At 36.9% G+C, this 72089-nt stretch overlaps 1 long non-coding RNA gene and 1 other non-coding gene across 2 annotated transcripts; one reads left to right on the plus strand and one right to left on the minus strand.

The window, feature by feature from the left end:
- Window positions 1-14366: 14366 nt before the first annotated feature.
- LOC141371477 (uncharacterized) lies at window positions 14367-18443 on the minus strand. The gene is made up of 3 exons (XR_012376451.1): window positions 18380-18443; window positions 15469-15629; window positions 14367-14423 (listed from the first exon to the last, which is right to left on the minus strand). It is a non-coding gene; the product is annotated as an uncharacterized lncRNA (long non-coding RNA).
- A 20734-nt stretch (window positions 18444-39177) lies between these two features.
- On the plus strand, window positions 39178-39281 carry LOC112820518 (small nucleolar RNA U13). The gene has a single exon (XR_003207181.1). It is a non-coding gene; the product is annotated as a small nucleolar RNA U13 (small nucleolar RNA).
- The last annotated feature ends 32808 nt before the right edge of the window (window positions 39282-72089 follow it).

Below are 72089 nucleotides of genomic sequence, written 5' to 3' on the forward strand. Positions count from 1 at the left end.
TCCTGCATCGAATCAGGCTCCCTTGCTCAGCCTGAATCCTGCTTCTCCCTCTGCTTGCCACTCCCCCACTTGTGCTCTCTCTCTCTCTCTCTCTGAGAAATAAATAATCTTTAAATCTTAAAAAAAAAGTGTCATAGCAATGGTCTCTGGAAAAAGAATTCTGTTGTACTGAAAATAGTACAGAGGTTTTTACCTTGGTGAGACTGGTTGCCAATTAGCCTATTCAAGATTCTGAGACAGTAAAGGAACTTATTTTACCTTTTTAACTTTGAGTTTTCTAGTATTTGGGAATAGAATTAATTTCCTCCACCATAATACACTTCTCACATCCTCTGCTAATTTTGTGAATCTTGGTTTTTGACCCTGAGCTTATTGTTTTCTCTATCTTTACTTCTTTTTGTATGGTATATCTTTCTGTGCACTGGTTCACATGGTTCAGTCCAGAGTCAGAGGCAGTCTACAACCTATGATAGCTTTATCACAGAACAGAGAGGTCTCTGGAGTCCAGCTGTACTAGAAAAACAAGAACAAGGAAAATGATACATCACCAAAAACAATGGCAGCTAATATTTATTGAATGCTTTTTACATGTGGGGGATTCTGCTGAGTGCTGTACATATTCTACTGGTCATGGTGCTTTACTGTCCCTCCATTTCACCCCACATGATTAATCTCAGCCAGGGGGCAGTAAACTATGGCCCATGGGCCATCCATTCCTTGGCTTGTTTTTGGAAGACCCATGAGCTAAAAATATTTTTTATATTTTTTATAGGGTTGAAAAAAGAAGAATATGCTATAGAGGTTCTATGCGGCCCACAAAGCCTAAAATAATTATTATTTTGGTTTTTACAGGAAAAGTGCCAGTACATGGTAATCCCACTTTGCTTACTAGTGATTAGATTAGAATTAGGTATGTGGTCCATTCAAACAATAAAAGGTTTTCGAGGCCTAACCACTATTTTGATTGTTGGAGATACATCAGTTAGCAAAACAGACAAATATTCCTGCCTTTGTGTATTTTACTTTGAGTTCTAGTAAATGAGATATAAGTCTGTTGCTGTTTGGTAAAGGTTTTTCACATTCAAGTAGGGAATAGTGAAAAAGATATTCTTTTCCACTTTAGATGTTTCTCTCTTTAAATGTGATACTTCTAATTTATGATCATGAGGGGAGCCAGTGTGAGAGTCAACAACACATCCAGGGTGACAGAGGAGAAAGTTAGAAAGAGATTGATTATGCTGCTGAGTCAGTGAACCTTGAAATCTGTCATACCTAAGACTTCTCAGATAAATTTGCTTTAAGTCCTTTTAAAATCAGTTTTCTGTTATTTTAACTAGTGAACAGCATATGTATACACATACATTACCTAATTTAATCCTTATAACGATCCTATGAAATATTTATCATTCTCATTTTACAGAAGAAGAATGTGAAGATCAGAGAAATTAACTAATTGCATAGTCAGCACAGTAAGTGGGAGAGCCAAGATGGTAACTCTCATCTGTCTGGGTTTCTCTGCTCTCTCTAGAATTCAGTCTCAACTTCTTACTGGATTTCTTTCTTTTTTTTTTTATTAACATATAAATGTGTTCTTTGTTTCAGGGGTACAGGTCTGTGATTCATCAGTCTTACACAATACACAGCGCTCCCCACAACACATACCTTCCCCAATGTCCATCACCCAGCCGCTCCATCCCTCCCACCCCCCTGCACTCCAGCAACCCTCAGTTTGTTTCCTGAGATTAAGAGTCTCTTATGGTTTGTCTCCCTCTCTGGTTTCATCTTTTTTCATTTTTTCCTCTTTTCCCCTAAGATCCTCTGCCTTGTTGAATTTCTAAGGCGTAAGAATTGTTAGAGGTCAAGATAGGAAGTCACTATGGGGACCATTTTTATGTCCTGACCCTGTGTCTATAACTGCATTACTGAGTTTCATCCTTTTTCTTAGACCTAAAATAATCTTTCTTGACCCGTATCTCACAATGAGAGGGAAGAATTTTTCCATTTGTTGAGAAGTCATTGCCCTAAGACAGTTGTATTAATGTATATAAGGAACCAGACACTGAAATCTTCCAGGGAGGAGCAAATCTATTTTTCAATCTCTCTCTCTATATCTATATATAAGATCAATCTATTTTTTCCATTTTCCCCACCACCATTTAGATTACCTCTCACCTTGTCTACCTGGTCTGTGCTCAATCCACTTTGGCCTTCCAACCCAATCTCCACACTATAAACTAGAGGATAAAGGCAATTTTTCAATATGGCCTACAAAGCCTGTTCATCTTTATCTTTCCTCAAGCATCTCCTGCTTTCTCTATTCCTGCCACACCAGCTTTTGTCAGCCATCAGCTTCTGCCTGGAATGATTTTTCTTTTCTTCTATGCCCAATAAATACCTACTTGTCTTTTGCTCAAATTTTGCTTTTTTATGCAAGCCTTGATTGATCTCCATACCAGATTGATTCCTCTCATTAGCCCTCATTGGGCCATGGCACGTGACACAATTATAGTGTTCTACTAGTTTGTGTATGATTATCTGTTTAATCTATCTACTCTATTTTATGTAGGAGAGCAGTGGCCACATTTGTTACCATTGTAAATCCAGTGCCTGGCACACAATAGGTGCTCAATAAGTATTTGTTGAATGAATGCACAAATGTATGCATGAAAAGGCACCTTGTATTTGTTCAGTGATCCAAAGCATCAAAAAGATTCTAGAGCTCATGTTGTATCATTTTGAAAACCTGCAGGAAATACATGGGATCCTCAAATGGAGCAATTAAGGAAAATTTAATTTAGGAGCTATTTATTCAGGTGAAATAGGACCTCTATCATGTCCAATGATATCAGAATTAAAAGAAGAAGGAAAATATTATTATCATTAACACTCTCTTCTCTCTCTTAACCTCCATCTAGTGCTCCCAGTGGGTAAACCCAGCTGAAAGCCAGAGAGTAGGGAACTAATGATGTAGTGCATAAAGGCTACTTCCCAGGGCACAAAGCTGAGTGGAAAAGAGATCTGGCAGAACAAATAAAAAAATATCCAGCCATTGGTCCTGGGGATAATTCCATCTCTTGCTTGTCTAGAGGAATTTCTAAGACAGCACTGAAGGGTAGCTTGAAAAGTTTTAATTTAATATAACAGAAAGGAATCACTAGAGTTAAAGTTACATAGGTAATTGAAAGTACAAAATTTTTCTTATCATGGAAATTCAATGATTTAAGTGTGGATAAATGAAAAGTACATAGGGGTATTAGTTAGACATAAGATCAAATTATTGCTCTGCCACTACCTACTTTGGTAGGTGGTTTTCTTGTTTGTAGAGTGAGGATTATAGTGCTCATCTCATAGAGTCGTTGTAAAAATCCAGTATCTGGCACATGGTGGGTGCTCATGAAATGGTAAGTCGTATGAGAAAGGTATGAAGTTATTACCTGCTAGAGCCTGCACCCTGATAAAGTCTCTCCCTGAGAACTCTTTTTTCTTTTTTGACTTTTATAAAAACAATTTATTTCCCACATGGGAATTACCTCTATTAAACAACTAATAAGTATGTGATATTTAGTCATACATTTAAAGACAACCAATAATTTGATGTACAAGAAGATAAAACTTCAGGAGACAAATATGTCCAACATAACTAAAAGGATCTGGACTTCACTTACAAATTGATTAATTGGAAAGGGAATTAGTGTTTAAGAAATGTTTTTGCTGATGAAAATATTACTCTAAAAAAAATCCAGTATACAAAAACATTGATTGACAAAGCCAAAATGTTTCTTAGTTTCAATTCTTATATGCCAGAAATGAGGTTCATATTAAATGAAAATAAAAGGCTAAGCGTCCATCAATATGTAAAAAAGGAATTCAGTTGCTCAAGTAGTAGATACAACTTCATATTCATATTCAAATCTACTCCCAGAATCATGAATTGGCCTTTTTAAAAAATAATTTATCAACTACCAAAGTTATTAACAATGACAACTGTATCACTATGACATATTATTTGTTTCTCTTATTGCATTTATTACTATAATACTATATAAAACTTCCAATCTAATTTTATGGCCCTATAATCAAGCTAATTAGTACCTTAAAAAAATAAAGTTCTAAATATGAAGTTGGTGGTTTAAGGCTCAGTAAACAGTAACCAAACAGACATCTTTTAACAGATTTTCCTCATCCAGAGAGTAAGATAGCCAAAGATTTTTTCTTTTGTGACATTGCTTCATATCACTTTGTTCCATCCCATTTTTTTCCGGTTATAAAAAAAACAAAAACAACAAAAAAGGAGATGTAAGGATGGTGAATGGCCTCCAGCCATTATTAGGGGTTTGTTTCTGTTTAAACCAAAAACCTTTGAAAATAGGTCTTTAGTTCTGGCAGATTAAATTCTCAAAAATTCACATTTTCTTCAAAAAATTTCAGCTGTTGAGCTTTCACACTCTAAGTTGTATATTTTTCACCCATGTGCTCCTGCAAATGTACCTCTCTCTCCAATTCATCTTCTTCTTCCAAAAGATCATACACCTGTTCTAAAAGCAGAATTCCCAGGCCCTGGATTACATCAGCTCTCAAGACTTCATCTATTCTTCTGATCTTTTCAGAACCTGGCAGGATAGTGGAAGGTAGCAGCCATACCACCCTGAACTCTTGTTGTCATTAGGAAAGCAAAGCCATCAGGGATGGGGCAGTTAGAGACTAAGAAGACTGTAGAATAATCAAATATCAATTGCAAGTTAAAATCCACAAGGAAGTTTCAGGTCACAAGATCTGGCAGCTCTGTGTAACTGGACCATTCCTCACCCTTGCCCCTTCCCCACCCCACCTCCCACCCCCATCCTTGGATCTTTAAGGAAACTTCCAGTTCTAAAGGCCAGTACATTGTAGATCATGAGGATTGTATACAGCAGTGAACTACTGAGTCATTCAGCTGTGTGCAGTTAAACCACAGGTTATTGAAGCCAGTAACAGCAGGAGCAGAACTCCTTAGTGGGTGGTTCTACTTTAAGACAGTAGTTACATCACACCACTTAGCTCAGATGCATTGTGTGAAAGTGACAACCTTCCTCCACTAAAGTGAACCCGTTTGCTTACTTGGTGCCAAATGGCTCACATATAAACACTGAAGGACAGATTAAAGACCACATTGTACTTTACTTTGCCATTGCGTGAAGGGCATTATTTTCCATGTTGATAAAATCTGGAGGGAAGAATAAGGGACAATGGACTTTTATTTTCACCACTAAACACGCACTGTATCCCACAGAATGTCTGGAGTTTTGTTCTACTACTGTTCTCAAGGCTTTTGCCATTAGGAAGAGTAAAGACACTTGGCTGAGTTTATCCGGAGGGGATTGAACGTGTCCTGGGAGTTCACTGGAAAGGAGTTACAAGAGGGAATGAAAAGGCAGAATTAGAGGGCCCAGAGGACAAGCTGAGGTGATAGTATTTATGCCTGGAGTCCACTGCATGCAATATGATTTCTGCTCTCAAAGAGCCTGAGACATTGTGACAGAGAGGGGCAGATGCCACCAGAGCCTTCGTGACAGACTCAGATAAGTCCCACTTTACCCACAGAGCCTTCCCTAATGCATCTGTCCTGTGTTGATCCTTGTCTTCTCCATATTTTCTCCGAACAAGGCTAGCAATTCTTCTATCCTCTCCTCTCTTTTCCCACTAATACTAATACCTTGTGTTGTCTGAGTTCATTCTTGAATTTGAAGTCATATTGGGCCAGGAATTGAGACCTACTTCTAGATTTAGCTTTGCTATATATCCTTGAACATGCCCTTTTAAAACTTCGCTTCTCAGCTTTCAAGAAATATCTCTTTGCTGTAGTTAACAGTGTTGAGAAGCCAGGAAAATACATGTATGTAGAGGGATTTTTCAAAACCTAGAGTAAAATTTATTTATGTACAGTGAAATGTGTATGTCTTAAGTGTACAATTTGATGAGTTTTAAAAATGTATGTATCTGTGTAACCAACACTCCAATCAGGATATAGTATATTTCTTTCACCCTAGGAAGTTCGCTCATGTCCCTTTTTTATCCCATCCAGAGGCTACCACTATTCTGATTTCTGTCACTAGAGATTAGTTTTCTTGCCCTTGAGCTTGTTAGGAGCACTTTGAAAAGTGAAAGTCATTGTAGAAAACCTAGTATTATTACTATTTTCCAACTAGATGGTATATTACTTAAAAGAAAAGATCTTATCTTTTACTTAGTACTAAGCAGAGAGCATGGCAAATACTGATTCAATTCAATATTGAATATGTATTAAAGTGAATAAAGTATAAGGACATTGACCAGGATTCTAGGAAAGCTGAATTCTAATCTGCTCTGCCTTTATCCAGCTTTGTGTCCTTAGGCAGGTATTTTTTTTTTCTTTTTTAAAAACATTTTGACCCTGAGTTTTTCTTTTGTTAAACAAAGAATTAGACTAGATGATGTTGTAGTGTACCTTCTTACTTTCAGAAGTTACTTAATAATGATAATGACTAAGATTTATTGAATGCTTATTATATACCAGCCAATATTCTAAATATATTTATTAACATATTTATCTTCATAAAAGTCCAAAAGGCAAATTTTGGTAAAATATTATCATCTCCCATTTTACAGATGAGGAGATGTAGAGGTAAATGAACTCTCATAAGGTCAAGTGGGCAATGCTAGGATCCCGGCAATGACCCAGACAGTGTAGTTCTAGAGCCTGCAACTTAACCACTAAACCACTAAACTCTGATGCCAATCATTAGAGTGATAAATCAAGATAGTAGATGGGTGGGAAAAATGAAGAGCATGGGTGTGTGGTTACGTAAAGGAATGGGTCACATTTCAGAAGTTTCAGTATAAACTTTTTATTATGGAAATTTCCAAACATAGACAAAATTAAGGGGTTCAGTGAACCTCCATGAACTCATCACCTAGTTTCAACAACCATCAGTATTATGCCTAGTTTCAACAACCATCAGTATTATGCCATACTCTTTTTTACCTCTCTTCTTTGAAACTATCATGAAAAATTTCAAACATACCCTCACAAGTAGGCAGCATGGCACTTCACCCTTAAATACTCCAGGATGCATCTAAAAAAAAAAAAAGGACAGATTTTGACTACAATGCCCTGTCACACCTAATAAAATTAACAATAATTCCTGAATGTTTGTTATTTAATACCAAGTCCACATTCAGATTTCTCTGATTGCCTTGACATTTCTTTTTTGTTGTTTTTACCATCAGCCAAAAAGGGTCCACTCACTCTATTCGGTTATATGTCTTTTATCTCAAATCCTTCCTGCCCTGAAGAGGAGAGCTTTAGGTGGTTGTTTTGTGAAAGGGAGACCATGGAGACACCTTTCTACTTTTTTCCTCATATTACAGAAGTGGGGTAATGGAGTTTCAGGAGAATAAAGTAAAATCACCCCTGCTTCCTCCATTTCCCAGGCCCCTCACCCACCCTCTTACCTTACGTATGGCCATCCTGCTTCTGTAGGTCACTTTCTTATATAAGTAGAATAGTGTGGCCAGGAAGAAGCTGGTGAATTTCCTTGCTCTTACCAGAAATAGAGTATATCACTACTGAAGGAAATTACTATTTATAGCTCTCAGCAAAACCCTTCCATTATAATATGGTCTCAACAAGGAAATTGACACTTAAAGATATGTTTATGTGTACTTTTTTTTTGGTACAGGAAGGGGAAACAACATGGGACTGTTTGCATTGCAGGGAGGGACTCTTTAAGGTCAGAACTGGCTCCAACCTGGCTGAGGCTCATGGGTCTATGATTTCTGATTCCTCCAAAGAACCAAGTCGTTCCTCTTTAGAGTGTAGATTTGATATGCACACGCTTTATGAATCATAGAAATATAGTCCTAGGAAAGGCCTAGAGAATATCAAGTCAAGTGTTTTCAAACTATGTTCCATGGGGCTCCATCCATGAAGACACTAAGTATTCTGCAAAAGTTTGGCTTGAATTTCACTTTTTAAAAAATGTGGTCAGGGGTGCCTGGGTCGCTCGGTCAGTTAAGTGAATGACTCCTGATTTTGGCTCAGTCAGTTAAGTGAACAAGTCTTCCTTTTGGCTCTGGTCATGATCTCAGGGTCGTGGGATCGAGCTCTGCACTGGGTGGGGAGTCCGCTTAATATTCTCTCTCCTCCCTTTCTCTACCAGTCCCCCTGTACCCCCCCATCTCTCTGTAAAAAACAAAAACAAAAACAAAAGAACAAAACAAAAAAAAATTAAAAAAATGTGGTCAGTTCTTAATTCTGGTAGTAGTCTTTATTTTGGCTTTCTTTTACAATGTATCTCTTAAAATCCAGTTTTGAGTAGACCATACCAATACTAAATAGTAAATTAGCTTCATCTCTTTATCAGAAATCTCTGAAATAATGGAAAGACCCATTTTGGAGTTAGAGAATGCCTACATAGAATAGGAGTTGGGTAAATCCGGGTTTTATTTTTTTGTTTGTGTATACAGTAAAAATAACTTATTCATTAATTAAACATGAAACAATATATATTTTATGTGGCTCCACATTTCTGTATGTAAATGCATTTGTAAATGTCTGAAAGAGAACATACCTTATCCAGTATCTTTAGCTTGGAAGAAGTACGGATGGGACCAGGATTGGAGAGGTGGGCAAAGAGACTTTGTTATCTAGAATGTTTGATTTGTTTTAAAGTAGAATGATTGATTTATATTTGATGTTCTTAGGTATTAACTGAAAATAATGAGTTAAAAAAAGACTTATTAAATCATATGTGAAACAGTTTTGAAGGAAGAAAAAAGAAATTGAGGTAATTGGCACAAGATAGCCTTCCCCTTGTCTTACTGTAATTGCCTGACAAGTCTTTTCTTTTGTGCTTCCCCTTGCTCCTTATCATAATCCCTAGTTCACCTCCACTAAGCAAAACTTTCCACTGATTTCCGTAAACTTTACTCATTCTGACCTTGGAAAGAGCTGGAAATGGGAAAGTCAAGAGACTAATCTCTGCGGTGTTGGTGGGTGGTGTGCTCAGGCAGGCATTCTGTCAGATAGGCCTGGAGGCAAATCCTGCTCATGTCATTACCTACCTTTGAATCCTGAGTAAATCACTGAGCTTTTAGGATTTAGTTTCTTCTCTCTTAAATAGGTATAATTTTATCTACTTTGTAAGTCTCATATGGAGGTTAAGTAGTATATTGAAAATGTCCTGCACAGTGCCTTGTACATATTTATATAGTTACATTCAATAAATATTAGATTTTTCCCTTTTTGTTCTCTTGTTCTTCTATACCCCTAGGAATTGTGTGGTAGGAGCTGATGCTTAAAAGAAAAAAAAAAAAAAGAAGTGGTCCTTGTCTAGGAGCTATATAAATTGTTAAATGCAGTAAAGTGGTTTGAGTTCTATGATAGGAGGGTACTGAGAGAACACAAAGAAAGGAGTACTACTAATAAGAAAATAACTACAATTTAGAAAATGTTTATTCTGAGTTAGGCACTATGCCAAGTGCTTTATCTTACTCTATTTTATTTAATCATCCCCATAGCCCTTTGTGGGATGAGCTGTATTATCCCAGTTTTACAGATAAGGGGATTGCAATTTACTGATGGTAAACTTCTCTCCCCAAAATCATATCTCTACTCAGTAACACAACTGGGATTTGATTTCAGGTCTGCCTAACTCCAAAGCCTATGTTTTTAACCTATGCTTGGGAGTTGAGAATAGAGGTAAGAAAATTTTATAAAGAAGTTTTATTGGTTCATCTATCCATCCATCCATTCATCCTTCCTTCCACATAGTTCAGAAAGGATTTAAAGTGGCTTTTGGAAAAGTAACATTTAGGCTGAGTCTTGAAATACAAGTGTCAATCAGGTAGGTAGGGCCAGAAACGGCTTTCTGGATAAAGGCAATAAGTATGTAGTATTCTCATACTAAGAAGTAGTATGAAAGGATCCATCAACAGGTAGCCTGTGTGGCCCTAGTAGGTGAAGACAGAGGCTGGAGAGGTAGATTTACCTGGATACCTTGAATGCAGTATTGCAAAACTGAGAATTTATTCTGTAGGCAGTGGAGAGTTAGTAAAGATAGTGGGCTTCACAAGACAACTCGTTTCATTAACATTGAATCACACCTCATGTTTTGGCCCTAAACGGAGTCACCTTGCTTGATCATTCTCATTCACTCACACAATTGAGGAATAACATTTGGTAGTTTTCAGAAATTTAATCCAGTCTCCAAGGCTGGAGCTTTAATTTCATAGAGGCTTGGGGAAGGAATGTTCCTCATCTTGTAAAGGCCATTTCCAAATAGGATTAAAAAAATGATTTGGATATTGGAAATATAGCTGGAGTATGTTTTCATCTTGAGGGTTAGGATTGTCAGATTTAGCAAATAAAAATATGGGATGTTGAGTTAAATTTGAATTTTAGGTAAATAACAATACTTTTATTTTAAGAATGCAATATTTGGGGTATACTTATCCTAAAAAAATATTTGTTGTTTATCTGAAATTCATATTTATCTGAAATCTGTTGAAAATTCAAAAATAGGGTATTGTGTTTTTCATCAGGTGACCCCATTGAGTTGACCACTTTGTTCTGATATATGTAAAAGTTCAGATTTATTAATCTGTAGTCACTCTTCCTATAATCCCTTTTCCCAAAATGCTGAGTTCCTGTAGGACTCAGTGCCAGAAGAAATGTATGCTGTGTACAATGTACTGCCACTTCCCACACATAGGGACCTGAAAGAAGTTGACCCCAGGGCAATGAGAAACAAAAGAGGAAAACCAAGGCATGGGTCCTTGTGAAGTTTTTTTTTTTTTCCGGGCTGACCTTGGAAGTTTTGTAGCCTCCCTGTGGCCTGGCAGCCTGGCCTGAGTGGTTTAATGTTGAAATTCTTTTAAGTGATTGTGTTAGTTTCCTTTTCATAAACCTTATCTCTTCCTTGGAATGTGTTTTAGTTTGCCTGGATGGAGTTGAACATTCTGTTGGCTCCCTGAGTCCTCACGTCGGACTCTGTTTCTGTGGGATTTTTTTCTTTGCTTATTTGCTTTAGGAAGAGGCTCACTGATAAAGGAGGGCAGCCATCTGGGGGCCAGAGGATTCTCTGGTGCAGCTGCTCAAAGGGACGCTGCCTTCTCCTCAGGCTATAAGGAGTTTACTTATAATCATGGAATGTTTAAAATGAGAACCACCTTAATATGATCTATCACAGTGGGGCATGGGAAAGGGTCCCCTTGACCTTCACTCAGAGTAGTTTCACATTTTGTCTATTATACATTGTTAGTTTCCCTGAAAGATATCATTTGATGAAAGGGTTCTGCAACTAGAAATGTTATAAAATTCTGTATTATATCATATTTACAATATAAATATATGTGTATTAAATATATAATATTTATTATAGTCCCCCCCTCATTACAAATAAAGATTCTGAAGCCCAGAGAGGTGAAGTGACTTGCTAAAGATACTCTGGTAACCAAAGTGGGAAATACAAGTGCGGGTCCTCCAGCTCCCAGATGGGTGCTTTTTTTCATGTGTACTCAGTTCCTAACACCATAACATGAGGAATCTGTCATTCACACTATGCACCTTTCAGGGGCCAGGAAATAAATAGTTTCTTGGCTTTCCAGTGCACATGCTTCCCCTCCCATATTGTTTTGATTGCCACTAGGGGTGGTGGAGGCTTAAAACATAAATGTCTGAGGGAGTCCAGACAGCTATACTATTCCATCCTAATAGGTATATCTAGAAAGGAGTTTGTTGCCTGAGAGAAATTTTTCATGGAGGAGAGCACAGAACAATCTGGGAACCTATAATTGGAAAGATAGATGGGTGGCTATTAGGGCAAAAATTGATTCCAAGAGTAGGATGTGACCCTGGCATATATACTTCTCAATTTTTCTCTATCTGGTCCTTTTGGTTTTTTATCACTTCCGGATGTATAAGAGATGTATGATTCCCTTTTCTCTTTTTTCCCTCTTAGGGGAGCACTTGGTAGAGGTCCGGTACTTCTTTTCTTGTATGGTGTACTTGCCTTGTTGTAACCCTTTCCCTGAGGGATTCTCTACATTTCTTTATTAGATGGTTACTCAAACACTCCAGGCAACAAAAGGGAATTACTAATTCCAGGAATTACAGACCCAAATGTCCCTTATATTTCCTTATATAGAGAGAAATTTACAATGACGAGGGAATAGAATAACAAGATGATTAAAGGCCTGGGATTTGGATTCAAGCAGACCTGGATTAAAGTCCCAGCTTTGACTTTTACTAGCATGTGACTTTGGGCAATCTCTTGTTACCTCTTAACTCAGTTTCTTCAAATATTAAAAGAGTAAGGGTTGGGTGCTAATAATAGCCTACATGTCATAGGATTGCTGTGAGGCTTAAATGAGAAATGTATATAAAGTGCTTTGCATTCTGCCTGGCAAGTGGTAAGCACTCAGTGGCTGCTAGTTGTTTTATTATTATTTTTAATACCTTTATATTTTTAAAAGATTTTATTTGAGAGAGAGAGAACATGAGCTGCGGGGGAGGGGCGGGGGGAGAGAGAGAGAGAGAGAGAGAGAGAGAAGCAGACTCCCTGCAGAGCAAGAAGCCTGATGCAGGGCTCGATCCCAAGACCCTGGGATCATGACCTGAGTTGAAGGCAGACGCTTAACTGAGCAACTCAGACCCCCTTCTTCTTCATTTCTGAAGAACAGTTTCACTGGAAATAGAATTCTTGGCTGACAGTTACTCTTTCTTTCAGTATTTTGAAAATGTCATCCCATTTGAGGGTTCTTCACTAAGGTGGAAGAGAAGAAAAGATATTGGGGGATAGTCAGCAATCCCTATCTAAAGAGTTCTGACCAAATCTTATACTTTTTGTGTACCTGATATGCCTACTCCATTTGCATATATAGTAGATGCCCAATAGGTAATTATCAATTGATTCCAGTTAGAAGGGATTGTTCTCTATTATTAAAAAAAAATGTATACAGTATTTTACCCACATAACTTATTGATATTGTGGTCTATCTTGGGATTCTAAGTGCCATTTTATAAATTGTTCCCATTTTAAGTTGCAAACTTCATCAAATTAATGGTAGACTTCTAGATCTTAATTGGTTTGTTTTAATATTGCTCACAACTCAGTGTTACTATTTTCTGTAAAATTCTTGTAAAAGTTTGTGTGTGTGTTTTCCTGAGGGTAGAGGTTGGTTCATAGTGTTTATTAGATTCCTTTTAAATCCTCATCCCATAAAACATGAAGAATCATTGGTGTAAACTAAGAAATAACATGGGCAGTTTGATTTCTAGTTAGATTTTGCCAAATTTTTACTTGTTATTATCATCTGTTACTATAGTAATCTGTTCTTTTTTAATATATCAAGTTATTTAAAATTTTTTAGAGGGGCTGAATATTCAAAGTTGTAATGCTTTAATTGCTTGTTTTTAAAAGTTTGGGTTTTGCTATTGGGACTACATCAAAATAAAAAACTTTTGTATACTGAAGGAAACCATCAATGAAACAAAAAGACAGTCCACTGAATGGGAAAAGATATTTGCAAATGATACATCTATTAAGGGGTTAATATCCAAAATATATAAAGAACATATACAACTCAATACCAAAAAAAAAATACAATTAAAAAATGGACAGAAGACATGAGCAGACATTTTTCCAAAGAAGACATACAGATAGGCAACAGACATATGAAAAGATACTCAACATCACTCATCATCAGGGAAATGCAAATCAAAACCACAATGAGGTATCACCTTAACATCTGTCAGAATTACTAGAATCAACAAGAAAAAACAAGTGTTTATGAGGATATGGAGAAAAAGGAATGCTCATGCACTGTTGGTGGGAATGCAAACTGGGAAAGCTATGGTGGAAAACAGTATGGATGTTCCTCAAAAAATGAAAAATAGAATTACCATACAATTTAGTAATTCCACTATTATTTACCCCTAGAAAACAGAAACATGAATTGGAAAAGTTATATGCACCCCTGTGTTTATTGCAGCATTATTTACAATAGCCAGATAGATATGGAAGCAACCCAAGTGTCTATTCGTAGACAAATGGATAAAGAAGATGTGATATATACATATATGCAATGGAATATTACTTATCCATAAAAAAGAGTGAAACCTTGCCATTTGTAGTAACATGGATGCATCTAGAGGGTATAATGCTAAGTGAAATAAGTCAGTCAGAGAACGATAAATGCCATATGATTTCACTCAAATGTAGAATTTAAGGAACAAAAAAAAAGAGACAAACAAAAAACTCATACTCTTAAATATAGAGAACAAACTGGTGCTTGCCAAGGGTGATGGTGAGGGATGGGTGAAATTGATGAAGGGGATTAAGAGTACACTTACTGTGATGAGCACTGAGCAATGCATAGAATTGTTGTATCACTGTATTGTACACCTGAAATTAATATAACACTCTGTTAATTATACTGGAATTTTAAAAAATAAAGATTAAAAAATATATATTTGGGTTTTGGTCAGTGTGATGTCACCAAGATGGTGACAGAGGTTGTTCTTGACTTTGTACCCCTCACAAGAACAACAACTAGCAATTGTTCAAGAACAAGACACCACTAAGAATCCTAGAACATAGGGGTAAGGCTGAAGCACCCACTGCACCACAGAGACCATGACAGATGGCAACAGATTGCCTTAGAAAGGTAAGAGAAATAGCTACATGTTGACTGCATTCTTCCTCCTCTAGGCCAGTGCAGCACCATGCAGAGAGGTCTCTGCTGAGCATCTGGTTCCTTCAGCGGGAAAAGAGAACCCAGGGGGGATAACTGTTCTATCTCTCAGCATTGTGTGTTGCTTTACAGGAGCCCGTACTCTGATTTCCCACCATGAAGAGTTCAGGGGAATCTTTAGGGCTCAATCACTGGGAATCTGACTGTGATGGAGGAGGGAGGATTATAACCAGCACATGGATCTTGGCAGACCAAGTTCATTCCTGCAGTGCCCAAGTAGTAATTCCAAGCAGTGGTTTTGCTCAACTGCAGAATCAAGTCAGGGGCGTTCTGTGACCAAGGAACTCAGCAGGGTGCAAATCTGCCTGATCCTGATCCTCAGATGAGTTTTACCTACCCTAGGGTAGAACCTGATCTGCCCATGCCCAGGAAAGGAGCTGAATCACAGCCTCAACCACTATGGAGAGTGTCTTCTGCCCCCATCTGACCAGAAGAACTGACAACAATTCCTGGAAGCAGTGTGGCCCAGTGGCACTCCAGCTGAGAGGTGGGCAGGCAGAGCTGGTCATCCCTAGAACAAAGCCACTATCAGGCATGGAGTGTTCTTGGGTACACAGAGCAGGGGGATTAATTCATAGCAAAGGCTGATGGTAGCTCCCAGCCACTCCCAACTGCAGAACCTATTTTGGAAATTGAGAGTAGCCTGGAGCAGCTCCTCCACCTCCCACCCAGGCAAGGGAGCTGAGACAGAGCCACCTGCTGTGAAGAGCATCTTCTGTCCCCATCTCATTAGAAGGGCAGGAGACAACTCCTGGAAGCTTTGTGGCCCAGCAGCACTTGAGCCAAGAGGCGGGCAAGCAAAGCCAGTAGTTTGCAAAACAAAGCCAGTGGTCCTATTCAGTCAGGGAACTTGGTGTCTGATCAGTTTCAGATAAGACAACAAACAGAATTTTACCAGATGTAGAACTGCTTCTCCCACTACACCCAGGCAGGGAATCAAATTTGTAGCCCTGGTCATCACAGAATACAACCTATTTATCTGATGAGGGAAGCTGCAGCCCTACATGCAGTGGCACTTGAACAGACAGCACAGCACAGTGGCTTCCCCCATTTGTAGAGCAAAACCAGTTGTCTCACCAGACTAGGGAATTTAGTGCACATTTTGGCCTGATTCAGATCCCCAAAGAACAAGTTAAACAGGCTCCAAATCTCATCCTATAGCCCTGCCAGGGCAGGGAAGTTAATTCATAGCCCCATCTACTACTGAATATAGTCGTCATTCTCTATCATCTAGTAATCCTGACCAGAGAATCCAGGTAAGGGTGGAACCCATCCTACAGTCTCACTTAGGTGGGGATCCAAGCCAGCAGTTTTATTCAACTGTTCTCAGCCCATGGCGTATCCCCCATCCCTGTCTTCAGAGCTTGAATAGTTGCTTCACCTAACAGTAGACCATAATAGTGGGCTTCAACTGTCTAAGTTCATTACTAGTAAACATGCCCAGAAACCCAAACTGAGGTGACTGGTTAGGAACTGTCTCTGCCAAAGTAAACCTGTAACATCTGGTAGAGTTTGATTACTCAAATGTGTAGATACCAATGTAAGGAATCAAGAAAAATCACATAAATATGACACACCAAAGGATCTACTAAAGCTGCAATAACTGACCCTAGAGAAATTGAGATCTATGAACTGTCAGACAAGGAATTCAGAATGAACCTCTTAGGAAGTTCAGTGAACTACAGGAAAGCACAGGCAGACAACAAAACTAAATTAACAAAACAATGCATGAACAAAATGAGAAGTTTTGACAAGAAAATAGCAGTCATCAAAAACAAAAACAAAAAAACCCTAGAATCCTAGAGTTGAAAAATACAATAACCAAACTGAAGAATTCAATAGAGAGTTTCAAAAGTAGACTTGACCATGCAGAAGAATGAGTGACCTGGAGGATAGGACATTGGAAATTACGCAGAGGAGCAAAAAGAAAAAAGAATGAAAAAGAGTGAAGAAAGCCAACAGCAATTATAAGAAAGACACAGTGAAAAACAAAACAAAAAACAAACAAACAACCCCCCCCCCAAAAAAACCTGGTATTTGCATTATGGGAATTCCAGAAAGAGAAGAGAAAGAGAATGTGACATAAAGTATATTTAAAGCAATAGTGGCTGAAAACTTCCTGAACCTGGGGAGAGAAATAAATATCTAGATCCATGAGGCCTAAAAGACTCCAACTAGGTTGAACATGAATAGGGCTATGCCAAGACAACATTATAATTAAATTGTCAAAAGTCAAAGACAAAGAAAGAATTTTAAGAGCAGCAAGAGGAGAGAGACATTATATACAGGGGAACCCCCCCCCCATAAGACTATAAGCAGATTTCTCAACAGAAACTTTTTAGGCCAGGAGAGAATGGGATGACATTTTCAAAATACTGAAAGAAAGAATAACTATCAGCCAAGAATTCTATTTCCAGTGAAACTGTTCTTCAGAAATGAAGAAGAGGGGCGCCTGGGTGGCTCAGTTAGTTAAATGTCTGCCTTCTGCTCAGGTCATGATCCCAGGGTCCTGGGGTCAAGCAGAGAGCCTGCTTCTCTCTCTCCCTTTGCCTGCTGCTCTGCCTACTTGTGCTCTCTATCTCTGTCAAATAAATAAATAAAATCTTAAAAAAAAAAGAAATGAAGAAGGGACAAAGACTTTCCTGAACAAACAAAAGTTGAGGGAGTTAATTACTACCAGACCTGCCTTACAAGAAATGCAAAGGGAGTTTTTTGAGTGGAAGTAAAAGAACACTAATTGACATCATAAAAGCATAAAAAGGTAGTGTAAATCTCATGGGTAATGATAAATAGTCATGGTTAGATCCTGAAATATGGTAATAGTAGAGTATAATTCACTTACAACTCCAGTTTAAAAGTTAAAAAATGAATACAGTAAAAATAACCATAACTATAATAATCTGTTATTAATCAGACAATATAAAATTATGGAAATTGTAACAGCAATAACCTCAACTGTGAGAAGTAAAAGTATAAAGTTTACAAATTCTACTGAAGTTGTTATCAGTTTAAAATAGGGTGTTATAAGTTTAAGATATTTTATATAAGACTCATGGTAACCACAAGAGGAAATCCTGTATTAATTACACAAAAGAACATAATAAAAAGTCAAATCATATTGATACCAAAAGACATCAAAACACAAAAAAAGATAGCAAGATAAACAAGGAACAGTGGATCTATAAAACAACTAGGAAACAATGAACAAAATGATAATAGGAAGTTCTCACCTACCAATAATTACTTAAACAAAAATGGATAAAATTGTCCAATTAAAAGACATTGAATAGCTGAATGGATAAAAAAACAAGATCCAACAATATGCTGCTCACAAGGGACTCGCTTAAGCCTTAAAAACACACAGACTGAGAGTGCAGGGATTACAAAAGACATTTCAAGTAAATGGTAACCAACCAACAAACAAGCTCAAAAAACCCCCAAAACCTAAAAAATAGACTAAGCTAAAATGGGGAAAAGAGACCAAAAAAGTCATTGTATAACAATTTTAAATATTTATGTACCTAACATTGGAACACATAAATATATAAAACAAAAACTAATGGAGATAAAAGGAGAAATAAACAGTAATACAATCATAGCTGGGTACCCTGATACCCCATTGTCAGCAATGGCTAGATCATCCAGACAGAAGGTCGGTAGTGGATTTGAACAACACTGTAGATGAAATAGTGATGAAATATAGATGAAATGACCTAACAAACACATAGAGAACATTCTATCCAACAATGCCAGAACATACATTCTTCTCAACTGCACATGGAATGTTTTCTAGAATTGACCATATTTTAAGCTCAAAAAAAATCTTAGCAAGTTCAAGAAGATTGAAATCATACCAACTATCTTCTCTGACTGCAGTGGCATGAAACCAGGAATCAATAATATGATGAAACCTGGAAAATTCATGAATGCATGGAAATTATATAACACTTCTCTGAACAGCCATTGAATAAATTAAAGGGGAAATAAAAATAGTTTTTCTGAGACAAATGAAAATAGAAACATGCCAGAATTTGTGCGATGCAGCAAAAGCAGTTTTAAGAGGGAAGATCATAGCAATAAATGCCTATGTTAAGAAGCAAGGCAGATCACAAATAACCAATCTAACTCTACATCTTAAGAAACTAGAAAAAGAAGAACTGAGTCCAAAGTTAGCAGAAGAAAGAAAGTAATTATGGGGTGCCTGGGTGGTTCAGTTGGTTAAGCGTCTGACTCTTGATTTTGGCTCAGGTCATGATCTCAGGGTCATGAAATCAAGCCCTGCATTGGGCTCTGTGCTGAGTGTGGAGTCTGCTTAAGATTCTCTCTCTCCCTCTCCCTTTGTACATCCCCCCTGCCCTGCTCTTGCTCTCTCTCTCTCAAAAAAAAAAAAAAAGCAGAAATAAATGAAACAGAGAACAAAAAACAATAGAAAGATTAACCAAACTAAGAGTTGGTTCTCTGAAAAAGAAACGAAACTAACAAATGCTTAGCTAGACTAACCAGGAAAAAAAGAGAAAGGACTCAACAAAATTATAAATGAAAAAGGATACATTACAACTGATACCACAGAAATTCAAAGGATCATAAGAGGCTACTATGAACAACTATATGCCAACAAACTGGACAACCTAGAAGAAATGGAAAAATTCTAGAAACATACAACTCCTCAAGACTGAATCAGGAAGAAATAGAAAATCTGAAGAGACCAATTACTAATAAGGAGACTGAATCAGAAATCAAAAATCTCCCAATGAAAAAAAGCCCAGGACCAGATGACTTCCCTGGTAAATTTTACCAACCATTTGAAGAACACTCCCAAACTCATTTTATGAGGCCAGCATTGTTCTGAAGTGAAAACCAGAAAAATGTACTTTTAGAAAAGAACATTACAGGCCAATATTGCTGGAAAATATAGTTGTAAAAATTCTCAATAAAATACTAGCAAACCAAATTCAGCAGCACTTTAAAAGGATCATACATCATGATCAAGTGGGATTCTTCCCTGGAATGCAAAGATGGTTCAACATATGCAAATTAATCAATGTGATAAATCATATTAGTAGAATGAAGAGAATCATATGATCATCTCAAATCTTAGATGCAGGAAAATCATTTGATAATATTCAATATCCATTCATGATAAAAACTCAACAAATTGCACATGGAAGGAATATATCTTAACATGATAAAAGGCCATATATGACAAATCCACAGCTAACATACTTAATGGTGAAAGGTTGAATGCTTTTCCTTTAAGATCAAGAAGACAAGGGTGCCCATTATCCTATTAAAGATAGTTAAATGGAAATCCTAGCTATAGCAATTAGGCAAGTAAGAGAAAAATAAAAGGGATCAGAATTAGAAAGGAAGGGGTGCCTGGCTGGCTCAGTCAGTAGAGCGTGTGACTCTTGATCTCAGGGTCATAAGTGTAAGCCCCTCATTGGGCATAGAGCTTACTAAAAAAAAAAAAAAAAAAAAAGAGGAAAAAGTAAAATTGTCTCTCTATTTGCAGATGACCTGATTTTTTCTTAATTTTTAAATTTTATTTAAATTCAGTTAATTAACATATAGTGTATTATTAGTTTCAGAGGTAGAGTTCAGTTATTATTCAGTTGCATATAACACCCAGTGCTCATTACACCAAGTACCCTCCCTAAAGCCCATCACTCAGTTACCTCATCCCCCCACCTCCTTCCCCTCCAGCAACCCTCAGTTTGTTTCCTATAGTTAAGAGTCTCTTATGGTTTGTCTCTCTCTCTGATTTCATCTCATTTTATTTTTCCCTCCCTTCTCTTATGATCCTCTATTTTGTTTCTTAAATTCCACGTATGAGTGAAATCATATGATAATTGTCTTTCTCTGATTGACTTATTTCACTTAGCATAATACCCTCTAACTCCATCCATGTCATTGCAAATGGTAAGATTTCATTTTTTGATGGCTGAGTAATATTCCATTGTGTATATATACATCTTCTGTGTCCATTCATCTGTTGATGGACAGCTGGGCTTTTTCCATAGTTTGGCTATTGTGGACATTGCTGCTATAAACACTGGGGTACATGCGCCCCTTCAAATCACTATGTTTTTATTCTTTGGGTAGATACCTAGTAGTGCAATTGCTGGGTCATAGGGTAGCTCCATTTTTAACTTTTTGAGGAACCAACATCCGCATATCAATCAATGTGATACACCATGTTAATAAAAGAAAGGAAAAGAACCATATGATCCTCTCAATAGATGCAGAAAAAGCATTTGACGAAATATAGCATCCTTTCTTAAGACATGATTTTATATACAGAAAATCCTAAAGACTCAACTGAAAAACTGTTAGATCTAATCAATGAATTCAGTAAGTGAAGGCTACAGAATTAACATACAAAAATCAGTCATGTTTCTATATACTAGCAATGAATTTTATGAAGAAGAAATTGATTCCATTTACAGTAGCATCAAAAATAATAAAATACTTAGGAATAAATTTAGCAAAGGAGATGGAAGACTCTACTTTGAAAACTACAAGACATTGATGAAAGCAATGGAAGAGGACACAAATAAATGGAAAGTTATCCCATGTTCCATGGATTGGAAGAATTAATATTGTTAAAATGTCAAAAATCACCTAGAGATTTAATGCAGTCCTTATCAAGATTCCTGTGGCAGGGCGCCTGGGTGGCTCAGTCATTAAGCGTCTGCCTTCAGTGCAGGTCATGATCGCAGGGTCCTGGGATCGAGCCCCACATTGGGCTCCCTGCTCGGCAGGAAGCTTGCTTCTCCCTCTCCCACTCCCCCTGCTTGTGTTCCCTCTCTCGCTGTGTCTCTCTGTCAAATAAATAAATAAAATATTAGAAAAAAAAAAGATTCCTGTGGTTTTTTTTTTTTTTACAGAAGTGGAAAAAACACTCCTAAAATTTATATGGAACCACAAAAGACTCCAAATACCTAAAGAAATCCTGAGAAAGGAGGACACTGCAGAAGGCATCACATTTCCTGATTTTGAGGAATACTATAAAGCTATAATCATCCAAATGGTATGGTACAGGCTTAAAAACAGTCTCTATAGACAAGCCTGGGAGATGTAGTTGGTTTAAATAAATTTAAGATATTTTTGCTCTTTATTTATAATATAATTAGGAAAACAAGAAAAATACAGAAGAGATTATGAGAATACAGTGGGTAGTTGTTAAGTGACATATTATGTCATACATTCACTATTTGAGTACAGAATTGATTAATATGAGCTAAAGTAGTACATCTGTGGTTCCTTCAAGAATTATTAAATTATTATTTCAATATTTTCCCAGAATACCTTTTTTTTGGGGGGGTGGGCAGAAGAACTCCTCCAGACTACTTATTTGATTGAATACCAAATTCTTCCTGTCACATATTAGAAATTCCATCTGTAATTTTTCTTTGAACTTCCCTTTTCCAATAATATAATCTTACCCTAACCACCCACCAAAGAAAACGACACAGGATTCTTTGTAGGCATTTTGAAAACAAAAGAACATGGCACATGCAATTAAGCTGAATATCTGGATGTCTGCATGATGCTGTAATTGTGGGCCTTTGGACAAGAATTGCATGCATCCATCTTGGAAATCAATGTACCAGTCCAAGAGTGAAGGAGTCTTTGGACTTCAAAACCAGTCTCCTTGGCAGAATTCTGTTTCTGAAAGGAGAAAAGAACCTGAGAAATGTGTGTGTGTGTGTGTGTGTGTGTGTGTGTGTGTGTGTGTGTGTATACATACAGTGGTGTTAATAGTGAATTTAACAGGGGAACAATTCTGAAGAGCTCTTTCCTAGTAACATTGAATAAGTGAGGAAGTCTTTGCTTTTAGCTTTTCAATTATATCAGAGATGGATTGATGGAACTAGTATCTGGTACCTAGGGAGTCAGATGCTATATCGCAAAGCTCTTTTATTCACCAAGTTAGACCAGATTGTAGTAAAAAGCCACTCCAAAATCTGAATGGTTTAAATAAAAAAGGAATATTTGTTGTTCCAGTGCATGTCCACCAAGGGTCACCAGACAGCTTTGATCCACAACAGTGTTGCCCTCACTCTGGGACCTAGGTTCACAGAGCAGCTACCATCTAGAATACTGCTGGTCGAAATGGCAGAGGGGGAAAAACAACTCTATAGGGTCTAGCATCAGTATCAGTCTTTGGCTTAGAATAACTCAAGTCTATCTTGACAGTTTAGGATTTAATTAAGTTTTCAAAGAAAAAAAAAAAACTCCATTGAGATAAATACAGGATTTTATATTTAGAACCACAAATTTACTTGCCTACAATGAGGGTGTGTGCAAAATGAACTGAAGGCTCTATATGAATGAGCCAGTAGTGTTATATGACAGCCAAAACAGCTAAGGTGAGTTCAGGTTGGAGTAATAACATCAATAGCAAAATTGGTCCGTGATGGTTCCACTATACTCCCCACTGGTTAGACCATTCCAGAGGTATCTATTTATATTTGGTGCCATGGTTGGGGAGATATTCATAAAGAAAAAAAAATGAGTTTAGATGAAAACAGGAGGGTCAAGGGTCGTAAAAACTCTAATAGGAGGGATGATTGAAGAAACAAAGCTATTTTACCTGAAGAGAAGATAGAGAGGTGACATGCTGGCTGCGTCTAAGAATATGAAGAAGGGATTCAGCTGATTTCTATGTATAACAGAGGAGTCGAATGGGACCTATGAATGGAAACTGAAGGGAGGATTTCAACTCACTGTTGAGAACATGATAGTAGAGGAGGAGGAGAAAGATAGCAGAGGAGTAGGAGACCTAAATTTTGTCTGGTCCCAGGAGTTCAGCTAGATAAGTATCAAACCATTCTGAACACCTACAAACTCAACAGGAGATCGAAGAAAAGAATAGCAGCAACTTTATGAACAGAAAAGTGACCACTTTCTGGAAGGTCTCTTCTGATTTGTTTAGTGTATATTTTTCTGGGGTCATCGTTACCCTTTTAGCATTTTGTTCTCTCATTAATCTATTCTCTGGACAAAATGACGAGACGGAAAAACTCACCTCAAAAAAAGAACAAGAGGCAGTACCGACTGCCAGGGACCTAATCAATATGGACATTAGTAAGATGTCAGAACTAGGGTTCAGAATGACGATTATAAAGGTACTAGCTGGGCTTGAGAAAAGCATGGAAGATACTAGAGAATCCCTTTCTGGAGAGAACATGGTAGTAATTTGAACTGTTCAACAATAGCACAGACTGTAGGGTGCCGTTCCTATCCCTGTGAGAGATTCTAACTGAGCATGTTTTGTTATAGAATATGAGCCCATGTCCTCTCTGACTGAATTTATTCTTGTGGTTGTCTGTATTTCTGTTTCATGCAGTTAGGACGATGTCTAAATCTTATGTAGAACTTTTTAGAATGATAATTGATCTTTGAAAAAATTTTTTGATAAATAAAATAATAAAATTTTGAAACTCTTTCAGGGATCATTAAATGACATATGTTAGAACCACACTGATCTGTGTTCATATCTTAGCTCCTGCCTTATAAGCCTTGTGCCCTTGGCAATTTAATTAATCTCCCTGAGCCTAAATAGGTGCCTCTGTAAAATGGGATTAATAATGTTGTGGAGAGGATTGAATTAAATGAGCTAAGGCATATAAAGAGCTTCTCAATGTACTTGGCACAGAGTATGCACCCAGAACATGGAGGCTACATTGTTATTAATCCTTTCTTTGGCTTTTGTTTTACTGAGGCTAAGGTGGTGCTTTTAGATACTTAGTTCCAGCTTCTTTTTGTGGTTTCTCTTGACTTCAGTTTTCAGGGTCAAGTCAGGAATATCATTGATTTTAATGCTTCTCCATTCATTTACCTTCCTTGAAATCAGATGTTCTAGAGTCAGGTTTTTCAATGACCTTTGCAGCTGTCATTACTGGTAAAACCCATTATACTGAAGCATCTAACTATCCAACTGGTCTTTGAACAACTGCTCCTTTTGTTCCATGCACACTTCAAATTTGCAGGCCATAGACTTGTGTACGTGCTCCTTAAGTTTTTCCTCGCATTTGAAAGCTGTTTAGTTTTTCTTTTAAAATTACTTAGAATGAGTCTCAGGTAATCCTATTAACTTGACCTTTCCATTCAGCTACAGAAAATTCAAAGAAATCTCACCTAAATCTCTGGGGGAGACAATCTTTAGGAACAATGACATTTGCCAGCATTGAAATTTGTGCTTTTTATTGGCTTGTTTTACCCTTGGCATTGACCAAAAGAATTGTTATAGAGTCTATTGGAAGCAGTTGGCTTTAAAAGTCCTGCATTATGTTAAAATGTGAATAATCATATTATATGTATGTTCTTTTTTACGGTGCTCTGCTACAAAAATCACTTTATAAAGGCATATTTCTGTACATAGATGGCAGGCTTGCATTCAACCTGTTCTCCTTTCTCATTGGTTCTGCTTAGGTGCTAACTTGTCTTTATTTTTCATTGGGTCCAAACTGATGGCTTTATTACTAAGGTTTGTAAGCAATTAATTCTCTGCCTCTCTCCACAGGGCCTAGTGAAACCTAACTACATTGTGATATGGAGAAGCATGAGGCCTTTGGAATTTATGAATCATAGCAAGCAAATCTGAAAATAGTCATATAGCCCTTTGCCTAAAAACATATTATTGAGAATTCAGTTTATGGTTATTGCTCTTGCCTAGTGCCAGTTTGATTGTAACTCAGTTAAAAAACTGCTCACACAGTCATTGTATGAGGAGAGTTATGTTGGCAAACACTCTAGTGTTACAGACATTTTATTACCAAACTGAGCAAACATTTCCATAAATGTTCAAGCTTTTTTTTTCTCTTTGGAAGAGTCCTCAAAGGGCATTTTGCATATGGCCTCCCCACTCATTCAAACACAGCACTCCTTTGACTGATCGGTGTTAAAGTGGTAAAGGGGGCACGTTTCCAGTTTTTGTGGTTTTTTTTGGAGAGTTTTTTTTTTGCAGATGGGTTTCTTCAGGCTAATCTTAATTTTCTTTAAGAAAACTTGAGGTTAATGAGTTAATTTTCATAACAGGGTTATTCTAATTTCTAGAATGGGGAAAATATTAAGATAATTGAATTCTTTACTCTGTGTAGGCACTAATATGCAAGAGTGAATTACTAGATAAATAAATTCAGGTAACTTAATATTAGTAACTTTCACATGCAAGTTATTTAAAGATTAGGCCTCTCTACTTTTTCATTTGATAATGGTACTATCTCATAAAACTGTTTTTGAAGTTTCAAGGAGGTTGTGCATTAAGCATTTAATCCAATACCTGTGTCATTGCAAATGGGTATTTGATCGTCCTAAGCTTGTGAGGTGTATGTTGGTTCCTGCACTTTACTGTGAGAAAACTAAAGTTCCCAGAAGATTAACAGGGACTTGTTCAAGGTCATATGGCTCATATGTGGTCCAGGGTGGGATTCCAATCTGATATTCTTCACTTCTAGTCCAGTGCGCTTTTACTACAAGAAGGTCCAGGGGAATTAATTAGGTGGATTGTTCAACATGGTTTTAAGCAGTGTTTCTTAATCTTTACTGCTCACTAGAATTACCTGTAAAACTGTAGAACCAGGTAGATGCGTTGGTTCAACAATGGAGATGCTGATCCAATAGATCTGGAATTTGTAGTTATAAACTCTCTTGATGTTGTTGATGTGCTGTCTGCCTCTCTGTCATTCTCTATATGGAACTCTTTTTAGATGTATCTTGAAACTTTTCCCTTCTACCCTTCATATCAATTCACTTTTACCTTTTTCCTTCTTCAAATCTCTGTGCTGCATCCTGAGAAATTTCTTTATTTTATTTTTCAGTACCCTAAATCTCTTTTCAGTTATGCTTAGTCTACTAATTCACACATATATTGACTCTTTTTATTTTGGGATTACACTTTTTATAATGTCTTTGTGCCTAATTCTCTGTCTTGTTTCATGGATACTAATCTTGCCTTTGTTTTTGTATTTTAAAATAAGTTTTTATCAAACACATGAAATTATGGATCAAATGAATCATTTTAAAGGTGGAATAATTCTATAAGGTTTATAATTAAAAATCAGCAGCCTTCAGTTACGCTCCTCTACAGCTCTGGTTCCTGCATCCTAGTGGCAACTATTTTCCAATATTCTAGATGTTTTCTGTTATTTACTTCTATATTTCTAAATAACATGTTTATATTGCTCTATCTTAATTTTATATATCCTATGCAGCCTTTCTTCTATGGAATATGAAAAAGGTGAGGGTTCTGCTTTCTTATTCCTTCCAATAACACAAAATTTAGTGTTTACCAAGAATATGTAAAGATTATTCATTCCTGAATCATGTAGTGTGTCTATTTCCTTCATTTCACAACTTTTTATTTTCTCCAGAGTTAATACATGCTTTTTTGTGGGGGAGGGGTCTGGTTATTTTTCTACTTACTTGTCTTGAATTCATCCCTATATATATTCATCATCATCCAAATTTGTGAACTCTTAGAAATTAAATGATAACAGATTAAGAATCTGTGTTTCTTGGAGATTTTCCTCTGAGAGCCACCTGTTCCAATCTTGATTTGATTGTCCTCCAGCACTGCTGCACAACTGTCTTCCCCAGACTTCCTCTGTTGATTCTTTTCTTGCCTGGATCCCATGTGTTCCTTTTTTTTTTTTTTTTTCTGGTTCCCTTTTGGTTTTTGCTGAATTACATCCTCCAGTAGCCTGAGAGGGTATGTGCAAAGTAAAATTTTTGAAAAAAAAATGTGTGCCTAGAAATATATTCTAGGCTCATATTCAGGTATAGAATTCTAGATTTGAAATAATTTCCCTCATAATTTGAAGTACTAATTTATGTTTTTCAAGTTTTTAGTCTTGAATTAGGATGTTGGAAACCATTATTATTTCTGATATTTTTAATATATCTCTTTTTCTCTTTACAGCTCTTAGGACTTTTTGTAATCCCTAGTTCTCAGAAACCCAGTTTGATGTATTTTCTATGAGCCTATTTTTAGTCATTGTGCTATATACCAAGTGGGCTCATTCCATGTGAAATGTGAATGTGAAACTGATGTCCTTCTGAGAAAGTTTATTATGTTATTTCTTTGACAACCACCTTCTCTCCACTTTCTCTGTTCTCTTTTTTTCTGGACCATCTGGTCTGATCCCTTAGGTAATTTTTTTCTCTTCTATTGTTTATATCTTTGTATTTTTCTTCTATTTTCTGTGAGAATTCCTCCTAACTTTATCTTCTAACCGTCCTAAAATCCTATTTATGTGATATTTGAAAGAGCTCTTTTAAAACATTCTCTGAATGTTTCTTGTTACAACATTTTATTCTTATTTCATATATGCAATATCTTTTCCTACATATCTGAGGATGTTAACCATAGAATGTTGTTTTAAGTTTTCTGCCTTCTGAATTGTGTGTTTTCCATATATTTCTTTTTTCCTGTTTGTTTTTGTTGATGTTTCATATAATAAACTTTATTCCGTGTTACATGATATTTGGCTGTTCATTGATATTTTACTGAAAGACACTATAAAGTTCCATAGATATGGAGTGAGCTTGTCAAAATATGCTTCATTGTAGAATTATTAGGCAAGGACCTGGTCATTTTTTTTTTTTCCAACTACTTTTTCTTTGACTCTTAGTATTAAGAGGATCTTAGTAAGACTTTTCCTTTGGAGTGGTTTGTTGCCCCAAAGAAAAATCCTCTAATTTCCTGACCTACAGATATAACCTAATTTTTTTTAGGGGGGTAGGGGCAGAGGGAGAGGGAAAGAGAGAATCTTAAACAGACTCCCCGCTGAGCATGGAGCCCAAATGGGGCTCGATCTCACAACCCTGAGATCATGACCTGAGCTGAAATCAAGAGTTTGACACTTAACTGACTGAGCCACCCAGGCGCCCCTATACAACCTAGTTTTTAACGATTAGAAGCAAAAACCGGGGAATTTTACTTAACTTACTGTTTTCAGCATGGAACTGCTGCTTTTAGCTGTGCCTGATGTCCCTGAGTCTCTAGTCTTTCAGTTTCAATCTATTTATAAAGTCAATCTTCAGACTTGTAAATACTTAGCTTTTGCCTTATCCAGTGTGTTTTCAGTGTTCCGTCTTTATCTCCTTTCCAGCTTCCAAAAATCTTAATGTGGATCATATGCTGTCCTCTCTTCTTTCTTCCTTATTCTTGTGGATTTATATCTTTTAAAAATATGAAATTTTTATTTTTAGAGGAATTTTTTTAAAGAGATGGAGGAAAGCTAAAATCATGTGTTTAATCTACCATGTTTAACCAGAACCATTTCATTTATTATTTTGAAGAATTTAATATATATTTTCAAGTTGCCATAGTAACTCTACCTCTTTGGGTGTGAATTGTCCTCTTTATAGTTTGTTGACTGCCTTTGTGGTGATTAATTTTCTCATATTTGCAATTTTTATTAAACGTGTATTACTTTCTGTGGCTTTGTGATGTCCCATTGTTCCCCGTGGTCATCTTTCTTCTTTTTTTCCCTGCTCTCTTTGCTATCCACTGCAGTGAATATGTTGCTTGCTAGACTCTTCCTTGCCTATTCAGATATTTGTTCTGTTCATCATAATTGCAGTTGTAGAGATTAGGATTACAAATATCAGGACTTGATGGCTGCAAGAGGGAAGGGCATGGAACTTTCTTCCTCTTTTCCCTCTTTTTCTCTCTCCAGTTCTGCTTCCTAGGATCTTTCCTCATCTCAGATCTTTGCTCTTCTGCTGACCTCAGGGCTAATTCAGAGCACAGCTGCAAGCAACAGGGAATGCGAATGCAAAGGGCAACGTGAGAAACTCAGAATATATACCACTAGGCCCAGTGCTGTGGCCACATTCCTACCCTATCCACAAATCACACCTCAATCCCGAAAGTTTAGTATTCTTAGAAAAGTTTTAAGGACCTTTTTTGTGTAAGTGAATTAGTCTTCCTTTTATGGACTCAGAGGTATCTTAAAATATCTTGGTCTTTCCCTTCAGGGTCTAAGTAAAAAGAAAGGAGAGAGGACATAGTAAAGGTGTTTTTGTTTTTTGTTTTTAAGCCTGATTTTGTGATTTTTATTAGCAATTAAGAAAAATTCTGAAATCTAAAATTAGTGGTGAAACTGACAGACAATTTTGTATTCCTCAGCTGGCCAGTGTGGAAAGAAATTGGTCTAAAGTTACAAGTGATGGGTATAGAAGTGAAAGGAGGCAGGGCAGATTAATCCTAGGATTTCTTGGCAGAAACAGTGTCTGCTTATAAGGCTTTCTCTCTTTTCCTTTATCTTTTCAGATTTTTCTTTTCCTCAAATTCCAAATAGTAAATTGATTCAGAGAGGAGGTATCTTCTCCTGAATCCTGGTTTTGATGTTTTTTAGGTATATAAACTTGAACAAAGTTATAATAATTACAACATTGTGACATTGGTACAAGCATGGACAAATAGATGAGTAGAAGAGAAGGGATCCCAAAACAGACTGACTTAAATGATTTACGGCAAAAGTAATAGTGCAATTCAGTACTTAGCCTCTAGGTATCTCAGTTTCTTCATATGCAGAATAGGATAACTGTCCTTGTGAGTGCTGTGAGGATTAAATGAATTATTTTTTTTTAAAGATTTTATTTATTTATTCATGAGAGACAGAAAGAGAGAGAGAGAGAGGCAGAGGGAGAAGCAGGCTCCCAAGGAGCAGGGAGCCTGATGCGGAACTCGATCCCAGAACCCTGGGATCATGACCTGAGCTGAAGGCAGACGCTTAACCATCTGAGCCACCCAGGTGCCCGGATTAAATGAATTAATACAAATGTGCTCAGAATAGGGCGTGGGACCTACTAAATGCTTAATAAATTGTAACTATTATTTTTATCTTTATTTCAACAAAATTTTCCCTAGGCCCAGGCCTTAATCAACTTCCTCTCAAATTTCACAATCCTTATTCTGCACCACTTCTTTTGGCACTTAATTATTCACTGTCTTGCTTTGCTACCAAATTATTTTGCATGAACTATTTGTGTATTTCCAGCTATTGTAAGCTCTTTGAGGACAGAGACCACAAAGAATGCATGTAGCTACTTCTCTAGTTCTCATGGTGCTCAGCCGGGTGTTGGGCGGAAAGTGGAATTCAGTTTGTGCTCATCAGTTGACTGGGCAGTAGCTCATTTTAGGGCTTAGGTGATGCTTATCAGCTGATCTGATTTTAATTTTCAAAGACATTAGATGGTAGCAGTTCTGTATTTTGCAATCCTAAATGGTATCAGGAACATTTGCTATTTTTACCATTTTAGTAAATAGCCCTGGATTTTAGGAGTTCTTAGGATTATATCAGACAAAATCCACACAGAAATAAATACACTGCAAGGAAAGGTAAAAACTGTGGTTCTTGACCTCTCTTTCACCTTCAGGGACTCTAAAGAAGACAGGAAAGAGTTTATGATTTTTCTCATTTATGAATGAGTAAAATTTTCTCATCTGTTTTGTTCTTTTGGGCCTATTTGGTTTATGTATTTTATGTGACAGCCAAAACCTACAAAGGTTGTTTTTTTTCTCTTCTTTCTCTCTTTCTTCCGTTTCCTCTTCCATTTTCACATTGCCTTTGGGCACTCTTAGAAAATCTGTTTTTTCAAGGTCCTTCTGCTTTCACAAGAAAGGACTCCATGTTTGTCTGTTACCTGAAAGGTGGCATATTGCCCTTATTCCTATTTCAGACTAGTTTCATAGTACTTTCATTTCTGAAAGGTGGCCAAAAATTGCTGTGCTGAAATAATCATTTGTGAATACAGTAACTCTCAGGAGGCATAAATTAATATCCTGTTCTCACTGTATTTTTTATTAACTGTTAGAGTTATTCTACTGCCAGGCCCTGACTTGGTGCCCAGTGCTAACAAGTGTCTTTAAAGGCTTATGAATAGGGTCATAAACACTATTTACATTAGTAGCAACACGTACTTTTAGTATTTCCACCACTCCCTCTCCCTCCCGCTCGTTGTCACATGCACAGGCATTTTGTAATGAGTGCATGGTTATTCTATACTTTTCCCTATTTTTTTGGTTCACATGTGCATAAATTCATTTGTTTAAACTTTATTTTTCATAATCAAGTTACTCTTGTGTCCTGGCCTCCAGTCTTCAAATAATATGAACCTTCCCAGATTATATGCTCTAAGGTTTTTTTTTCCTTCTTTTTAACTAAGGTAAAAAAATAACAGACCTTGGTTATGATGCAAGCAACCAGAAAGCAAAACCATTGCTTTAGCAGAAGTTTAACGGCAGCACAGCCCTATCATAGACACAGCAAAACCATAGAACACTCTTTAGCTCAGTAGCAAACTTGATATTCACTTCTGGGGTGGCTGAGGATATTCAATCTCAACTTCACATCAAAGAAATGTGAAAATAAAAGTTGGAAAGGCAACTCATCTTTGTTTTTCCCCAATTTTCCTTATGAAGGCGACTGGATAGTTGAAAAAAAGATTATTCTTCCTGTTTCAAGATTCAAACCCTACTATGTTATAATGTATATTAGATGAGAAATCAGGAAAAGAAGCAATATGGTGCAAGGGTTGATGTGATGGTGACTGGCTTTCCACTAAAACTATATGGTAATATGCAATAGATATTACGCAGATAGTTTTCAAGTTTATCTTTAGGACAGGGCTTGAATTCAGTTCAAGCAGATGGATGAATATTCACTCATTCAACACGCCAGACACTCTGTTAAGTGATGACGTCAAAGATTATAGCTGAAAGAGTCTGTCTACAAAAGACATGTGGCAAAGAACTATAAAAACTTGTGGGTTTTTGATCTTCATGTAGGGATAAGCAACACCCAGGGAAGATTGTTGATTATGTACTTGGTTTTTTTCTCAACCTCATTTTACATATGCTGTTTAGCTATGCATTTTATATTCTTTGGACCTGAGAATGCTTTTTATGTTTATGTAATACTGCTGACAAGAAGTACTGGCACACCTGGCAAATCCTATAGAAGCAGTTTTTAGTTAATGCTTAAATGCACTGGATTTGGAAGTAGAGCTATGCTATTTCTTTACAATAGGAACTTGAGCAAATTCTCTATGAGTTTCAATTTCTTTATCTGTAAAATTTGGATAATAGTGGTACCAACATATTTTATTAGTGTGAGAATTAAATGAAATAATGCATGCCAGTTTAGTATAGTGCCTGGAACATAGTAAGCCCTTAATAAAGTTAGCTGTTATTGTCCTATTACTTTTGTTCTCTTATGACTCTCTTAGCAAAGGAATATCATGCTGGCCTCCCTTATTTATTTCTTCCAACTTCTCTGAACATTTTTTCTTGTTCAGAATAAAGAAGTTAGACTATACTGTTGTTAACCATTACTTTGATGTTATATTGAAAGAAGGTAAACATTCTGTTGGCTAGTTTGGGTAACATCTTCTCTAGACACTGCTAGAGAAATGACTCATGTTTCAATTTTTATGTCCATTTAATAAGTGTTTTAATGGTTTTATTTAAATCTCTTGATTATAGCAGTATGTTATTTCCATTAAACCCAGTTTACAGCAAAAGGTAGTTCCCAATTGTAATAGGAAAGAAAATTAACCAGTGGGTACTAATCTCTTTTTTAACATGGTGACTTCTGTCTCTAACCAAAGAGGGCCGGGCTCATACCTAACTGTAATGAGAGTAAGAGACTGAGTTTGGAGGGTTTCATTAACTATTGCACTTGTCATGATGGGCTTTGTTGGGGCTTTTGTAAATGAAAAAAGATTGATGGAGTCAAAGACATGGATTCAACTAGGAAAACCTGGGGCATTTTCTTCTGGGTCTAATACCTTTTCCATATGCCAACATTTGTAGACCTTTATGTATATACACGGTATGAACAAGGAGATTCCATTTTTCATGTTGTTTTGTTAGTACTTTTTAACTACTACAAACTCTTTCCCAGGAGAATGATGTATCCCTGAAATAAATTTTGCTTCATCAAAATCAAACCTTCTCTTCAGAAGTTCTCTGATGGCTCTTCTTACTTTGAATAGTCAGTGGCAAGAAGCCCTTGAAATTTCTTTGCCAGTATTTTCTCCATTCTGGAACTGCTTGAGTGAATACAAGACTTCATTTTTTTTTTCCAGAAATCAAAATTTTCTCATTAAAATCTTTACTTAAAATTTACATATAGTTTAATAAAGTTTCCAAGTTCGGTATGAAACTAATAGTCCATTAAGAATAAGGAATGATTGATGTGTTTTTATTGACCTTTGGCGGTAAGTGACTTTAAAACACCATCTAGCATATTCAAAATCACCAGGCATGACTGTCCAGTGCTCCACCTAACATAGCCTCTCATTTGTTCTCTTATTAAAATCTCTTAGAATCTTCAGTGGTAGGGATTGTGTCAGAGTCTCCTTTACTAGTCTATTCTAGCATCTTACAATTCATGGACTATTTAAAAAGAAAAGCAGGTAGCACTCTTATAAATGCAAATATTGATATTTGCTCAGGTTGAAGCCTTTTCATATTCTTTTTTTCTTTTTTAAAGATTTTATTTACTTGTTAGAGAGAGAGAGTGTGTGTGAGAGAGAGCAGGGGCAGAGGGAGAGGGAGAAGCAGACTCCCTGCTGAGCAGAGGACCCTGGGATCATGACCTGAACTGAAGGCAGACAGACGCTTAACCGACTTGAGCCACCCAGGTGCTCCACCTTTTCATATTCTGTTGGTTGTCTTATTCATGTGCTAGTTGTTAATCATGATGCAGATAGCTAATGCTGTCATTGTATACAACAAAAGTTGTACCCAAAGAAGTTATGCTGCAAATCACATAGCAATGATTTAAAATCTCTTTGAGTATGAGGGCCTTTTTTTTTTTTTTAAGATTTTATTTTTTAAGCAATTTCTACACCCAGTGTGGAGCTTGAACTTGCAACCCTGAGATCAAGAGTCATATGCTCTACCAACTGAGGCAGCCAGGCACCCCAAGGACCATTTCTGAATGTCAGAATGTCATGTCAGTTCCTTCCCTGCTGGACAGATGCATACACACATACATAATACTGGTTTCACTTCTACTCTCTGTTATTTAAGAAAATTCATAGTGGAAAACAGTTATTGTGACTGTAGTAAAGTTTTTTAGTGAATATTTTATTATTTTATTAACTACCATAGCATCTTTATACATCTGAAAAGTAGTAATGCATGTGTGAGAGAAATTTTTTCTATCTAGAAAATGAGGAAATGTATCCTGTTTGTCATTCTAAGTCATTTAGTTGGAACCTTGGTGGTATTTTACCCACAAAAATCCCTCATTTGTTATGTATATTTTTGGATCTAATTAAAGATAAAAATGACAAAGATTGGTATGCATTTAATTTTTTTTGCTCTTCTTGTCTGTAGCCCACAAGAAGGGTCCTGCTAGAAGAAAACAATCACCCAAGATGATAAAGCATAATAAATCTGGATGCTTCATACCAATTCTGAGCCTCAGTCCATGCTGCTTATGATTAAATCAGAAAATGTTTGCAAATTAATAACAAAAAGATTGTTTTTCTCTCTGCAAACATCTTTATAGTGCACCAAAATTTTCCAGTTCATGGGTCTTATTTAGCTTAAAAGAAAAAAAACTATCATCTATAGCATATATCACTTCATGGAGGAAGAGCTAAAAGTAAAACAACCCATTAACAAAGAAATATTTAGGAGTGTCTACCATGTGACTGGCAAGAAATCATTGGTTTCTTTGATTCTTTTACCACATGTTATCTGTTGGCTTTCAATGAGTAATGAATGCCAATTTCTATGGATGCAGACAAGAATTTTTATATTGCTGAGCTGCATTTAGACTTAGAAAGTTGACCCAGGTTCTATAGAAATGGATTGCTCTTTGATAGATATTTTCCTTTGGCTAACCATAAAAGCAGTGTTGTTTTCAATCCTTTTTATATTTATAAGGGACAAGCTGATTTGTATCTTTTGGGGGACTGGTGAATATTTTTCTGCCCATATGAAGAGCCGATCAAATAGCTATGCGTAGGGTTCAGTGTCTCTGTTAGATTATGGGAAATAGGAATGTGTGGTTAGAGCTTTGTAAATTGATATGCTAAAGGTACGAAGATATTGCTTGTCTTGATACGGCACTAACGAGATAGCTCACCTTTCAGACCCTAGGAGGCCTGGTTATGTCTGCACAAGGGATGGAGACATGGAAATAGGGTATGGTCACATTTCCCTTGGGTTACTCAGTGGCAGATCTACTTTGGGCTGATATTTCTGGTTTTCATAAACGTCAAACTGGGGTATGTGTTAATTGTTCAAATAAAATACAAGTCTTTAAAGGACTTAAAGAAACATTCTCTACTTCTGATGTTAGCAGTGTCTTATTGGGAAAGATTGATATCACAACTCTCTAGTATGAACTTTAATATAAAATACTTTCATTAATCATAAATTACAGGCATTTCTTGGGCATTTACTGTGTTCAAGGCAGTGCAGTTGATGATGAATTATACAATATACAATTATCTGTGGTATGATGGAACATGGAGTTTAATTAATGGGCTCTCTTTCATCCTCCTAGTTTAGCTGTCAGTCATACCCCACTTGGCAGTTACAGCTTGGTCACTTACTACTGTAGTGTTGTAAACAACACGTGACGAATTTATAGCTTCTAACTTCAAAAGGTTCCATATGGAGCAAGACAGAGACTATTTAAGAAGGAGATGCCAACAGAATAAACAGGTTTCTTGGCCTGTTTCCAGACTGGGTAAAAGATCCTTTGAATTGGCAGAGGGAAGGAGTCAGGAAGAGGAAAATTAGACACAGCACAGTAGCCTTGTGCTGTGCTCTCAGCATCCCAGTGGGGTGAGGCTGGTAACATTTCTCTTGAGATTTTCAGGCATTCAAGAGTAGAGGAGACATGTGCTCTACTTTCCCTTTCTGAAACGTCGGAGGTGGCAGTCTCACTGATGTGTCTTGTGCTATCTTTGTACAGCTGAGTGGGATAGAGATGGTGGCCTATATATGAGCCAAATGACTCCTGTAGTATGGCTGATATTATAGAAGTTAAGAAGAAAGAGAGGTTTGTCTTGGCCTGGGTTTGTTGAGGAAAGTTTAAGTGTTTTCTTGCCTTAGCAAGTTCATATGGGGAACACAATATTATGTTGGCTGGTTAGAATTAATAAAATCTTAATTGTCTCAGAATATGAGCAGTAATAATCTTGGCTTCTCCCTTTTCAACCCACATAGATAGTAAAATATCTATTTCTTATTGACTGGAGAATAGATAGAGCAAACAAACCTTTTTCTTCACCCTTTGGGTACTTTTTATTTCTTTAATTATTAAGCTGCTCCAGACCTGATGGTCAATAATTTTCTTTTTTCTTCCTCCTCCCAAAAATCCTGAGGTAGCAGGAGTCCTAATCAAGTTCTACCTATGTAATATGCAATATAGAAGAGCAACAATAGCCTCTAATAGAACAAATTCTAGTCATTCCATCTTGAAAATAAGCCTAGATCCTAATAATCACTTAGATCATAGGGCACACATATGCCTTGTGGGCTTTTTTCCTCCCATAAGTTACATTTTTTTCCAGATGTTCTTTGGTCTCAAAAAAACAGAACAGTCACAGAAAAGATACCATTTCCATAAATTTTGCCTATCCCAGGAAATCTCCAGGTAAGAGCTTCCTTATATCCAATTTCCATTCTAAGAGTAAAGTAATAAACCAAATTATGGCAAACCAATACAACTCCTTCCTTACTCTTTATCCCATTCAGTTTGATTCTACAGGGACTTAGAAAAACAGTAAAAATAATGCCATAACCATGAATTGTGCCATGTGAACTGGAAATACTGACTATAATGTTTACAAAAGCCCTTGAGAGATGTTGCTTAGATTTAGTTACAGATCTTTTATATTAAACTTAAGTCCTTCAAGAACTATCAGTTATTTAGTGGATTTGGAGGATAATACAGAGTTACATAAAGTAAAATCTGAATATGGAATTTACATTATAAAACTATAATTACGTCTGTCCCTTTGTATTTCTATAAGAAATGGCATTTTCTGGCAGTTCTATTCCTGGCAGAGTTAACAGGTGGAGGTATGACCTTTAACTCTAGGTAAGCAATTATATAACTACTTAATAGTAATCACTTTACCATCTGTAGTCCACACTAAATTAAAAGACACCTGACCCTCAATTTTGGCATGTGGCCCCAAGCTCTGCTTTTCTTTTCCTAGTTCAGTAATGAATGATCATTTCTATCTTGGTGATTCCAACTGTCAGTTTGATGGATGGAAAAACAGAACACTAAGTGTAGCCCCATTTATTCTGAACTGATTAGCTCCACCCAGCTTTGTTCCCATCCTACAGAGCTCAGTTCTAAGATAATTCAGGCTTTCATGTTTCTTCATCCCATTTTGGTCCAGTAAATAGATAGACCATTTATACTAAATTTCCATGGTGAGGTTTTCTAGTTTTGAGTGAAATTCTTTGGGTTCTGGAGGGAAAGGGGGACAATGAAAGGGCAAAAAGCTTTTTGTGGACATCGATTGCTTTCCCTGTCTCCATGGAGAGACAAAGGTATCCCTTGATGGGTATTAAAATAATGTAAGAGTTCCACCCAGACCTGGATATGAGGAAAGCATTTGCTTTTTGTTCCACCATGTAGCAGACTTTTAGCAGAGTAGAAAAAAATCAATCACATTTACTGACAGTCTAAACACCTTTTTAACGTATTGCTCATTGCTGGTGCCAAAGAGGGAGGCAAGCAGAATGGAGATGTTGGCAGTCATAAGCCCCCCCTGCTTTTTTTTCAATTCCACAGATGTTTTGGCCTAAGAGTCGCCACTTTAAGGCTTTTAAAAAGTATCCTCTGTCATCTTGTTATAATAGTTATACATGAAGTATTTGAATTCCACCTTTTTTTCCCCTGGTCTTCTAAATGCCTGGTTTACTTTCCTTTTCATATTTTTTTTTTATGTGATTCTTCCCAATTCTCCATATCACCCTGCATCTTTCCATACCAAGGCATCTACTTTGCTGGATTTAAATGATTTGAATTTTTGCCAATGTTGCAATCATCCCTTGGGTATTTGGCCCGCCATATTTGCCTTGTGGGGTATCCTGTACTCTTCAGTATAAAGTAAAGGGTGGGAGTCATGGAATCTGTGACTTGCTGTTTCTGGCAACTCGGCCTTATGAACTGTATTCATAGGGAATTTAAGAACCTGCTCTCTAGAGGTCACCTGGCGGCCTAACTACATTACGGTGGAAGATTCATGTTGGAAATGAGCTGTTAGTACAGAAACATTCTTAATTAATGATGCGGAGTGAATCTGTAGCCCGCCAAAATATGATTATGGAAACATTTATAAAGGTTGTGTGACCTACAAAATAAATTTCCTAAATATTTTTTAAAACCTTACAGGCATTGAATTCATTTGTAGTTCATGAGCGTGATGGTAGGGTGTTCACGCTGTTGTGTGACATGTGCCTTCCTCAAATCTTGCTACAACTTCGGCACATTACCTGTCTGACGTGAAGAAAAAAAAGAAACAAAGAAAAAAACTTATAGGGGTTGGGTGTGCATGAAATTTATATGTATATACTCTAATTTATCAATCATATATATATATTGTATACATATGGTATATACTTTATATGTGTATATACTATATATACTATCAATATGTGTTATCTATTATATAGTATATTCTATGCTATATATGTGTACAAATACTATATATGTATAAATACACTACCCTAAATATACCATGTATTTACACATACATATTTATTGTATATATTATAAATATATAGTATATGTTATATATATATATATATCATACATATATGTATGATAATTTCCTTCTTCTAGGTGTGTCTAGGGAAATGACTCTTTCTTTCCAGGTCAGCCTTGAATGTAAGGGTAGTAGATGGTCACTAATGGGGTGATTAACTTGGGTAAGCTTGTAAAGATCTCCTTCAGACCTGTCATGGGACCTCAAATTCTGTCAGTTGGACTTTATTCCTTTAAGTTCTGAAGACCTTTCAGTATGACATTCTTAAGTACCAATTAAGATTTAAATGCTCCTGGGAACACTTATCAGCTATAACCTGCTTGAAAGGATAAGGGAAAGGGAAAAAGGGCATCAGCTGACAATTAGATAATAGCAAAGTCTTGGCAAAAGAGTTCAGATAGATACCTGGATTGAGTAGTTGGACCGCTGGGGGTAACGGATGGGATTCACAGAGGGAGAGGTGGAAAGGAAGTGTCAGAGACAGTTTCACCCACTTAGTGTTGCAGAAGTCTGGCTCAACCCCACTTTTGTGTGTAGTGGGTGTTCACCCTGTCAAACAAGTATTTGGATGGTCTCTGAAGGGAGGTAGAGTAATAACTTTTCTTTCCAAGTTAACAGCCAGAACCTTTACACACCCAAATAAACAACCTTCCATGCCAAACATCACATTAGTTTATAGGTAGATGTCAGTGGTAGAGCTAAAACATTGCTTTAAAAAGATTTCCTGTTGGAGGGGTCTGACAGAGGAGCTGGAGGACAGTTTGCTGGGCTGGGCCAACAAATGCTCTTCAATGTTTTCCCCAGTGGTTCTGTTGAAGTTGTAATTCATCACATACAAGCAATTTAATGTGTTTCCTTGAAAGTAAAACATCTGGGACAAGGTTCAAGAAAGTAAAAACTTTACCTTATCTGTTGGGTTTGATGGTGATTGGGTTAGTGACAAAATCTTTAAGTACTTCTTTAACTTAGCCTCATTTTCTGCCTTTTATGATGACGTAGTTTCTTTTGTTAGCAAAGTTTGGCAATTATACCTTTCCCTCAACATTATTAATGAACACCAGGCTAACTCTTTCTCTTGGTCAGTCTTATCCTGCACTTGGTTTCCAGTGCTATATGTTGTCCCTGTGGTTTCCAGGTTCCAGACTTAGTATATCTCGCATCCCCCCTTTTTAAAAAATTTCCTATTGACATAACATATTGACCAGCCCAGAGGGGTAAGTGTCAAAAAGTAATGAAGATAATAATAAGTACCTATTATATGTCAAGTATTGTGTAGAGTTACTTACAAAGTTTATTTCATTTAATCCTGAAAGCAATGTTGTAAGATAGATACTATTGTAACTGTTTTTATATGTATATAAATTTTAGCCAAGACAGGTTAAATAGCTCTCACCCTTATACAGTGAGAAGCTGAGATTTTAACCTAGGTGTTGCTTGAATCTAACGTAGTTTTGGTTTATGATCTTGGCCCCACATTGGCTACCTATTGTTAATGGTAGAGACATTTATGTCTCTACCTATTGTTAATGGTAAAGACATTTCCATTGTCTCATGTGTAAGCATGTAAAGAAATATACACACTTTTCATGTACCTAATACTGAAACATTTTCATGTGGTTTGTACTAAAAATGCACAAAACAAGGCAGCTAAAATAATTGAAAATATGTAGAGCAGTAGTTTTCAAATGACAATCATTGGCATCTAGGGCCACCTGTGTGTAGAAGATTTTTGAAGGAGGTTTGGTTGGGAGGGCTCTGAGCTCTGTTCTTAACAGCTGTACTTTTATCTGTTGTATGTATCAAGATTCCAAGTAATAACTTTTTTCAAACCAAAAATTCCATTGCTTTAAAAACAAAAAAAGTTTATAAGTCCTGATGTGTTATAATGTTGGAAAGATTTATGTTAGGAATTTGGGATGTCAAAGTTAGAGCCACAGGGTTGACTGAACTTTCTGGCAATTTCTGAGGAAAAAAGAAGCCATGTTTGTTTATAGAGTCCCCATTATCTTATTTAGAAAAGAAAAGAAAGGAGGAAGGGAGGGAGGGCAGAGCAGACAAACCAGTATGGCAAGGCAAACTTTTTCTTGTCATTAATTGCAGGAGGAATTTATAATGTTGTTTCTTGTGTGAGGGGCGTGATGGACAGTGATGTTTCAATCGTGATTTTATGTAAGATGTTCTTGTGATGAATTTTTCTTTTAACAATCTTTGATGAAACCTAAAAGCACAATGTTAATAGAAGAGCATACTTGGGGGAGGGAACAAAATAAGGTGTATGAAATGACATACTAACCTGCCTAGTCTGCCTCATAGAGTTGTTGCTGAAGCTCAACGAGCTAACGTGTGTGAAAATGTTTGGAAACCTGTCAGAATTACCTAACTTTTAGATAGTTACATCATTCATTAAATCATACATATTATTGAGCTCCTACTCTGTGCCTGGTATTGTTCTAGATTCTGAGGATGCTCATTACCAATCACTAGAGGTTAGATTTTAGTTGTTTACCCATATCTTTTGCAAATTATATATTTAGTTATCTTGTACTTTGAAAGATAAGTTGGTAACACATAAATTGAGTGGGGCTTGATCAGTTATTCCTGGACTGCTCTCAAAACATGGAATCCTTGAGTCTTCAAGTTGGAAGGGTTTATGGAGGTTAGTTATCTGGCTCATCCTGCCAATCTAAAAATTCCTCTCACAGAATTCCTGAGGAAGGGCATCAGAAACTCCTTAGGTATCTAATTCACAGATAGTTATTAGACAACTTCAGATTTTAGAAAATTTCTTCTTTGTGTTGAATAGCCTGGAATATTGGAGAACAATGGAAGAGAAGGGTATTAGAAAATCCTCTATGTTCTTATGTTGATCACTTCGCCTTTTTAACTTCTGCTCATTTACACTAGTTCTGCCATCAGAACCATAAGGGAAAGAATCTTGCCGCCTTTTCACTTGACAGCCATGAGTTTAAAGATGTCTATGATGTCATCTCTGAAATTTTTTCTTTTATAGGCTAAACATTTCCAGTTCTTACATTTGTCATTTAAGATAATTTCCAGACATCTTGGTTGCCTTTATCTGATACATTGTTTTGACAGTGTCCCTTTTACAATACAGCATGCTGAAATAAACAGAAGTGTCCCAATAAACAAAAAAGGCCTGCCTAATGCAATGGACTCCATTCTGGAGAATTTATATAATTTTGGTTTTCATTTTCTTTCTTTTTTCTTTCAAAGCTTCTAATCAACTTATAATTGAAATATGTGTTTGTGAGTGAACTCTGATCATATGCTGTCTCTCAAAATTGTTTACCAATGTTGTTGCACAAACTTGTTATACCTAAAAATGATATATCACATGAAGAATGCTCAGATGAGGTAATAGATACAGGCTCTCTGTAACTCACAAAACACTAAACAGATATGAGATGTTGTAACTAAGGTCCCCATATTATCAAATTGTTGGTTAACTGAACATAATAATAAAAAAGAAAAAAAATGTCAGTTCTGAAATTATTGTTGGAATACCCTTGCATCGGTAGAACTTATTTCTGTCATTTTATTTAGGCAGTTTCTTTCATTTAATCAAATATTAAATTAACCAAATGTTCCTGACCTTTTTTTCTTTTTCTTGGGATAAATTAATTGGGTCTACTTTTTTGTAAATTAATTAAAAAATAGTTATGGAGCACTAATAAATATACTGCTAAGCAGTTCAGTGGATAAGAGGAGATTTAGGATACTCTGTCATCAAAGAGTCTTATGGAAGCAGGGTGGCCTTTGTCAAAACTGTAAATTTGTTTTTGTTGCTTTCATTAAAATATTCTTTCCAAAAGGTGCTGACATATGGGAAGAAGAGAAAGAACTCCAGTCTGGGAGGTTGGAGAAGTGGGGGATATTGGTATATGTAGCAAATTTGTGATCTTAAGTGTTTAAATATTTGCATTGAGGTGACAGTGGGGACTTTTGGAAAACTATCCATTTCTAGAAGTGAAGGCAGAAACAGAAAGAAGGTAGGGAGAGCTTGATTCAGGGTGCATGGTCTGGAGGATTGGAAGGAAAAGAGAGTAAGTACTGTGTGAGGGGAGAGTGCCTTTTTTTCCCCGAGAACCCTCTGTTCTGCCAGCCTTAGCATATTAGTCTTTGTTTTTAGGCTTATTCGTTGTGGTGTCAAGATGGTTTCAATGGTTCAGACATTACTTCCACATTAGAGGAATACAGGATGGTATGAAAAGTTGTCCTAACTCAACCCCTGTCTCTTATTAGGGACAAAAATCTTCAAAATCCCCAATATACTTTCCTTATATATTGGTTATATTCTCACTTTTCAGTCCACTGGGAAATACAATGAGAATGATCAAGATTGGCATAGACAAATCATGGTTTATCTTTTGGAAATGGGGGAAGAACTCACCTTTCCTAAATACATGGCTGCACACATTCTCTGACCAAATCAAGAAGGAAAAATGGAAGGGGAAGGTATTGAGTAGGCAATGAGTAGTATTTGTCACAAATGATTGGTCCAGCTGAGATCTCATTAAACAAAAATATGCTTTTGCTTTTGCTTTTGTTTTTACTCAGAGGCTTGTAGTAAGGGAAAAATACTGTATAGTGAACCCTGGGAAGGATTTACTTATTTATTTATTTTATGCTTGTGTCTATTTGTATAATATGACACTAGATTTATCTTTCTTAACCACCTTGTCCATGGGGTATCCCAGAATTTTAGATTTCTGTAAATTCAACTTGGTAATATGAATTCTAATCCCTAGACACTATACAGATATTAGCTTCCCTGATTAATTTCTTTTTTTTGTGTGTATATAGAGATTCTTTATTGGGGTAAAATATGGCTTTTTTTTTGCCTATAGTATATAGGCAAAAAACAAATTACTGCTAAAAGGATTTCAATGTCTAAGACATTTAGTGACATATAAAATAAAAATACCAAGCATACAATTTCATGCTGTCATATATTTGATAATAGCGATATGGTGAAAGAGCATTGGTTTGGAAGGCAAGAGACTTTGGGGGTGTACTGGCTCTTCTGCAAACTAACTCATGGTCTTTATTCAGTTACTTCACTTCTCTGGAGCTTAATTGCATCATCTCTTGCCTTGAAGGAGTTGTATTAGATTAATATTAGATTAGTGTTTTCCTAGAGTGTGATCCATGGAAAACTAGCTTTCTAAGAAAGCTTTATTGATATATATGAAAACTGGAGAATCTGGTCAAATATACTTGGGAAATACTGGATTAAACCAAGTTAATCACATTTCTTCATGGCAGGATTCTCAGAGCCTTTGATATGCTAATATTCACTGTGAATCTCCAAGAAAAGAGTATATAGAATTTTTTTACAAAGCTATTTGACAGGAAACTCTTTTTTTTTGTATGTTTTATTTTGGTTTTGGTTTTGGTTTTTTTGAAGAATTTTGAGACACTTTGAGGCACAGTTAGTGAAACATTGAACTGGATAATATTTGACTCTGTTGTTATGCAAAATCAATGTGGTTTTTGATCTCAGAAGCTTTCTTTATGGATAGCAGGGTGGAGGGTCTCTGTGACTAAGTCAGTCATAGATTACATATTGAAGGAGAAAAATTAGAACTGGAATCTGAAAAATGGATAAAATTTTCATAGCTGAAGCTGAGTGGAGATATTTATGGGTAAAAGGAATGGCACAAAGGTATGAACAGAGGGAAATTGTAGTAGGCTTTGCAAAATTATGCACTGTCAAGAATCACTGGATTTAATATACATGGTCAGAGGCAGCAGGAGATAAAAGAGGAAATGTGGGTATGTGTTAGATTATTGAAAGTTTTGAATGTCAGAGTAGAGAAGCTGTCCTTTGTGTAGGCAATGGAGAGCCATTTGAGGAGTTATGATGTAAGCAAAGTGATATAAAAAGACAACTTAATCTGGGACAATGTGGAAGATGGATTGGAGTGTAGGTTGAAAGTGGATGACTTTGTAATATGGATTTGAATTTGAATGAGGGTAGTGGCAACAGGAACAGAATGGAAGGGATGACTGGCTATTTCTGAACATCAGAGGACTCTGGAGTGTCTATTATTATCCAGAAAACACTGGAGAGTTTGCTGTGTATGGAGACAGACAGATCTAGCAAGAGAAATTACTCAAGAGAAATAGAGTCATGTTTTTTAGGGAACCAAGAAGTCAAAGAGGAGTGCTGTTTTTTTGGTTTGTTCATTCACTCATTTATTTGTTCACTCATTTATGTATTCATCAAATACTTATTGATGGCCTACACTGTGTAGGTAAATGTATCCAGGGACATTGTAGCCTTTTCCCTAATTCACTGCTAACAATTTGCAGTGAGGTCCTTGTATATTCAGACTGTTTATTCTCATTGATATGCAAGGAAGGTTTAGTACTTCATTAAAATAATAAAAAATTGTAATTGCATTAAAAATATTTCTTTTTATGTTCTTTTTATTTCTCTGACTTGCTAAATTGTTACAGCTCATGATTTTTTTTAAAGATTTTATTTATTTATTTGAGAGAGAGAATGAGAGAGAGAGAGAGCATGAGGGGGGGAGGGTCAGAGGGAGAAGCAGACTCCCCGCTGAGCAGGGAGCCTGATGCGGGACTCGATCCCGGGACTCCAGGATCATGACCTGAGCCGAAGGCAGTCGCTTAACCAACTGAGCCACCCAGGCGCCCTACAGCTCATGATTTAAGACCACACTGGAATCTGGAAAATAGTTTCTTATGAAATACATATTTTGAGTCCCATAATCTACTTTAAGGGAATGTGAGGATTCAAATGACATCATGCATTAGAACCATTTATCTGCACTAATGCTCAAGAGGGATAGTTATTGTTCTGTTCCTCCTCTTACTATTGTAATTACTATTACTGCTGCTACTACTACTGTTACTACTGTTTTTGTACTATAATTGAGACTTTCTCTGGCTTTGGGTAAACCTCCAGCATATTCATTGGTAACTTCAATTTGCTGCTGTCCTCTCTGTGCCGAAATGGGTTGAAATAGGGTGCATGGTAGAGTGAATGAACTCCTGTGTAAAGTGGGCCTTGACGTTTGGGAGAGCCTGAGAAGTTTGAAGCTGTGGTTCCTTGTGACCTGTTAGGATGAGGGGTCCTCAGAATATGCTTGTCGGTGTGCTTGTGAGCATGTGCAAATGTGTGTTCATGTGTGTGCATAAGTGTTTAAGTTTTAAGCAGTTTATTTAGATCTGAGATATTGTTTATATATTATTCAGCTAATTTTAATATACTCTGCTCCATTTCTCTTAAAACCTTGGAAGTTTTCTTGGTTATCTTGAAAGGAACTGTAGAAGTCATGTTGAAGGGGAGTTAAGAAGGCCACTTTAATGTTGCAGTCTTTCTGCTCTTCACTCCTCTGCCACCTGTAACTTTGCCTCTTTTTAACACTTGAATTCTGGGCTCAGGATTTTTATTTTCTTAGTTATTTCCTATTTATTTATTTATTTATTTATAATTAATTAATTAATTAATTTATTTATTTGACAAGGAGAGAGAGGGAGAGAGAGCACAAGCAGGGAGAGCAACAGGTAGAGGGGGAGGGAGAAGCAGAGCAGGGAGCTGAGCGGGGAGCCGAATGTGGGGCTCGATCCTGGAACCCTGGGATCATGACCTGAGCCAAAGGCAGACGCTTAAAGACTGAGCCACCCAGGCGCCCCATGGACTCAGGATTTTTAAAGATTTCTAGAAAATTTTGGGGTCAAAGAAAAATATGTATTCTTAACTCTACTTAGAAATCATGATAGTTATTATATTTAGTAGTCCCACATGATTCATGCCCTAGATTTTTCCTTTCGCTTTTATGTCTGTGCAAACATTTCCTGGCTTGTTAAGTTTTTATCCAGCCCAGGAGGGGAAAATCACAGATCATAACCATTGCTGACTGAAATCTATCCACTGGGCTTATGAAAGAGGAAGGAGCAAAAGGCTCAAACCTACTGCTTCCAGCAAATTTGTATGTGGATTTGGTGACTTCCTCCTCTGGGGTAGTCTGATTTTTTTTTCCCTTTTGGCCTCCTCTTGGAACAACAACCTAGAAATATTTCATTCCCCCAAATTTTATTAAAATGCATTCATTCAGTTAACATATACTTATTAAGCAACTACTTTATGCCAGGCACTGCTCTAAGCCCTGGTACATAACAGTGGTACATAACAATGAAAAAAACAGACAAAATCCCTGCCTTTATGGAAATTGTGGTTCTAGTGGGAGACATAATTTTACACACACACACATATACACACATACAAATATAATTATACTGTAGGTATTATTTCCTATATATAAATAATATATATATGTATTATATATGTATATATACATATTATATATGTATATAATATGTATATATACATCTATGCCTAATATATGCATGACATATATAATATACATAATCTGCATATATAGTATACATATATGTAAAAATATATATCTATACACAAGATATATAAACATATACATACACATAGTAAATTAGGCAGTGATGACAGTTAAAAATAAAATAGGGAAAGGGAAATAGTGTTAGGGGAAGCATTGAAATTTTCAGTGGGGTCTCAGGGAAGGCTTTGTGAAAAATGTAAGGACTCTAAGGCATGGAAACATTCCAGGCAGAGGGCCTGGCAAGTGCAGAGAACCTGATGACCATGAGGAACGGGAAGAGGTCAATGTGCCTCCTTTGCAGAGAGCTGAGGACAGGGGAGGAAATAGGGCATGGGCCATGCAATCTGATTGTGTAGAACCTCAGAGATCTAGTGAGGGCTTGGGCTTCTACTTCATGTGACATGGAAGCCATTGGAGGATTTTGAGCAGAGGGGTGACATGATCTGACTTACATTTTAACAGAAACATTGACTTCTGTGGTAAAATGTACTGACCGGGGCAAGGGCAGAAGCAGAGAGATGAATTAATAAACTACTTGTGAATCTGAAGCTTGTTTGTTTTTAGTTTCTTCCAGGTAGCTCTTTTTGTCCAGACCTAAATTGCGGACTATTAACTTGTATATGTCCCATATCTAGATTATGGGAATCCCTCCATCATCTTTGTCCCAGGAAACACAGTAAATGCAGCAGCAACTACTTTCCCTTTGCCAATGCTGCAAGCCTACCTTTCTGTTGCTCTTTAGAATTTCCAGTCAGACACCAGCTCACTGGTTTCCTCTCTAACAAGAAGCAGATTAGTGATAAATTCTCTGAGGGCTCTCTTTGTCCTCTATCTCTCTTGACTGGAGTCAAGAAGGAGGAATTCACTTTCCCCTTAGAAGAGGATGGATTCATAAAATGCCAAGAATTTTCTCCACAGAAATCTTCTTAAGAAATTCCCTCTGAGTAATAAATATCCTTGAAGCCCCTGTCATTAGACTTTGTTTTAGGGGCTAGTACTTCTCCCACATCTCTTTCATGGAGGAAAAGAGGTAGGGTATCCTTTGAGGAAATCTTTCTCCCCGAGCCCTGTTCTTCCCCCATTTTTTAATGCCCTAGATGCAAGTGAGGGATTCCAGAGTTTTATAACCATTTTTTAAAAATACCACCTTTTAAAATTTGCATCTTGGTCTAGCACTTCACCCTGAAATGTTATAGCTATTATATTTTAATACCTTGCTTGCAATATCATGTTACAAAGAAAAGGACTATTTGCTAACATATAAATTGTGTTTCTCCCTTGATAATGACTATCAATAAATGAGAATATGTTTGGCAAGGAGAAAAAGAGCATTCAGGATGTCATGTCATCATGTCTTGGCTTGGTGACATGCATGTAGTAGATACTTCAATATTTGTTGAAAGAATGAGCTTTGTGCTTTGAATGGAAACTGCAAAGTAAATTCATATTAGGAAAGAAGTTCATGATCAGAATTAAGTACACCCCTCATAAGGATAGTGTGAATAAAGTAATTGTGTCCTCATTCTACATCAGACTCCAAATATTGCTTTTTTCCCCCCCTGCACAGAAATTGTTCATCAATTTTTAAGCCTCAAAGACCTTCATGAATCCCTAGAGGAGCTGCCATATAATTGGATAACAAATGCTTTCATGTGGCCACCATTCTTTGGGTTTGTAGAAAGAGTAAGAGTGTTTTCTGACTGAGGGAAGAAGGGCATGAGCCTTCATTTCTAACACTCAGAGCTGGATTCAAGAAAAGTGTTTTAGAAATGATGATGGTAAATACTGGGACACTGCTTTAACATGATCTGTTCTGATGTGGGATACACACTTAAACTCTGCATTGCTTCTTATAAATAAGTGTGTATCAAGAGGGTACTGTGTGCCAAGTCATAAACTAGAAGACACAGCATACAATGTGAAAGGCCCTAACCCTAATAGTATAGAAATGGTTGTGAGACACTTCATAGTTAATTGCCAGTGAGATGTTTAAACAATGAGTTCTGTGAGAACAGATGATGAAATAATCACTGTGGGATGGAAAGAATGTGAAGGCGTTTTAGAAGGACTAGAGAAGGCAGTTTTATGCTAAGACTCTATCATATAAGGTTTGGTACTCATGTAACATATTTCATGTGGGTGTGAAATATGCAAATCACTTATAATCACTCTGTGTCTCAGATTTTCATCTACCCTTTATTTTATTATCTTCTTTCAAATTGAGATATATAATATGTATATAGAAAAGTACTCCAGTTTAATGAATAACAGTTCAATGAAAGACAATTTAATGAACAAAGAAAAGAAAAGAAAGAAAAGAAAAGAAAGCCATACAAGTAATTGCAACCAGCAGTGCTCTAGATGTCCTCTGTGTCTCTTCTCAAGTACCACTCCCTCACTCTGGCTTGAGGTAACTGCTGTCCTGCATTTTACGGCAATGATTTCCTTGCTTTTCTTTTAGTTTCGTACATTATGTACTATAAAAGAAAAATTTCCCAACTCTGGTCTGGAATAGAACCTTTCTGTATGATGTATTTTACAACAACTTTCTTGGCAAAGATTAGTGTTCCTGATAGAGCTCCTGAACAATTTTCTATGGACTTTAATGAGATTAAAGTTTGTTTCAGAAATTAATTACCCATCAGTTTGGTTCTCATTTGACTGTCCGTCAAAAATCTACTACCTTTAGCCAGACTGTCATCTTTATCTATCTAGACTAAATGACTACCTAATCATTCTCTTTTTCTACAAAATGTACCTACAAAGAAAAAAAATATTTGAATAGGTCTGTAGGTATCTTTTCCCTTGTGTGTAAAATGTAAAAGAAAAAAAATCTTTGATACCCGCTTAAAACCAAATAGTCTGAAAAGTTTACTTGAATGATGTATATTGCTAAAAAATAGTAATAATTTTAGTATTGCACATTTTTAAACTTCATGAAAATAGATTCATATTTTATTTATCTTATTGTCATCTCTTTTTCTTTTGCTTAATATTTTGTTCTTAACAGCCAACCATCTTGTTAAGGTTTTTATTCATTTTTATTGCTGTGTAGTATTGCATTGTTGATATATACTAAAATTTATTCATTCTACTGTTGATGGACACCTTGTTGTTTCCAAATTTCCAGTTTTGGATTGTTAAAGACAGACTGCTGCCAACGTTCTTGTATATGTATTTTAATGCAGATATGCAAGAGTTTCTCTAGGGGGTGTACCCAGGGGCAGAACTGGTGGATCATAGATATGTATATATTCAGTTTTAGTAGATAATGTCCATCCACTTGCTTTCCCAGAGTAGTTGTACCAATCTGTATTCCCAGCAGTATGAGAGTTTCCATTTGCTCCATTTCCTCACTCAACACATGGTATTTTCAGGCTTTTAAAATTTTCTTAATTTGTTTGGAGTATAGTGGAATCTCATTTTGGTTTTGACTTGTATTTGTCTGATTAGACATGAGGTTGAACACATTAATGTCTATTTATTCATTGTTTGGATATTTTTCTTTCATGATTATGTCGTCTGCAAACAGATAATTTAACTTTTTCCTTTCTAATTTGGATGCCTTTACTTCTGTTTCTTGACTGATTGCTCTTGCTAGTACTTCAGTACTATGTTGAATAAAAGTGGTGAGAGTGGACAGCTTTGCCTTATACTGGATCTTAGAGGAAAAGCTTTCATTTTTTTTTTCCCCTACTGATTGTAATTTTAGCTGTGGGCTTTTCATAAGTGGCTTTTATTATGTTAAGGAAATTTCCTTTTATACCTATTTTGTTGAGAAATTTTTTTTATCATGAATGGATGTTGAATTTTGTCACATGCTTTTCTGCTTTTATTCAGATGATCATGTGGTTTTTATTTTTCAGTCTGTTAATGTGGTATATCACATTGGTTGATTTGCATATGTAAACCAACCTTGCATCCCAGGGATAAATCCCACTTGGTTATAGTGTAAAGGTTCTTTATACATTTCGTATATCAGTCCTCTGTCAGATACATATTTTGCAAATGTTTTCTCCAGGTCTGTGGCTTGTCTTCTCATTTTCTTGATCCCTTAGCATATTAACCATAGTTATTTTAAATTCCCAGTCTCTGATGATAATTCCAACATCCCTGGTATATCTGAGTGTGGTTCTGATGCTTGCCCTGTCTTTTTAAACTGTGTTTTTTGCCTTTTAATATGCCTTGTAATTTTTTTGTTGAAAACTGGACATAATATACGGGGTAGAAGGAACTTCAGTATATAGGCCTTATTTATGTGGTGGTAAGGTGTGGGGGAAGGGGAAGCATTCTGTAGTCCTATGATTATGTCTTAGATTTTTAGTGAGACTGTGCCCCCTGGGCTGTGACCTTTAAAAGCGCTTCTCATGTCTCTCCCCCATCCCTTCTCCACAAACACACACATACACTCAGGTGGAACGGGAAGACTAGAAGAGGCTGCAGTTATATATTTCCCTTCCTCCACATCAAAGGCTAGAGGGGATTGGAGCCGGGATATTTCCCATCCTCCATGTCTCTTAGGCTCTAGTGAAATAGATTATTTTGTTAAGAACAGAGTGCTTGGGCTTGTTTCAAAATGAATACTTTTCTTCTTCCCCTGATGGAAGCATAAGGGGATTTTTCTCTAATCATCTCTGTGAAAACCTCATGGGGCTCCTGGAGGTAATACTCACAAAAGTGAAGGAGATCTCTCTTCCCGTAGGACCGTCCCTCCCAGAAATTTTTAGCTCTTAAGTTTTCCACACTGAGTTTCTAGTAATTGATCAAGTATAGTGTAGATTTTTCTACCCTGATACTGGCTTCCATGGAAGTTTCTGCTCTTGGGTTCTTGCTCCGGTAAGTTACGATTCTCTGTATCTGCCTGTCTATTTCTCAGAATTTGGGGCCAGTGGTTTGTTGTGCGATCTTAATTCACTGATAGATCCAAGAAAACTTGTTGATTCCCAGTTTGTTGTGGAGAAATAGTGAGTGACTAGTGGGTATGGGGTTTCTTTTTTGAGGTGATGAGTGTTCTAAAATTGATTGTGGTGATGGTTTAGAATATTCAATTCTGTGAATATTCTAAAAACCAAAGACTTGTACACTTTATGGATGAATTATATACTGTGTGAATTGTATCTCAATAAAGCTGTTTCCTAAGGCTCCTGTAACGAATTAGCACAGACTAGGTGGCTTAAAACAATAAAGATTTATTCTCTTGCAATTTTGGAGGCCAGAAGTCCAAAACTTAGTTTCACTGGGCTGAAATTAAGATGTTGGCAGGTGCTGTGCTCCTTCCAGAGGCTCTGGGAGAAAATTCCTTTTTTGCCCCTTCTAACTTTTGGTGGCTGCTGGCTGGCATTCCTTGGCTTGTGGTTGTATCACTCCAATCTCTGCCTCTGAGGTCACATTGCTTCCTTTTCTTCTATGTGTCTGCTCTCTCTTATAATGATATATGTGATTGCATTTAGGGCCTACCAGAATAATCCAGAATAAGCTCTATATCTCAAGATCCTACATTTATAAAGACCCTTTATCCTTATAAGGTAGCATTTACAGGGTCCAGAGATTGTTCTAGAGGGGAGGGGTGTGGGGGGATGGGGTTAGCCTGGTGATGGGTATTAAAGAGGGTACGTACTGCATGGAGCACTGGGTATTATACGCAAACAATGAATCATGGACCACTACATTAAAAACTAATGATGTAACGTATGCTGATTAACATAACATAATAAAATTTAAAAAAATAAATAAATAAAGCCTAATATCATTGAGGGAAGGGCATTATTTGACTTACCACAAATCCAAAAGGCCTATTTTTAAAAAGCATTTCCTGATGTCTTTAGGGGCACACTTACCATAAATTGTTTATGTTTGATAGTAAGTTTTAGGAAAAAAAAACAAGTGATCACTTAATCTCATGGGTGTACTAGCTAGAAACTAGTTGGATATTCATGCTATATTTAATAAGCAAGCCAAGAATTTTGGATACCATTAGCTTATGGGCTTTTCAAGTTTTGGGCTATCCAAGGCTTTGTGTCAGCTTTGTAATCAACATGGTATATATTTGTGACTAGCTGGGATGTCCTAGTTTGGCTTGGTTCATACTAAGTGCTAATACTTCCCAGAAACATCTCAGGGTTGTAAAATGAACCGTTTCTTTTGGTTCATTTTACAAGTTCTGGTATACACTGTGAATATCTATAAACATAAGAGATCATTTTATTGGACTTACTCTTCTCTGATAGTTCTCACTGCAGGACCTAATCATGAGTCCTCTGACACAGCTTTAGATTGCTAGGGAGAAGGAAAATAATGTCCCATAAATTGAAAACACAGTAGGAGGATGTGTACCTTAAAATATGTCTTCTAAGAGTTCATGGGGAGTGAAATTCATGGAAACTGTTTATTTTAAATTCCCATTTAACTCTTTAGGGAAGAAAATCTGAGATTCATCTATGGGGGAGGGGACAATGAGATAATTTTTGAAATTAAAGTAGGAATATTTTCATTAAAGTGGGAGTTTTCCCTCAGAGTGGTTATTCTGAAGGATAATGCACTGATTCTGATGATATGACCACTGTATAAAAATGTATAAAAATGTTTGTAGCTCCTTTTATGGGCTAATTGTCTTCAGATTCAACTTCTGAAAAATCAAGCTCTTATTATTTCATAGTCATCCTTAATGTTTAATATAATCTTTAGTGTCCTAAAGTAATGTCCTGAGGTAATCCTTAATGTCCACAACTAGTATCACCCAACCTGCTTATCAACTTCACTTGCCATCTCTTACTTTGAGTCATTTTGGATTATGTAAGAAAATAAAATTCACTTTTAGAGGATGAATTTTTGCTATAGTTGACACTATAAAGAAAATAAAAGTAATCTACCTCTGTTGCAGCCTGGTGAAAGTGGATCAGCATTTGTGGCTGAGAAGGTCTCTCTCTCACTGTCTCTTCTTAAATATCCTTCATATTTTGGAATAATTTTAGACTTACATAAAAGGTGCAAAGATAGTACAGTGAGTTCTCATATACTCCTTAGCCAGTTTTCCTCTTTATTAACATCTTACTCAAGTTCTTTTAAAATAAATTTTTAAAAATTAATTCTAACTCATATGTGGGGTGTTGGATAAACACATTGTTCACAAAACAGTTCTTCTCCAAGAGAAAACATCTGAAAAGTTTATAGCATAAACTGGGAATCACACACAGGCTAGTCAGGTAGGGTAATTGCTTCTTTGTGGAGGGTTTAATGGTGATGGGTGAAAAATGATGAATGAGAGGAAAGAATAGGATGAAAAATTCAGTTAATAGTCGACATTTCTGTCAGGTATCTGGGGTTCTTAGTTCTCTCTATTCTTCAAGCATAATTATATATTTGAATTTCATTGCTATTGCTGGATAGGATTATACCCATATCTTTTTGATAAGAGGAAAACCCTGATATTTCCAGCGTATTACAACTTGTGTTTAGCTTTGGCTTAGGATAAGTCAATAATTTACTTAATTGACAAACTCCATCATAGAGATTTCTCTGTCTTAACATACACGGTACAATTCAGTATGTTGTTTGCCTGTGGATCTCTTAAAATGGGTTTGGAATACATATAATATATACATTATACATACCTTGTGTTTCATAACCATGTTGTATTTGCCGAATGTGTGGAGCTAGGAAGCTAAATGAAAGAATAAGGGAGCCATGGTCTGGGTAGTTTTTAAAATATAATTTTTTACAATTTTGAGAACAAAGACTGAAAAGAACTACAAAAATGACATATGAATGTAATCACTGTCTTTTGTAGCCCTTGTTTTCTGTTCTTTTTTGTTGTTGTTGTTTTTGACCTTGAGCCAGTTTGCCTTCTGTAGTATTCAACTCTTTCCAGTAGACTGGCTTTACATTGCTTGCAGCCTGGACTTGGCCCCTGAAGAGATATTAGAGGAACAATTTAATGGCTAGCAAGTTATGCTGGGAGCTGAGGTTGCTGAGGCAGAACAGGCCACAATTGTCCAAACTGGTTGCTTGGGGAACAAGGTTGTCTGGATGGTGTAAGTTTAACTTAATAGCTTTGGCAGTGGCCAAAGGCAGTGGTTAAAGAATGTCTTAAAGAGGGATGGAGTAAAGGGACTGTTGCCCTGGAGTTCAGTTGTAGTTCAGTTGCTCATAATTTCTATCTTATCCTCAACTAATGTGGGATCGTACTATAGTTTGGGGGCTTATAGAGCTTTGAAAAAGGTAAGATATGAAAATCATTAGCAAACTGCCTGTGGGGAATTAGTTGTCCCTGAGCAGCAATGGTAGTGGCTGTGAATATAATGTAAGCTGGGCTATTTATCCTTTGGTATTTTAGTGATATACCTCATGCCCTTGCTTCTTTCCTTACACTGGGGAGAACTCTGCAATAAATAAGCTTATAATGTCCAGGGAGGAGTTTTGAGTGTAAAACTGTATGACTTTGTTTTCCTTTACCACAAATATTTATATTTGAAGACACTCTCCAAACCCCATAATAAAAGATTTTAAACAGCCAGGCCCTTAAAGAAAGCTATGTGAAGATAATGGAAAACACACCATAAACCTAAAAAGAATTTCATGTGCTCTGTCTTACTTATCTTTCCTTGTAGCCATGGTTTTAATGGAAGTTTATTAAGGTGTACGTGTGATTGGTATAGGAAAGGGAAACAAAGTATATGTAAAGAGAATCATTCTATCTAATGGTATGCTTCAACTACAGGAGGAACTGAATTTGGGAATCTGTTTACTTAAAAAAATATTCAACACTCTGTAAAGCTTAGTTCTATCGGCTAGAGGAAAAGTACATTCATGGTCATGATGACAACCTTAATGAAAGGCCCGATAAAAAGTACTCTTATTGATCCCAAGAGGAGCCCAGACTGGGGGAAGTGTTTGGATGGATTACTGAAAAGTCATCGTGTCTACAAGAGGAAAAAGAACTTGAAAAAAAATGCACGTGCAGGTTTTACAGGTTCACTAGCATTGTCTTAAATTTTAGGAGGCTGAGTAACACATTTCGGGAATAATTTTTTTTTAAGATTTTATTTATTTATTCGAGAGAAAGAGGGAGAGAGAGAGCAGAGGGTAGGGGTAGAGGGAGAAGCAGGCCCTCTGCTGAGCAGGGAGCCCGATGCAGGACTTGATCCCAGGACCCTAGGATCATAACCAGAGGTGAAGGCAGACACTTAACCAACTGAGCCACCCAGGCGCCCCAACTTAGGGAATAATTTTGAAGACATAGTAGAATTTCTGTATTTGAATAATTAATTATTTCAAAAGGTAATTTTCAAAGATGTGCTAAGGGAAATATTCTAGGGATTGTATTACAGTTGTATTGTGCTAGAGGATACTGATTTGAGTTTTAAAACATTTGTATCTAAAAGTTTTAAATTTGCATAAAAGGAAAGGGCACTGGGGCCTGATTACATCCATTTATCTCAGTTGATTTTTTTCATTCATTTATTCTACAAGCTTTTATTGAGAACAGACTATGTGCTAGGCTTTACTATAGGCACTTTTGGTGAAGGTGCAAGAATGCTACACTTCTCAGAAGAGGGTAGGGGTTTTGACCTGTAGGGGAGAAGCTTTCCTAGAAGAGAGCTTCTGGGGCTTCATAAAAAGCCCATGTAAATGAAGGCAGGGTAAGCCACTATATGGAGAGCTATAGTCTCATCTAGAGGCCTCTGACAAATGTTCTATGGTTCTTTGGGGATATTTTAATAATGTGCTTATTTGAGATGTCCTTTTGAGTTTTAGGGAGGAGCTAAATACAGATTTCTTTTAGGGCCTGGCTGTTTTAAAATCTTTTGTTATGGGGCTTAGAGTGTGTTTTAACATCTAAATATTTACGGTGAAGTAAAGCATTTTTCTTACTTGATTTGCTAGGAAAGTTTTTTTTTGAAATGCAGGACATTATAGGTCAGAAAAAGTGAACTGTGTAATTTTCCCTAGCAAAAATGCTCTCTGTATTCCCCACTTTCAGTTTCTCAGTATCTATATCAACATTTTGTAAGGGTTTCCTTTTCTGTATATCTCTTATTTACTAATCTTGTATCTGATTTATCTTTTTTCCTCATGTATTTAATGGGCAGATTTGGTTAGGATTTTAAAACCAGATGGAAACTATTTGAGTTTTTAAATATTCAAGGTCCTTGCTGTGGTTTCCAATATGTCTTTCCCAAGTTTCTAATAATAACTTCCTCTGATCTTTTTGGTGGCAGCCAGGAGCTGCTTGGGTGATTGAGTTGCTCTTTCTAAATGTAACTTATTGGGTTTTCTTTCATCAGAAGAGATGAAAAGAGTTAGAATATAAATTATTTAATTTATATTTTAATTCTCTTAATTAGCCATTGTCAATGCATAAAGCTTTTAAGGTTTAGGCTAGGAGGTTGATATAAATGTGGTTATTTGTTTTCTCTGATACACTTGCTCTCAGAATTTTACTAGATTTATGGAACTTCAGCAACAGCTTGGAACAGCAGTGGAACTTTTTCTAAGTACATTGGTGCTCTTATCTTAATGCTAGATATACAATAAAGGATGCTTTTGTAATGACCAGGTTTTTTCTACTTTAGCCTTCATTCATTTTGGAAAATAGTTCCTCTGACTAAAAAATGTTTTATGATTTATTTATCAAATGCTCATTTTAAAATTAAAAAAGATCTTAGAGTTGGAAGGAATCTTAGAAATTCTTTATCTTGCTTCCATTTGGTGAAAAATACATTCAAACTCTGAACAGTTACATTGAAAGTGAACACTTCGTTTTTTATTTTTCAAATATTTTATTTATTTATTTATTTACTTACTTACTTACTTACTTACTTTAGAGGTGGGAGACAGAGGGGAGGGAGTGGCACAAGCACACTCCATCCTGAGTGCAAGCCTTCTGCGGGGGCTCTATCTCAGGACCCTGAGATCATGACCTGAACTGAAATAAAGAGTCAGAAGCTTAACCAATTGAGCCACCCAGGCACCCTGAAAATGAACATTTTATTGAAAGTGAACCATCCTATTTATAAAAGATCTAATTATACATTAAGTAGAAATATACTTTCTCTAGTTTCTACTCATTTAGTCTAGACAGTCTTCTGTAACCAAATGGAACAACTCTTTTACACATTTAAAATAGGTTACTATGTCCCACAAAGATTTCTTTCTTACAGAGCAAACATCCATAGTCAATTTATACAACATAATTTGGGGGGCTATCATTATTCATTCATTCCTTCAATCCACAAAAGTTTTTGAATTATTTTGTGCTGAGTATTGTCTTTCTCATTGAAGGTACAAAGGCAGATAAGAATTAAACACTAAACTCAAGAAGTTTAGGCTATAATGGAAAAGATGTTACAGCATCATTAACACTTAGTAAAAGTATATACTAGATACTATAGAATACATAGCAGATTTATCAAAGACATTTTGTTTTCTTTTTTAAAAATTTTTTATTGTTATGTTAATCACCATACATTACATCATCAGTTTTTGATGTAGTGTTCCATGACTCATTGTTTGTGCATAACACCCAGTGCTCTATGTAGAACGTGCCCTCTTTAATACCCATCACCAGGCTAACCCATCCCCCAACCCCCTCCCCTCTAGAACCCTCAGTTTGTTTCTCAGAGTCCATCATCTCTCATGGTTCGTCTCCCTCTCCGACTTACTCCCCTTCATTCTTCCCCTCCTGCTATCTTCTTCTTCTTTTTTTTTCTTAACATATATTGCATTATTTGTTTCAGAAGTACAGATCCGTGTTTCAACAGTCTTGCACAATTCACAGCGCTCACCATAGCACATACCCTCCCCAGTGTCTATCACCGAGCCACCCCCTCCCACCCCCCACCACTCCAGCAACCCTCAGTTTGTTTCCTGAGATTAAGAATTCCTCATATCAGTGAGGACATTTTGTTTTCTTAAAAGGTCATCTAAATTGGGATTTGAAGGAAGAGAAATATTTGAACTGAACAATAGCAAAAGCATAGAGATATAAAAGCAATATGACACATTTAAGTGAAATATGGCAAGAATGAAAACAGCATGTGGTGTAGTGATGGGAGAGAAGACTAGAGAAGGATTTGTAGATTATAGACAGGGCCCAGACCACAAAGAATCTTGTGTGCTTAAAGGAGTTTGAACTTTATACTAAGTACTGTGAGTAGCCATTGAAGTATTTTAGGCAGGGAAGCAACTTGATTATGTCTGCTTTTTAGTCAGATCACCCTGGCACAGGTGAAGGGAGAGTGGGTTAAGCTAAAGCAAACCTAGAATCTAGGAGCCTATTTAGGCTACTAAAATAATTCAGGAAAAACTTTGGGGGGCCTGAACTTAAGAAAGAAAAAGGTGGGGGAGAGGGAGAAAGGAGAAAGAAAAGGAAGGAAAGAAGAAAGATAGAAAGAAACACAGAAGGAAAGAAAGAAAGGAAGAAAGGAAGGGAGGAATGGAGGGAGGAAGGGAGATTGTCAGTGGATAGAAGAGAATGATATCTACTGTCCTGATTTTCAAACTTTACATTAGAATCACCTGGGGAGTTTTAGAAAAGCATTGTTGTCTGCAGTCCACCCCTTGAGATTAATTGGTGTGGGAGGCAGCCTGAGCATCAGGAATTTTAAAAGCTAAGCAAGGGATTCTAATTGTGCAGCAAAGTTTAAGAACCACTGATCTATATATTTCAGTAATTGAGTAGGTGATTGTTTTCAACATCTTATTTATATGGCACAAAATTTATATTGACAAAATGCTATAAATGTGTTCTGATCAGAGAAAAACGAGAAAATTACTTCCTTGGATCAGGATACTATTCTTCCTTATTAAATATGAAACCTAAGAATTTATTTCTCATTTTGGTAATTACATCACATTTTTTCATACAGGAAGTCCATAATTAACTAAAACCTATATGTACATTTCTTAAGAACTATATTAAACAAGGTCTTTCTTCCCCATATTTGCAGTCGATTCTTTTTAAAGACTAATTTTGTTTAAATGTGATACATTGAAAATAATTGCCTTAATGTTGACTACCATGTGATTAATTGGGCTAACAGCAAAAATTACTTTAAAGGTAGCTCAGGATAAAGATTGCAGTGTAGGGAACTAGGTTATGTAATTCATAGAGTTCTTTCTCATGTGTAACATCCTTCCCCTAAATCACAGGTGTTCATTAAATCCTTAAATCCATTAAAAAAAATAGACGAATTTTTAGAGCATTTTTAGGTTTATAGTAAAATTGAGAGGGAGGTACAAAGATTTCCCATATACTTCCTGCCTCTACACCTGTATAACCTTACCTTACCAACATCAGTCGCCAGAATGATGAAAGAAAGAATGGGACATTTTTTGCCAAGAATAAACCTGCACGGACACATCATAGTCACCCAAAGTGTCTAGTTTACATTAGGGTTCACTCTTGGTGTTGTACATTCTGTGAATTTGGACAAATATATAATGACATATATCCATGATTATGATATTGTCACAGTGTTTTCACTGGCCTAAAAATCCTCTGAGCTCTGCCTATTCATCTCCTTTTCCCAAATCTCCCCATCCAACAACTCTGATCTTTTTATTGTCTCTATAGTTTTGCCTTTTCCAGAATGTCATATGGAGTTCTTAATTCTGATTTGTCTGCTTTGAGCCTCCAGCAATTCATCAATTATAGTTCAGGTTTTCCCACCCTGATAACTGTTTTTTCATTGCAGGAACCTCTGGCTTCCTGTATTTGCCTGTCAGTCTCTCCACTCTTGGGGGCAATGGTTTGCTCTCTGTCCTCTTCTCTCTTGCAGAACTCTAAAAGAGTTGTTGATTTTTCAGTTTGTTTAGCTTATTACTTGTTGTTAGGATAGAATGGCAATTTCCAAGCTCCTTACATACAGAACTGGAAACTGAAATTTGCAATTGATTTTTTAGATGTAAATACAGGTTTTACATTCAGCTATATTTAATGTTACCTTATTATTAGTTTTAGCTCATAGTTCACCAAATCTTGTACAGGTCCTATAATCACTCTTCTAGCCATAGATATAGATATGGATATGCCTTCTAAGTCTAACCAGATTATTGATAAAAGATAGTAAATAGGACAAAAACAATGATATAGATATAGATATGTCTTCTAAGTTTAACCAGATTATTGATAAAAGATAGCAAATAGGACAAAAACAATGATTACTGAGTTTCAACAGAGTATAGAGTGCTCTGCTAGAAAAGTATGTGAATGCATATGTGTGTACATGGTTGCAGGGTGGGGAATGGGGGTTACAAAAAACATACTTTCCCAGCTTTAAAGCTTGTAGGCTCACATTTATAGCTCAGGTAGAATAAAAGTATTTTATTGAGTGAATTGAGTGAATTCTGCTTATGTGAATGCCTATAATATTCCTAGGAAGTGTTCCTCTCTGTAGGAAACTATGATGCATCTTTTACTTCTTTCTGACCGATAAAGATGGTGCAAATTCTTAAGCTCTTGATTTACAAAATTTTTCAAAGAACTTCCTGATAAAGGCCTGATAGAAAAGTCCATTTAAAGATATTTAACCAGCAGGTCTTTTACAAGCTGCAGTTTACAATATGCTAAGGAGAGAAGTTGGGAAATGACCACTAATATTCCTGTCTTAGGAGAAAAAAGCTATTAAGTCTCTTGATGAGTTGAATTAATGCTATTTTGTTTAAAGCATTTTGTCGTCAACTTTAAGGGTCTGAAGATGTTAGAATTTGAAATATTACCAAATGAGAAAGTATCGTGAAACCAGTTAAAGGATGTGAATGCCATTTTTCTGAAACCTGCTGGCAAGCCACAGATAAACTGTGCAACTCACTAATATACTTTCATTGGATTTTGTTTAGAAGAATACTAGACAAAAGCTTTTGACCCAAGATGGTTTATTGTAGACTTTTCCCAAAACAAATGTTTTCTAAGTTATAGACTTTGGCAAAAAAGGATTTACTATATAAAACCCAAAGACATTATTTTATTTTATTTTTTATTATGTTATGTTAATCACCATATATTACATCATTAGTTTTTGATGTAGTGTTCCATGATTCATTGTTTGCATATAACACCCAGTGCTCCGTTCAGTATGTGCCCTCTTTAATACCCATCACCAGGCTAACCCATCCCCCCACACCCCGCCCCTCTAGAACCCTCAGTTTGTTTCTCAGAGTCCATAGTCGTATATATATTATGCAGCCATCAAAAGGAATGAAATCTTGCCATTTACGCCTGCTATTTTCTATTAAATTGAGATTGAAACCTTCCCTGACCAACCCATTTAAAATTTTACCCTCTCTTCTCAGGTACTCCTTGGTTTCTTTCCCTGCTTTATTTTTTTCATGGCATTTATCACCACCTGACATACTGTTTTTTAAATTTTTTTAAATTTAAATTCAATTAGCCAACATACAGTACATCATTAGTTTCAGATGTAGTGTTCAATAATTCATCAGTTGCATGTAACACCCAGTGCTCATCACATACTGTTCATTGACTGATTGGTTGTCTATCTACCACTACAAATAATCTCTCTCAGGGCAAAATTTTTTTGTGTGCTTTCATCACTGTCTTACTCCATATCTAGCACAGTTCCTGCCAAGTAATATTCCTCAAATATTTGTTAAATCCATGATTGAACCCTTTTGGAAAAGAATCCAGCAGTATTTATTCATACTAAAACTGTTTCTGTTGTTTCTCTTACCAGTCTTACTTGTAAATTAAAGGTCGTTGCATATTATTTTGCTAGTCCTCCCATTTGAGAGGTGAGGTTTATGTTCCCTTCCCTTGAATCTAGTTGTAGGCTCTATGACTGATTGACAAATAGAATATGGTTGAAGGGACACTGCCAGCTTCCAGAATCAAGCCTGAAGAGATTAGCAGTTCCTGTTTCCTGTCTCTGGGAAATTGTTCTTACAACTAGTCACCATGCTGTGAGGAAGCCTAAGCAGTCCAAAGAGAGTCCAGGTAGAAAGGAATTGAAATTTTTTTTTATTGTTATGTTATTCATCATACATTACACCATCAGTTTTTGATATAGTGTTCCATGATTCATTGTTTGTGCATAACACCCAGTGCTCCACGCAGAACGTGCCCTCTTTACTACCCATCACCAGGCTAACCCATCCCCCCACGCCCATCCCCTCTAGAACCCTCAGTTTGTTTTTCAGAGTCCACCGTCTCTCATGGTTCATCTCCCCCTCGACTTACTCCCCTTCATTCTTCCCCTCCTGCTATCTTCTTCTTCTTTTTTTTTCTTAAAATATATTGCATTATTTGTTTCAGAAGTACAGATCTGTGATTCAACAATCTTGCACAATTCACAGCGCTTACCATAGCATATACCCTCCCCAATGTCTATCACCCAGCCAGCCCATCCCTCCCACCCCCCACCACTCCAGCAACCCTCAGTTTGTTTCCTGAGATTAAGAATTCCTCATATCAGTGAGATCATATGATACATGTCTTTCTCTGATTCACTTATTTCACTCAGCATAATACCCTCCAGTTCCATCCACGTCGTTGCAAATGGCAAGATCTCATTCCATTTTATGGCTGCATAATATTCCATTGTATATATATATACCACATCTTCTTTATCCATTCATCTAATGATGGACATCTTGGCTCTTTCCACAGTTTGGCTATTGTGGACATTGCTGCTATAAACATTGGGGTGCACGTACCCCTTGAGATCCCTACATTTGTATCTTTGGGGTAAATACCCAGTAGTGCAATTGCTGGATTGTAGGGTAGCTCTATTTTCAATTGTTTGAGGAACCTCCATACTGTTTTCCAGAGGGGTTGCACCAGCTTGCATTCCCACCAACAGTGTAGGAGGGTTCCCCTTTCTCCACATCCCCGCCAACATCTGTCGTTCCCTAACTTGTTAATTTTAGCCATTCTGACTGGTGTGAGGTGGTATCTCATTGAGGTTTGATTTGGATTTCCCTGATGCCAAGCGATATTGAGCACTTTTTCATGTGTCTGTTGGCCATTTGGATGTCTTCTTTGGAAAAAGGTCTGTTCATGTCTTCTGCCCATTTCTTGATTGGATTATTTGTTCTTTGGGTGTTGAGTTTGATAAGTTCTTTATAGATTTTGGATACTAGCCCTTTATCTGATATGTCATTTGCAAATATTTTCTCCCATTCTGTCGGTTGTCTTTTGGTTTTGTGGACTGTTTCTTTTGCTGTGCAAAAGCTTTTTATCTTGATGAAATCCCAATAGTTCATTTTTGCCCTGGCTTCCCTTGCCTTTGGCGATGTTTCTAGGAAGAAGTTGCTGCGGCTAAGGTCGAAAAGGTTGCTACCTGTGTTCTCCTTTAGGATTTGGATGGACTCCTGTCTCACGTTTAGGTCTTTCAACCATTTGGAGTCTATTCTTGTGTGTGGTGTAAGGAAATGGTCCAGTTTCATTCTTCTGCATGTGGCTGTCCAATTTTCCCAACACCATTTGTTGAAGAGACTGTCTTTTTGCCATTGGACATTCTTTCCTGCTTTGTCAAAAATAAGTTGACCATAGAGTTGAGGGTCCATTTCTGGGCTCTCGATTCTGTTCCATTGATCTATGCGTCTGTTTTTGTGCCAGTACCGTACTGTCTTGATGATGACAGCTTTGTAATAGAGCTGGAAGTCCGGAATTGTGATGCCGCCAGCTTTGCTTTTCTTTTTCAGTATTCCTCTGGCTATTCGGGGTCTCTTCTGGTTCCATACAAATTTTAGGATTATTTGTTCCATTTCTTTGAAAAAAGTGGATGGTATTTTGATGGGGATTGCATTGAATGTGTAGATTGCTCTAGGTAGCATTGACATCCTCACAATGTTTTTTCTTCCAATCCATGAGCATGGAACGTTTTTTCATTTCTTTGTGTCTTCCTCAATTTCTTTCATGAGTATTTTATAGTTTTCTGAGTACAGATCCTTTGCCTCTTTGGTTAAATTTATTTCTAGGTATCTTATGGTTTTGGGTGCAATTGTAAATGGGATCGACTCCTTAATTTGTCTCTCTTCTGTCTTGTTGTTGGTGTATAGGAATGCCACTGATTTCTGTGCATTGATTTTATATCCTGCTACTTTACTGAATTCCTGTATGAGTTCTAGCAGTTTTGGGGTGGAGTCTTTTGGGTTTTCCACATCCAGTATCATATCATCTGCAAAGAGTGAGAGTTTGACTTCCTCCTTGCCGATTTGGATGCCTTCGATTTCTTTTTGTTGTCTGATTGCTGTGGCTAGGACTTCTAATACTATGTGGAATAGCAGTGGTGATAGTGGACATCCCTGCCGCGTTCCTGACCTTAGGGGAAAAGCGCTCAGCTTTTCCCCATTGAGAATGATATTCGCTGTAGGTTTTTCATAGATGGGTTTTATGATATTGAGGCTTTTATGATATGTACCTTCTACCCCTACACTCTGAAGAGTTTTGATCAAGAAAGGATGCTGTACTTTGTCAAATGTTTTTTCTGCATCTATTGAGAGGATCATGTGGTTCTTGTACTTTCTTTTATTAATGTATTGTATCACATTGATTGATTTGTGGATGTTGAACCAAATTTGCAGCCCAGGGATAAATCCCACTTGGTCATGGTGAATAATCCTTTTAATGTACTGTTGGATCCTACTGGCTAGTATTTTGGTGAGAATTTTTGCATCCATGTTCATCAAGGATATTGGTCTGTAATTCTCCTTTTTGATGGGGTCTTTGTGTGGTTTTGGGATCAAGGTAATGGTGGCCTCATAAAATGAGTTTGGAAGTTTTCCTTCCATTTCTATTTTTTGGAACAGTTTCAGGAGAATAGGTATTAATTCTTCTTTAAATGTTTGGTAGAATTCCCCTGGGAAGCCGTCTGGCCCTGGGCTTTTGTTTGTTGGGAGATTTTTGATGAATGCTTCAATTTTCTTTGTGGTTATAGGTCTGTTCAGGTTTTCTATTTCTTCCTGGTTCAGTTTTGGTAGTTGATACATCTCTAGGAATGCACCCGTTTCTTCCAGGTTATCTAATTTGCTGGCATAGAGTTGCTCATAATATGTTCTTATAATTGTTTGTATTTCTTTGTTGTTGGTTGTGATCTCTACTCTTTCATTCATGATTTTGTTGATTTAGATCATTTCTCTTTTCTTTTTGATAAGTCTGGCCAGGGGTTTATCAATTTTGTTAATTCTTTCAAAGAACCAGCTCCTAGTTTCGTTGATCTGTTCTACTGTTCTTTGGTTTCTATTTCATTAATTTCTGCTCTGATCTTTATTATTTCTCTTCCCCTGCTGGGTTCAGGCTTTATTTACTGTTTTTTTCTCTAGCTCCTTTAGATGTAGGGTTAGGCTGTGTATTTGAGACCTTTCTTGTTTCTTCAGAAAGGCTTGTATTGCTATTTACTTTCACCTCAGGACTGCCTTTGCTGTATCCCAAAGATTTTGAACAGTTGTGTTTTCATTTTCATTGGTTTCCATGAATTTTTTTAATTCTTTAATTTCCTGGTTGACCCATTCATTCTTTAGTAGGATGCTCTTTAGCCTGCATGTATTTGAGTTCTTTCCGACTTTCCTCTTGTGATTGAGTTCTAGTTTCAAAGCATTGTGGGCTGAAAATATGCAGGGAATAATCCCAATCTTTTGGTGCCAGTTGAGACCTGATTTGTGACCTAGGATGTGATCAATTCTGGAGAATGTTCCATGGGCACTAGAGAAGAATATGTATTCCGTTGCTTTGGGATGGAATGTTCTGAATATGTCTGTAAAGGCCATTTGGTCCAGTGTTTCATTTAAAGTCTTTATTTCCTTGTTGGTTTTTTGCTTAGATGATCTCTCCATTTCAGTGAGGAGGGTGTTAAAGTCCCCCACTATTATTGTATTGTTGTCAATGTGTTTCTTCACTTTTGTTATTAATTGCCTTATATAATTGGCTGCTCCCATGTTAGGGGCATAGATATTTACAATTGTTAGATCTTGTTGAATAGACCCTTTAAGTAGGATATAGTGTCCTTCTTCATCTCTTATTACAGTCTTTGTTTTAAAATCTAATTTGTCTGATATAAGAATTGCCACCCAGCTTTCTTTTGATGTCCATTAGCATGGTAAATGGTTTTCCACCCGCTCACTTTCACTCTGGGGTGTCTTTGGGTCTAAAATGAGTCTCTTGCAGACAGTATATGGATGGGTCTTGTGTTTTAATCCAATCTGATAGCCTGTGTCTTTTGATTGGGGCATTGAGCCCATTTACATTCAGGGTAACTATTGAAAGGTATGAATTTAGTGCTATTGTATTGCCTGTAGGTGACTGTTACTGTATATTGTCTGTGTTCCTTTCTGATCTATGCTGCTTTTAGGCTCTCTCTTTGCTTAGAGGACCCCTTTCAATATTTCTTGGAGGGCTGGTTTCGTGTTTGCAAATTCCTTTAGTTTTTGTTTGTCCTGGAAGCTTTTTTCTTTTTTTTTAAAGATTTTATTTATTTGAGAGAAAGAAAGAGAGAGAGAGCACATGAGAGGGGGGAGGGTCCGAGGGAGAAGCAGACTCCCCGCCGAGCAGGGAGCCCAATGTGGGACTCGATCCTGGGACTCCAGGATCATGACCTGAGCCGAAGGCAGTCGCTTAACCAACTGAGCCACCCAGGCGCCCACTGGAAGCTTTTTATGTCTCCTTCTATTTTCAGTGACAGCCTAGCTGGATATAGTATTCTTGGCTGCATATTTTTCTCATTTAGTGCTCTGAAGATCTCATGCCAGTCCTTTCTGGCCTACCAGGTCTCTGTGGATAGGTCTGTTGCCTATCTAATGTTTCTACCATTTTAGGTTACATATCTCTTCTCCCGAGCTGCTTTCAGGATTTTCTCTTTGTCTCTGAGACTCGTAAGTTTTACTATTAGATGTCGGGTGTTGACCTATTTTTATTGATTTTGAGAGGGGTTCTCTGTGCCTCCTGGATTTTGATGTCTGTTTCCTTCCCCCACAGTAGGGAAGTTCTCTGCTATAGTTTGCTCCAATATACATTCTGCCCCTCTCTCTCTTTCTTCTTCTTCTGGGATCCCAATTATTCTAATGTTGTTTCGTCTTATCATATCACTTATGTTTCGAATTCTGCCCTCATGATCCAGTAGTTGTTTATCTCTCTTTTTCTCAGCTTCTTTATTTTCCATCATTTGGTCTTCCATATCGATGATTCTCTCTTATGCCTCATTTATCTTAGCAGTTAGTGCGCCCATTTTTGATTGCACCTCATTAATAGCCTTTTTGATTTCGACTTGGTTAGATTTTAGTTCTTTTATTTCTCCAGAAAGCGTTTCTCTAATAACTTCCACGCTTTTTTCAAGCCCAGCTAGTATCTTTAAAGTCATGATTCTGAACTCTAGGTCCAACATCGCACTAATGTCCGTATTGAGTAGGTACCTGGCTGACGGTACTACCTCTTGTTCTTTTTGCTGAGGTGATTTTTTTCATCTTGCCATTTTGTCCAGAGGAGAATAGATGAATGATATAACCAAATGCTAACAGGTTAACAATGTCCCCAGCAAATATACTCTATACAAATCAGAAAAGATCTGAAACCAGGGGGAAAGAAACGGAAAGAAAGAAAAAAGAAAGAGAGAGAGAAAAAAAGAAAAAAGATAAAAACAAACAAAAACGGAACAAAAAAAACCAGAATATGATCAGATATGATCAGGCTAGTGCATAGATCAGTGCCACACACTAGATTTTGGGCGTATTTTGGTCTGTTAGAAGAAAGTGCCTCCTAAAATGTTAAAGGAAGAGAGACTTATATACGTACAAAATAAGGGTTGATACAATGAAGGGATGGAAGATGAATGTAAAGATGAAAATTATAAAAGATTTTATAAAAGGAATTGATAAGATAAGAAGTTGTTTGAAAAAAGAAGATTTAAAAAAAAAAGAAATGAAAAAAAAAGGGAGAGAATGTGATCAGGCAGGAGACTAGAACAAAACCATACACTAGTGATTTAGGGTATATTTTGATCTGTTAGAAGAAACTGTATCTCAAAATTTTAAAGAGAGAACAACTTATATATATATGCCAAAAATAAGGGTAACTACTATGAAGGGATAAAATATGACTCTAAAAATGAAAAATTAAAAATGTTTTTTTAAAAAAGGAATTGATAAGATGTTGGTTGAAAAAGGGAAAAAGAAAAATTCAAAAAAAAAGTTAAAAAAATTAACTTTGAAAAACTAATGAATCATGGTAAAAAAGTCATGAATTCTATGTGGAGTATTCCCCTAGCGCTGGAGTTCTCCCGTTCTCCTTGATCGGTAAACTTGGTCTTGGCTTGCTGGCTGTTCACGCTGATCTTCTGGGGGAGGGGCCTGTTGCCGTGGTTCCCAAATGTCTTTGCTAGAGGCGGAATTGCCCCGCCCTTGTCGTTGGGGCTGAGCAATCGGCTGGGGTTTGCTCTCGGGAGCTTTTGTTCCCTGCAAGCTCTCGGTGCGGCTTTGGAGGACCAGAGTGAAAATGGTGGCCTCCTAATCTCTGCCCTGGAGGAGCCGAGAACTGGGGGCCCTGCTCCTCAGTGCACCCCCAGAGAAAAGCAGTCAGTCAGTCCCGTCTCCCCGGTCTCCGGACGCACTCAGTGCTCACCCGGCCTGTGACAAGTGTTTCTATCTCTGGCACCCGACCCCGTGTGGAGTCTCCAAACCCAGCAGATCCCTGCAGTGTGCTTCCCTGCTGCTCCTCCGGGGGGGAGGAAGGGGAGTCTCCCCAGCTCTGCCGCTTTTTGGGTCCCTGCTGGAGGAGCAGTGGCCCGACTGGGCCGCGGATCACAGTTTATGGCCACCCCGAGCTGAGAGCCCGCATCTCGGCTCCGTGTCTGCAGCTGGCTTCCCCGCTCTAATACCCGGAAGCTCTGCTGCACTCAGGCACCCCCGGTCTTTCTGTGACCCCGAGTGTCCTGAGACCACAGTGTCCTGCGAGGGTTCCACCCCCCACTTAGCCACTGGAGCAACCAGCAGAGCCGACTTCTTGAAAGTTCCAATTTTGTGCTCCAGGGCTCTATCACTTGCCAGAAGCGGCCGACGGAGGCCCCCTCCCCCGCCGTCTATCCTCCTGAATATCGCCTCGGATTCAGTTCTCCGCACATCCTACCTTCCAGAAAGTGGTCGCTTTTCTGTTCAGAGAGTTGTTGCTATTCTTTTCTTCAATCTCCTGTTGAGTTCGTAGGTGTTCAGAATGGTTTGATCCCTATCCAGCTGAATTCCTGAGACCAGATGAAATCCAGGTCTCCTACTCCTCCGCCATCTTGCTCCCAGGAATTGAAATTTTTGATTAACAGCCCTGTCTGAGCCCCCAGCTAACATCCAGCAACAACTTGCCAACTAATGGCTGTTTGGAAATGAATCCTTTGACCCCGTTTGAGCTACCCCAGGTGAAGCCACATGAATTGTTCTGCTGAGTCCTGCCCAAATTTTAAATTCATGAGCAGTTTTGGGGTAGTTGATTATATAAAATTGGTAACTGAAACACCACTTTTTGTGAATCTATTTTATAGAAATAAGAACAACAGAACACAAAAATAGATGAATACAGGGATCTAGCAATGTTTTTTATGATAGTCCAAAAAAAAAAAAGCAAGAAAGAAAAAAAATAAACTAGAAACAAAATTAATAGAAAAAAAATGAATACATTGTGGTTAAAGACAACTTTATTGTATGACACATAATAATCAATTGCATTTTATACACTAATAACAATCTGAAGAGGAAATTACAGAAACAATTCCATTAAGAGTATTATGAAAAAGAATGAAATACTTAGGAGTTAACCAAGAGGGGGAAGTCTTATATAATGAAATTTATAAAACTTTGCTGAAAGACATTAAAGACATAATAAATGGAAACATATCTCATGTTCATAGATTGGAAGACTTCATATTGTTAAAATGTCAATACTACCCGAAGTGATCTGCAGATTCAGTGCAATCCCTATCAAAATCCCAAAGACAAATCTGTATATCTGGGGTAAATACACAGAAGTGCAATTGCTGGGTCATAGGGTAGCTGTATTTTTAAAGTCTTGAGGAACCTCCATACTGTTTTCCAAGTTGGGTGGGGGGAGGGAGTAACTTGGTGATGGGCAATAAGGAGGGCATGTGATGTGATGAGCACTGAGTGTTATATGCAACTAATGAATCATTGAACATTATATCAAAAATT

The sequence above is a fragment of the Callorhinus ursinus genome, unplaced genomic scaffold (assembly GCF_003265705.2).
Source record: "Callorhinus ursinus isolate GAN/ISIS: 27379988/994484 unplaced genomic scaffold, GSC_fseal_2.0 scaffold3, whole genome shotgun sequence".
In the NCBI taxonomy this organism is placed as follows: Eukaryota; Metazoa; Chordata; class Mammalia; order Carnivora; family Otariidae; genus Callorhinus; species Callorhinus ursinus.